Source organism: Agelaius phoeniceus, chromosome Z, assembly GCF_051311805.1.
Source record: "Agelaius phoeniceus isolate bAgePho1 chromosome Z, bAgePho1.hap1, whole genome shotgun sequence".
NCBI lineage: Eukaryota > Metazoa > Chordata > Aves > Passeriformes > Icteridae > Agelaius > Agelaius phoeniceus.
In genome coordinates, this window is record NC_135303.1 from 4507521 (window position 1) to 4579609 (window position 72089).

At 41.9% G+C, this 72089-nt stretch overlaps 1 protein-coding gene across 1 annotated transcript; it reads right to left on the reverse strand.

Moving 5' to 3' along the window:
• Positions 1-5679: 5679 nt before the first annotated feature.
• On the reverse strand, positions 5680-41321 carry RAD23B (RAD23 nucleotide excision repair protein B). Its single transcript, XM_054653360.2, has 10 exons — positions 41128-41321; positions 28795-28876; positions 26243-26322; positions 23776-24023; positions 20639-20694; positions 16651-16778; positions 12184-12307; positions 11123-11250; positions 10532-10708; positions 5680-8697 (listed from the first exon to the last, which is right to left on the reverse strand). Exons 1-10 carry the CDS (start codon positions 41191-41193, stop codon positions 8584-8586), a joined length of 1203 nt encoding a protein of 400 aa, XP_054509335.1. The 5' UTR covers positions 41194-41321; the 3' UTR covers positions 5680-8583.
• Positions 41322-72089: the final 30768 nt, after the last annotated feature.

A 72089-nucleotide genomic window follows, 5' to 3' on the forward strand; every position in this document is an offset into this window, starting at 1 on the left:
TACAAAGTCAGATTTGGGGTAGCAGTCTCCACCAGGATTCTGCCACACTCAAAGTCTGCCTGGCAGAAGTGACACAGGTTTGAGCTGGAATTGCTTAAGCCCAACCCTAATATTGCCAGCTACACATATTTTTTGTGTATTTATAAACCCCTCAGGGTTTCTTTGGGCATCTCCCTTCTCCAGACACCTCCCTGGTGTGGTGCTAAGACTCTCAAACCTGGGATTTCAGCACTGGAGCCCCCACAGAACTCCCCAGACTGGCAAGCATTTCCCCTTCTCTTTCCCCAAATGCAGAATTAATCACTTTTCTCCCTTTTTCCCCTCCTTTTTTTCCCCCAGTTTCCTTGACAGCCAACCATGCAAGGTGCCTGGTCAGCTCCGTGTGACCTCTGCCCACACTTCTCTAAATGCTAATTTAATTTGACAACCGAGCTGCTCATTCTCCATCTCCCCTGAGTGTGGCTCAATTCCTGATTACAAAACCTGAGTGTTAAACAGGAGGACAACCAACACTGTGGCTGGGGTCAGAGGTGAAGGGAGAGCAGGGTTAAAACTAAAGAAACCTATATTTCCACCTGAGTAAGGCCAGTGTAAAATGATGACCCTGCTTCTGTTCCCAGAAAAGAAAGAAATAAATTGCAGAGCATAGGGGTGTCCACAAACACACAGAGCTGGGAATTAGCAGAATCCAGGGAAAGGTGAGTGTACACAAAACTTAAATTAAGTGTGCAAAAAACTTGAATTTGTCTCAGTGTTCTAATTGGCTTTTCTTCTCCTCACTTCCAGAGCTCAGCCCCAGTCAGCAACTTGCTCACTCCCCTGAGCAGGAGAACACAGGACAGAATCAGAAGGGTAAGAAGCTGCAAAATTCCTGGGTTGGGATAAAAACAGCCTCAGAGGGACAGCAAAATCCACACGCACAAACAAAACAAACCAAGGAATTCCTTCACCACCTCCCATGGGCAGGCAGGCGTTCAGGCATTCCCAGGAAAGCTGGGCTCCACCACTTGGGAAGACAAAACCCCTCAATGTGAGTGTCCCTTGCCCTTCCTTCGTGTCCTTACTACTTCCTAAGCTGGCCATGATCTCACGCAGTCTGGAATGCCCCCTTGGATCCATTGGGATCAGCTGTCCTGGCTGTGTCCCCTCCCAAATCCTTAAGCACCCTCAGCCCCTCGCTGCCAGCGTGGTGAGAGGAGCAGAGAAAGGCCTCGTTGTGCAAACACTGCTCAGCAATAAAAAAAATAAAAATAATAAAATTTTTTTTTTTTTAAATCCCTGTATTATCAGCACTGTTTACAGCACAAATTCAAGCTACATCCTCCCACTGTCATCTCTGTCCCAGACAAAACCAGCACACTCACCATAAAGCAAAACAGGGAGAAGAAAAGGGACAGAATTCCAGTGCCTTGCAAAATAACACTAATTGCTCCATGCAAGCTATGATGATGATGATGATGTGACAGCCACACAGAGCGAGTTGTTGTTTTTTTTTTTCAGCAGGAACAAGTAATTTGATGACAGGCTTGCAGCTTCTCCACCTACAGACCACAATCATGCAAATAACATCTTACCACTGAGGCACTTATTTGTGTAAGCACAGGCCTAATCACTCACATCCAAGGCATTCAGAAGGTATTATTAGGGCATGATAAGGCTTATTAGGGAATAACACAGCGTTCTAAAGGCACCACAACCTTCAGCTGTGCAGCAAGGAAACAAAACTGCAGCATCAGAGGCTTCACTTTCAAAATCCAAATATAAAAACGGCAGAATTCTGCAGTAGAAGCAGCCACATCAGGCAAACCTATTTTTCTTGCCACCCTACCTTCCAACAGGGTGTTTGTCTCCTCTAAAAACACCAGTTTGTATCTGACAGCATGAACACCACCATGGCTTCAAATCCCAGCCTCATTTGGCATCAGGATGGTTAAATAACAGGTGTGCTGATTTTGCTGTTAAATTCATTATCCAGCACCCCATGTTCTATCTGGTGTTGGGTGAATTTTGTGATAAGGGTGCTTAGATAAAGTGCAGTCCAATATTTAAACATTTACCAATCAGATTAATAGATTAGCAAGCAGTTTTAACCAGTTTTTTTTTAGTATGGGAAGATTATCAACCCTATTTTTTCTTTATGCTACGGAATTTTATATCAATGTTGTTAGTAAAGACACTTTACATATTCCTGTCCTCTTGGGAGGAAAGATACATGCTTAGAAGGAAAGCAGTATGTAGTCCATGAATTTTTGGTTTATGTGGACACCATTTTCTTAGTTAGACTTCTTGGATGGAAATAAATGCCCTAACCACAAACTTCTTTCCAATTTTTTTTTTTTTGTATTGCACCCAGTGCAATGTGACTTTTGATATAATAAAGACATTCGGTAAATATCTAAATCATGGCAGGGGATTAAAAAAAATACTTGGCCTAACAAAAGGAAGAATCAAGACACAATGGTGTGCTGAGAGAATGATTGCCAGTGCTTATTTTCAGTTTTTGTGACTCTTCCCAAGAACTGCTTTACCCCTTCATCAGGGATCCTGCACTCCTAGCTCCCAGCTACCCTCCCTTCAAGCAGGGACTCTCAAGTGACAAAGGCCACACTTTGATAAATCTGGAAAGCAACAGGTCATTTCCCAACAACCCTGGAGCAAAGGGAATTCTGAACTGGGATCACAAAGCTCCCTCTTGCCGAGAGCCAGTGGATGAATTTGCAAGCCTCTCCCACAGCAAAGAGTTCATCTCAGCAGTAACAGCTCTCCACCCTGCTGCCCCTGCCTGGGAGCAAAATCACCCCTGTTCATGGCAAAATGAGTGCTTTGGGAATGACCCTTTGCCACAGGTTTTGAGGGAAACACAGGCACCCTTCAACTAGATTTGGAAAATGGCTTTTTCTGTGTTCTGCCTCCTTTGTTTGTGTACCAGAGAGCCACTTACTGCAAATCCTGTGAAATGTGAAAAATACAGCTATGTACACATTTAGCAACAATTTCTTACTGCAGCTGAAAAAGAAATTGCAGCTTCCTTGACTTACAGTCATGTTTAATATATTCCAGTAGCTTCTCATCTTAACCCTGCTGCTCTTCCAAGAATGAGTGTTCCCAGGTTTTTTTTTCAGCTTTCCACGGGTCACATCTCAGATTTTAGGACACTCATGGATCACAAATTACATTCATGCTCAAAAGGCTCAATCCCATCAGGAACAGTTGTCCAAATGGACTCTGCAGCTTTGCTCCAACAGTGTCCTGCACAGTCCTGCCCTTTGCCAAAGGGAAATTTGGTATTTTAACATGGAGACAGGGGAAGCAAGCAGCATGTTTGTTAATATGAAATGCATGCTTTTAGGCAGATCATTTCTCTCTGTGACCTCAAGCAACACAGACTCATAGAAACAAAATTTAGATTACTTTTTTTTCCTCTCCACATTTAAGCAGGAGGACCTCAGTGCAGTCAGACTATCCAAGAGTACTGTATCATGTCTGTGAGGTAAATTGCCAAGGTACACACTGGTTTGTTTCTTTTTACTGCCCTCATTGTTTTGTAAACTCTTCATCATCTCCCTCAGAACTGGTCTTAGAACCAAAGCACTACACAAAAAGCTACTGGATAAGCTACAAGAAACAAATAATTTCTTTGAAGTGTCCCTATAGATAAGCATTAGCTCTATTCCCAAATGCTCCATCCATCTCTTACTTATACATCCAGAGTCCCAGCAAAGGTTCGCTCCTTCTGACTCCCCATTTGGCCCTGTCACACCACTCCATTCTTTTATCACACTTGTAACTCTCCCAGGCATTTCCTTTCACACACACTGCCAATTCCAGGTCCAGAGTCCTCACCTCAACCTCCCTATGGAGATCTCTATCCCAGATGTTCAGCACTTTTATTGTCCTGGTTCATATCCCACCCTGAAGGCTATTTCCTGCCCCTTTTCCTATTCTGAAATACTGTTCTTCCATCCTCCAACAGAAGCTGGTAGTGCTCCCTTTGCAGCTGGCACGCTTTCTTCAATAATGAAAAGAAAGTGAAAAAGGAAAAAAAAAAAAAGGAGATTTAGAGTAAAGACAAGGGAGTGGGGGTGGGAACAAGCTTAATTCAAATATATAATTAAAAATACGTGTCTGACTTTGACAAGACTTTGAGCAATTCTACAGATACAGCCACACAGACATGTGGGAGACATTGCCCTTTTTTTTTTTTAATCTTTGGCTGCTGCACATTTAAAGTCAAATGCTTCACATTACAAGGACAGCAACCAACCCTGCCCTTGGGGATGGCAAAGAGCTGCCTGCTGGTGTATCTGGTTACTCCTCGTCTATCACATCTAAAATCTCTTATCTCAGGCAACAAGAATTCCAAGGATGTTGCTCCTAGCCCTCAGCCCCACAGAGTCCTCACATTTATGTGTGGAGCCATATAAAAATAGAGAGACATCTATTTTGAAGGACACTTTGCACTCCAGGTCCCTGAGGCATAACTGCGTGGAGCACACACACAACACAAAACCTTAAGGACTGTTTTTAGTGCCAGACCTTCAGCAGGTGGAGGCACACAGCAGATAATGCTTTGTAACAGCTCACCAATTTTCCATTTGGAAAATGCCAAAGCAAAGGGGTGACGTGGAGGGAAGATCTTCAGACTCTACAACTATTATTCCAGACTACTACCATTATTGAAGAGCAGGTATTTATCTTTATTTTAGTTTCACTGCAGTTTGGACAGGAAATGCCAGATATGCTGGTGTCTTCATGAAAATGTGCTTTGATTAGAAATGGAGTTAAATTGTGTGTGTTTAACATTTATTTCTCTTGCACAGAAGGAAAGAAATTGTGTCCTGACAAAAACCCAAAAAGTTTCGTGACCTTTTTTTTTTCCTCCCCCTCACAGGTCCTATATTCTATGAAGAATTATATAATACAAAACTGGCACTTGACCATTACAAGTCAGCAACATCAGCTGCAGTCATGCCTTCAGTAGTAACTGAATACTTAAGTTTTCCCCATACATCACTTAATCACAGGTGGAATAAGCCTGCTTTTCTGGATGGTTTAGTGAAGACACAAAAATTTGTAAATTGTGGCTTCATAACTACATAGTGGTGGTTGTAGCTGTGTCAAAATAATGTTTTCAAAGGATGGTGTGTTGAACACTGTTGGCATCCCAAACCAGGCAGGGAGAAAACTAAAAAGGTTACTGACAAAGCTGTTCTCCCCACTCCCACCTTATTGTTTCCATTGAATTAGAGAGTATTTTCAAATTCTAGGTTAGTTTTGTGCACAGAGCTGGATTTAAGAGAAATCTGAAAAAAAAAGAAAGATGTGGCTGCCTCCAAAACTCTATAAAACCAAATGAAATATCCAATGAAACCACGGGTGACAAATCTGCATGCATTATTTGAGGACTTGGCTTTGTGTCTCTGCTTGATTCATTCATGCACGTTCTTGAAGTGAAGCTCAACCCAGCACTCCAAAATCAGTCACAATCTGGCTTCAGGAGTGATTATCTCACACTCCTAAAAAGTTCTGTTAGTGTGGGGTAAGAACAGGGCATTTAATCAGTAAAATTGCTTGGGTTTTAGCTGGATTCATCAGGCAGCTCTGGACGAGGTAAATGAACCACAGCATCAAAATGCAGCTGTAGAGAGGACTTAAGAACAGACAACTACAGAATTAATATCACTTCAGAGTAACTTTTTAATCCCAATTAAAAGTGCATCATAAATAGCTTTTGTCTAAGCAGATATTCAGAAGTTTTACAACAAAGGTAAGGACTACAGTACCAAAACTTAGGAAGAAATACTTTTATTTTCTCAGCTACTGTTCAGAAAGCCCTGAGGAAACTGATCCCCAAATCCCTAAGAGATCTGCAGCAGAGAAGCTGAGAGAAGCACTCTGTGCAGACAACTCCCGGTAGTACTTGGTAGAAAACGAGGCACAACATACCTAGGCAGCTTGCTCAGGTCACACCTCCTCAACACCACATGAATTCCATGTATTCTTCCCTTTTGGCAGCTACTACAAAGAGAGACATGATTCTCCCTGGCAAGTATCCCGCTATTGGACAGGTAACAGTTTTTGCTAGCATGTAAGGTCAGACACCTGTTGTTCATCAGAAGTCACAAAAACACTGTTTCACTGCTGGAGAAAAACGGGAACAGCATGACTAGTAAGGCTTCAAACACAGCAGCCATAAATCCCTCAGTCACTCAGCATACAAAGTTACAAATGAACAAAGCTACTAGCTTTTTTTTTTTTTTTTTTGCCTTTTTTTTTTTTACAAAGAACAAGCTCAACAGACTTTAATTCAAATACATTTATAATAAGTAAACATTTCAAAATCAAAATTGGAGGGAGTGGACTGAAACACCCAGACATTCTTGCTTTACTCTCTACCCTCCTAGAGAAGGAATGGTTATTTCTCAGAGCAGTTTGATCAGTACAGAAGACTCCCACAAACTAAAAGCTTTTGTCTTAGTTAGGTATCAGCTATGTAGTAAAAGTACATTCAAGAAGTCCTTGTATCAATTTGGTGTTTTTCAAGTACCTGACAGCTGGTCCTTTTACAGATAACAAACAGCCCCTTTTGGCATGCAGTGTTAAACCAAAATCCATCTCTCCCAGTTCAAAGACAAACTGAGAATCCTATTTAGATGATGTTTACTAGCTGACTCAGGCATTAATGTTAACTTCTTTAAAATGAAAACATTATGAAAGACTTATTTCCTATTTAGCAGTATCACATCTCCTATTGATAGATTTGGGTTGTGCTACTGATCACTTAGACGACATTCACCTAAGAAATTTTAAAAGAATAAAATCTGAATAATTAAAATACACACTATCTGGAAAAATATCACAGATGTATAAGAATAGAAAAAAAAAAGTAAAAGGCTTTAATACATTTCATTGTTTTGTGCAGATATTTTTACAGACTATGGCCAATCAATGAAGAAATGAAATACAAATTTTTCAGTCTTTTTAGCTCGTTTTTCAAGACACTTGACTTGTACTTTGAGCTTAAGTAGTAGCTAAGTAGTTAATCCACTGATAAACTAACTCAGCAGAAAATAATTTTTTAGTTGTACTACTAAATCATTAAAATCATTAATATCATTAGTAGTACAGGAATTCAGGGCTGTACCACTAATAATATTTTTTCCTGGTTACTGTAGAGGTAAATTTGTAATCCAGGTAATTGGACTACAACAGTAGAAAAATCAAACTATCCCCATGTTGTGTTCAGGTAACGTTGCACAGAACAGCTTTAGATTAAATTTACATTTGTTTTTATTCGTAGTATTGCAATGATGGGCAAAATTACCTCTAAAAGTAAACATGTATAAAAAAAAAGTTGTTAACATTTTATGATGACTAAACAAAATAAATGATAAGTAGGTATGAAGAAGTAAGATTCAAAACTCTGTAACCAGAGTTTTATTTTCAATATAAAGTTTCGAGTGTCAATTTTTTTTACATTGGAATAAATTCATAGTTTGCTTGATATATCAAGTTTTGAACTTCTCATCCTTATAAAGTGAATAAATCCCCAAAAGTCCTTACTTAACAGAAATAGCTTGAACACTACAATCTACTCAAGAGCAACAGAACACTTATAGCTGTACTATAAAAGCTGGTTCAACAGAGTTGGGAAGGTGAAATTTGATTTGATAAATTCTCATTGCAGCAGACAAAAATGAAGCTTGCATTTTGTTTGCTGGCAGAAAAAGAATATTCAACTCACTAGAGTGCATATAACAAAACCAAACATGCAATCTATTGCTTTTAAAACTTTTACTGCAAGATAACATTAAAAGAACAGTAATTAGGTATCTATATTTTTTTTTTCCCAAAGAGAAAATATGTAAACAGGATAATAATTTTTTTCTGTATGTATATAGTTTCTCAGATCATTTCAGGGGGACAAAGGAGGGGGTGGTGTTTCTCAATAATCAGGACACTTTTAACTGTAATGGGTTTTCATTGCAAAAAAAAAAGAAAAAAGCCAACACTGTTCTAATTCAGCATTAGACAAAAATACTGTGTTTCTTGCACTACTTTAACACAGCTGAAGAAAAAACACCCGAATACCCCTATTTTGGCATTCAGGATTACATTTGCTCAGATCTTTTAGATTTCACAAAGCTGCTATCCAGTGTTGCCATGAAATACAGACTGTAAAATCTACGTAGCACAGGCTACTTCCAATGTCAATACTAAATGGAAAGGAACATGAAGCAGTGCATTACACTACATTTCTGGAACTAGTACAGTAAGAGTGAAAACCTAGAAAAAGTTAACCTACAGTTTACAGAAGGAACTAATTATCTGCAGAAGCTGATTTTTTGGTTGTATATATATTTTTTTTTACACTGTGCGATTTTCTGCTAATTTAAAACAGACATTGAAAACTTGTTGCTTTCTTTGCTTTGTTTCCTATGTTCTCCCTTCCACCCACCCCCTATATTCCATACACCAAGCATTATGAATGTAAGCCCAAATATCCTAGACAATCCAGTGAACAGAGTTAGTGTAATGCACTGGTGTGAGGTGTGAAATAGACAAAAAAAAAAAAAATTTCTCTCAGTCTTCGTCGAAGTTCTGCTGTAGAAGAAAGTTGGCAGCCAGGTTTTCATTCTTCTCGCAAGCGAAATATGCCTGAATCACGAGTCCCTCAGGAAATCCCAATGCCTTTAACTGAAGAAAAGAAACATATTTAGGAAGTGCATTTTGCATGTTAGGCTTCTTTGTATGTCTTTGTGTCTTGAGATGTCACTTAAGCAATTACTGCCTTCTTGAAAATAACACTGCTGCCTAGCTCAATGCAGATTTTAGCAAGTAAAAAATGAGGTGCTGCCTCTGCCTTTAGGATCCTCGCTTGAAAAAGTGATTGGATTAAGTCTAATGAACCACCATAAAAACTTGTCACTTCTTTAGAGACACAGTAAGCCTAAAGCAGACCTGGGTCACAGTATTGCCATGAAGTAAAGGCACATTGCACTGCTGCAGAGAAAAAAAAAAAAAAACAACTTCAAACAATGCTCACTTTAAGCAATTATACAAAGCTCCAAAGGACTTTTAACAAAAAATTGCCTGGAACAAAAGCTCCCAGCCTGTGATCCTTAGTAGGCTGTCCAGCACATCACATTAGGCCATATTTTGAATTGTTTATCTTAAAAAATTAACTACACACTGCAGCCAAGACAAGTAAGCTGAGAGCAATCTGGTTTTCAGAAGTCAAGGAATTAATTAACGTCTGGAACACTGCAACAAGAGGGCATGAGAACATCAGAGAAGAACTTATTACTGTGCCAAGGGTTTAGCCAGCACTTGGAGGCACTCAGCAAATGAATTCTTGTTTTAGCCAAAGGCAAATACACTCCACTATTTGGAGATTTTCTTAAAATCCTCACAGCACCTGCAAGGCATTTCATGTATGGGGCAGATCAAATAAGTATGAGGAAAACTGTGTCCTATTATCCCTCACAAGCCATTCTTAGATTTTACTTCTAGGCCACAGACAACATGAAGGCATCAGCTGCAATACTAAGACACTTAAATTTTGAGGTTTGTCTTTTATGAGAAAGACAAAGAGAAAGAAGCGTATGGATCTCTGCTGGGTTTCAGAACAGGCAGTAGAGGTAATAAAGTTCTACTGCATAAAATGACTTTAAAAGGAAATGCAACAGACTAAAGATGATGACCTGTGAATAAGTACATGGACAAATAGTTTTATTAGACTAATTTTATTATTTGCCAATTTCCTCAAGATCTAGAGAACTGACACCTATATTCAAATAGGCATCTTCTAATGATCCTTACTTAAACTTTTGTTTTGCTAGATGAAAAAAACATTGTCTTTGGAGTACCAAACCACTACCACAGTATGATAAAACTCTTGCAATCTGTCCTGGAAAAAATCTCAGAGGCATTGCCATCTATGCAAAACCATATTTGGTCAGTTACACAGTATTTATTAAGGCAATATACTACCTCAGAGTATATTTTCATGCTTACCAGTACTTTTAGAAAATGGTAATTAACTAATTGTCATGGACAGACAACTGAGCAAAGTTTTGACTTCAACTAATCTACTTAACTATGAGTGTTCTTACTTTCCAACTACTTTGCAAACAGTGCTCAAGCAGCCAGGTCTTTGTACCTGGAGAGCTGTCATGGCCTGATCTAGAACAGCACTGGCTGAGGCTTCTGCAAGAGGGATTACTTCCTGAATAATTCCTGAAGGAAACCCATTTCCATCATCAATTATCACAGGATGGTCTCAGATCACTTAAAATGCTCTGGCTCTTCTCGGTAAGACAGATTTAAGATATTTTAGACTCAACTGCTATAAAGCAAGAAAGGATATGATTTGAAACAAGGCTACAACAGCTGTGAAATGCCAAGTATGAAAAAACCAAATATGGTGCAAGAACTACTGAGCTCAACAAAGTTTAAGTTAGGTAGGTCTTAAGCATGCATTGGCGTCAACACCCAAAAGCAACAAGAATTTCAAAGAAGAAAGGCTCACCCTTTCTATAGCTTCCTTTTCCTGAGGTGTTACTTGAATGTAGTTCATATGAGCATTCCCAACATCTCCTATTCCTCCAGTGCTGGCACCATCATCACTGCCACTTAAACCTTGGCGAGACTCTAGAACTGGCTCATTCAACATGTGAATAAAATGTTCCTGGTGCTGGCTTATTTGCTGTGATGCACAGAACAGTAAAAGAAACACGTATATTTAAGTAACTGAAGTTTAAGCGTGCCAAGAGACAAGTAAAAATATTTATTTTCAGAGAATTAAGAAGTCCAAGGGACGTGCAAGAAGTGCAGAGAAAAAAATTGTTATATCTGACTATAAAAAGTGCAATTTTAATGTTTCAATTCAACTGCAGTGATCCTTCCCGCTTCCTCACCCCCCTCTGCACCTCTTATGAAGTCTCAAATTTGTATCCAATGTCACAGAAAATACATTCTGTACAGCAACAACCGCTGAAAGGCCAGCAATAGAATGTTGTAACTGCTAGTAACATATTATCCCAGACAACATCAACATATGACACTCTTGCAAAAGCTAAATCAGAATTAGTGAGCATTATTTTCTTGTTTTAAGGTCCACCTGCAGTAGTTGGGGGTTTTCCCTTCCAATTTGCTGAAGCAATGCTGGCAACAGGGAAGGATTTTGCTGGATAATTTGTCTCATCTGTTGGAACTGAGGCTGATTTCGTAAAAACTCAAGTGGGTGTCCTGAAAAAAAGATCAGTGAAATAACATGGTTTTTTTAAAAGTTATGAGAATCTTAATAAAATGCATACCTACACTGCAATTTTAGATAGAAACAGGACATGAAAGTGGATAACACACCACTCACTGAAGCATAAAAGAATTTGCTTCCTCAGTCTAGCTTTAAGGAAAACTTCTTTATTCTAAGATTAAACAATGCCTTTCCTTTTCACCCAATCTTCTTTTAAGATCCAATAGCCTGGTCCTTATCTCCAACACTTTCCTCTGGATATCTCATCTCTGGTTCATCTCAATCAGACACCTACCCAATCCACTGTCTTGTCTCCTGTATCTTCAGCACCATTTCCAGATAGACCTTTCCTACCCCTTCATTAGGCTCCTTTCATGTATTTATCCATCTCCCTTTAAGAGGGAGATAAATACATGATAAATACCCTTCTCTTCAGCAGGCACCAGCCACTGTCAAAGTGCTGCACTGCTGAGTGAGGAGTCCTAGGTCATTTATAGGTCTCTCCAGTGCTACACTTCATGGCTTAATTTCAGGTTTCTCCCTTGAAATCCCAGCTTCTGTGTGGGAAATATATTAATGCAGTCACAGTGGAGAGTCCCCAGTCACTCACAGAGTAGAAAATCAGAGTTTAAGTGAGAGAAAACACAATCTGTGTTTTCTCATCTGTGGTCTTGCACTTCAGAATCCTGAATACTGAATTAAAGAAACTGTGCAAGTTCACTGCATTTTTAGAAAACTCTGCACATGACATACAACAAGCCACTTCTCCCAAGAAAGTACCCACACCTGGAATTACCGCGTTAACAGCTCTTACCCAATTCCCTTCTGAAGAGCTCACAAGCACCTGGAACTTAAAAACTTACTGAAAAATAGATTGGTTAAGAGCACATTGTTTATCACATCTTCTCCAATACAGCCTCTCTTACCTCCTAGTGAGCTAGTAGTCGTGGGTATGGTTGCTACTGCTGCTGCCACTGCTGAAGACTGAGACGCGCCAGTGCTTGGTGGTTGAGGGGGGTCAGCCACAGCCTGATTATCTCCAGGTATACCCTAAAGCCACAGTTCACATCAGAATTACCCACAGAACGCTGACAGACACGTTTCAACTGCATGCAGTATTTGGGTTTCAGAATGAAGAGGAAAAAATAAAGAACCTAATGCTTTCACTGCAAATACAAGGCAAGATTCCTGTGAGTTATGCATTTGTAACTGATAGAAAACACAGTGAAAAGATTAATTTTATTTTTTTGCAGGAAAAATGTGTGGTTTGTATAAAAAGGCATAAAAGCATGCCCTACATCATTTTAAAACACACTTTGCCTGATTAAAAATACTTGCTTTGAATCCTGTTTAAAGATATTTGATGTGAATGAAAAAGTTAAACTAAATACACTGTTACACTATGTTATATTGTTGTGCAAAAGTGACATTACAGCAACAAACTGCAGTATAAAATGCTAACTAAGATTAACAATTCCATACAACTGGCAAGGAACTGAGAAGACATACAAGAACACAGCTCTTGGGACCTTTTTCCTCAATGAAAACCTGTAATTCATTATATCTTAAAGGTGAAAAGGTCTGTATATCACCCAACTTTAGGAAGTTTTAAAAAAATAGTTAACTTTTGCTTTTTGTTTATTTTTTATGTGGAAGCAACTTTATATAGGAACTGACTGCTCAGAGGCCTGAAATGGACAAACCTAAAACACAATATTACAATAAACTAGAATGCTGGCTATACAACAATGATACCTCACTCTGCTACTTTTCTCCTGCATGGAAATCCTTCCTACCCTAATCCTGCCTTCCTCACTGGCACTGAACTCCTGTACCAAGTTTGTCCTTTTAATCTACCTTTCTGAAGCCTGGAAACTTACTCATGGGACAGACACAAAGAATATTATAACAAACCCTGTTGGAAAAGCCCAGAGAAGTTACCCAAATGAGAGTCACCCAGTTGTGTTGGGGAACCGCAAAATGTAAGGAACGGTGTAGGTGAAAATATTACAGAGCTACAGGGTAACCAGACAATGAAGAGGTTTGTCAAGCCTACCATAAAAATCACTGGTAGGTAATGTAGATTAAAAGTTCTGCTGTAACATGATCTTCACATGGTAAGTTCATCATTACACCTGAACAGAAAGGATAAATATACAGCTAATATAGAGGGCACATCTGGAAAGGGAGAGTTGGACAGTGCTCCAAGCAATGCTCTTTGCCTTACCTGTTAATTAAGAAGCACATCAAGGTATAAATCACCTGATCATCAAGTGCACATTTAAGCCACTCAGGGGCATAAAAGCAAGATTTCCCTGCCACACACTTCATTACCTTCACATGGCTCAGTAAGCTCAGCACACATCCCTCCCTCTTCTGAGGGGGAGGAGGATTCCATTCATGGTATAATTCTGATGTAACCCTCCCTTATCAGTGGCTTACAGAGCACTGATTAAATACTTTTCCCATCAAAACAGTCATTTCTGGCAATCCAAGTATAATGTAACAATTTGGGTTAATCTTATGAAATTACTAGTTGATTTCACCTATTCACAGGCACACGTCATCACTGCAATCTGTGTCCAGATCAAACAACATGTGCTTGTTTAAACTCCTAAGTTTGCTCTTGAATGGAAGGACTGTGTAAACTAGTTCAAACAAATTTACTTAGAAATTATTTGTCATCTTGAACATCATCTTTACTCTTGAACACAAGCTTGAAGTACCCCTCTCCAAATAACAGAGACTGTTTACGGTTGCAATCAGACAATGCCAGTGAAGCATATGGACCTTGCTCACATGGCCACACAACAGAATAAAGCATGGTATTAAACCACACACAAGCCACTCTGAATGCAAACTCTGCTTGGACAGCAAAAAAGGCCACTGTTGCCTTATGGTGGATGAGACAATTGTTTACTGTTTAACGGAGCAGTACAGCGGTTTTTAGCTGACATTGCTCTCTGCAGGGCAATAATCACATCAGGTCCAGCTTCTGCACAGAAAAGAGAACAAAATAGTTCCAGTTGGGAGGTACTTAAAATGATCATCTAGTCTCACTGACTGACCAATTCGTGGCTGACCAAAAGTTAAAGCCTTAAAGGGCATTGTCTAAGTGTCGCTGAAACACTGACAGGTACAGGATGTTGACCACCTCTCTAGCTAGGAATTATGTTAAATATCTGACTATACTCACACTAAATAAATGTTCCCTAAAAATATCCAAATAAGGTTACTGAAGAGATGACAAAACTCCTTCTTAACCAGAGGTTAGTAAATCCTTGGCCAAAAGAGAGATCTGAATGGAAATATCCTCAAAGATGAGTCTGGTGCATAGAAAAAAAAAAGATCATCTTTTGCAAGTCCTTCCATAAATGTAAGGATTACACCTATAATCCTCAGTGATCATGCCATGAAAACTGAAGAACTTGCCATCTGAACCATGGACAACAAGTGGACTCTTCAGGGCTCACTTGAGGAACAGCTGTGCTTTAATTAAGGTTTAAGCCCTTTCCAACACCTTACCCTCGCTGTACCCAGGCTCTTTAAACCTGGACAGTGTTGCTACACTTACAGATCTCAATGTCTTAATCCTAATCTGCAGATAATCTAAAAGGTAGTGCTCATGGTAGTTTGGATGCAAGTAATGTAGAGACAGGGTCAGGGAACAATGTCCTCAACAGATCAGATCAATAGTAGCTAAAAAGAAACTTTTTGTGAAGCAGCAGGAGAGTAAGGAACATCTTCAGACCCCAGGAGATCCAGGACAGTTATAAAGATCATTTACAGCAAAAGGATTCTTCTAGAAGGACAGCAAAAAGTCTGCCATCAAATACAGTCTCCAAGAGCAAGACCATTCCTCCCTACTCCCTTTCCCAGCAGGAGGAAGAAAAAAAGAAAAGGTGTTTTCCAGGGAAGGATAACATGACACATAAAGGGACATCTTATATAACACAAGGACCCACTTTAGATACAGGACCTACTGAAGGACTAAAACCTAAGGAGTTAATTATAAGGATATTATAATAAGGATAAAAATGCAAGGACTGCTCATAGCAGTCAATGCATTTGGCAGATGTGCCATGTAGCTCCATCATGGGGATACTCTATCTCTATTCTGAAGCTCCTGAACAGAAATAAACAGAAATAAACTAGAGTAGGGGAATGCCAGAAACTGAGTGCACAAGAACTGCACACTGTGTAGGACTGCCACACACACTGCAGGCCAAACACTTAGGGGAGGCACTGAATTCATGGGTGTATTTACAGACCAGATGAACAGTAAACCCAACATTTCTACAACATGAAAAACAAATGTTTGAACTTGAGGACTTATGACAGAGAGTTGGGAGCTATTGCATTCACCCTTGTTTGGCCTAATGCTAGTTGGGAATGAAACTTTTCCTATCTTGAACTCAAAACATTTGTTGTCAATTTAAAATCTGAAGATTACAGTCTTGGGAACATTAACATAAGTAGGAAGCATGCCAGGGACTTGAAATTGTAACTACTGAAGGAAAACTTCATTAACAAAATTGAAGTTTTATAATTGGAGGGTAAAGATGCCAAATTTCTCATCGATCAATCAGAAATTCAATCCACATGTATTTTGCAAGGATTAGGTCAAGATATCTGGTTGCCAGATTTTAATAAAGTTCAGATCTGCTAAAAGGAAAAGCCTCATCAGGGGAAAAATGGTGTGCCAGGGCAAAAATTGAATGTACCGGAAATACTGATTAAGCAACAAAATTAGACAGATTCTACGTGGTTACAATTCACCTGTCAGATTAAGGTATACAATAAGAAAAAATCCAAAAAGTCCAGGGTTTTCACTGAAGTGAAACTACACTTTTATTTCCTCTCATGCCCATGAAGTTTGTTTAACCCTTCAAGCTTTATTTATCAAATGAAAATTCTTTATTTTCTAAAACACTGCTGAAATGAAAATGCCAGTTAAATTAAGCACAGTTCAAAAAAAATACCTCTCAAACCTTTCTGTTTGTGAAGTATATTAAGAACACTGCATTATTAACAAAAACAGTGAACTGGAACCTAAGAATGGTGATGATATAGATACAAAAGTACAACTAATCAACTAATGCTGTCACTAAGAGGTGACACAAAACCATTGGCAGTTAAAGCTATCACTGTAACTGGACATACTTTAGAGACATATCTATATCAATCAACAAAAAATGAAAGCAAAGTGGTACAGGTGGTTAGGGATTACTTCAGTGTTTTCTATGACACACCACGTCTGTCAAAATGTCAATGTCATCTTTCCAGATGGCAAATGTCACACTCAGTGACTGAGCAACGTTCAAAGTAACACCAAAATCAAAGTGAAAGGTGTTAAGTGGAAAAACAAAGGCACAGGTTAGGTAAGTGCTCACCATCAGAAGGTATTCCACTGCTCTGTCAGGGTTGTTGAAGCTGGCCCTCAGTGCTGCAATCACCTGCTCCCGCTCGTAGCCCATGGACATGATCTCAGTCACCATGTTCTCATAGGACTGACCAGTCACTAGAAGTCACAGGACCACCATTTTAAGGGAATAAGATGAAAATAATCACACACACACACACACAAAAAAAAAGTTTCAATGAGTAAGTGTAATTTCCACCTGAATTTCAGTTGTTCATTGAAAAGAGTACTTCATATTAAACAAGCCGTGGTTCTGTGGCTTTAATTCCAAATATATTCAGTGGTTTCATTATGAATTTGATTGGAAATAGTGAAGGGTAATGAAGATAATGTAAACTTCTACTGACAAAAGCAGTACTTGTGATACTTCTGTACTTATAATTGAAATAATGTTCTCTCTTCAAGTTTTCATTTAAGGTCAAGGGCATCCTCACAGCTAATATTCAATTCCTGATGTAATCAAGATAAGTCTCCTGCAGCTCACATTTGGAAATGTATTAATTTGAAATCTGCCTGTCAAATTATTAGCCATTGAGGATTTTCCAAATAAAGACTTTCTGCTATGCTGTTGTTAGATAGATGACAATTAGTGATTAGATATTGCTATATATTGCTACATGCTGGTGATGATGATCACAGTAATTTAATCAACTTAATATGGACCAACTCAAATCATGCAGAAGACTTAAAAGTTGTATCTAGGAAACTCAGGACTTCAATGGGGGTTCAGGAAATCAAGTTATCTCATTTAATTTTTCTCACTCAATTTAACATTTGACTAGACATCCATCACATCAAATCCCCCACCTCTTACAGCAAAAATAGATGAAAACTGTCCCACACCTGCAGCAATCAAGACAAAAGGCACACATACAATATATGGAACTATTTAAGGGCAAATGTTCACTACACTAATGTCACTGTAAGGACAATCAATATCTCTTTTCATAATCCCTTTAATATTCCTGCCTCAAATGCAGACAGCAAGTAGTACAATTACACAAAAAAAGTAGCTATTCTACCATACATTGTAATTGGGCAAATCTTCAAGGTTATCTTCCTGGCAGGAAAAAAGCCACAAACAAACCTAGGCATTAAAATACCATCTCTTTCCTTGGATAAAGGTATTCCTGATCTCAGTGAAATCCTACTACTGACTGATTCTGCAACTAGCAAGTTAGTGACAGGAAAGCTAAACAATTAACAGCCATCATAAAAAACAACTAATTAATAATAATATTTAAAAAAAAAAAACCCATAGGAAACAAATACAAGAGCTACTCTGTTAAAGCAAGTAAGTTGTAATTAAAAGAACCAAAGAAAACATGATGTTTTATTCCCTTAGGGAGAAGGTGTTTAACTCAAGCCAACATTAAAACAGACCCACTGTCTATTTCTTAACATGTCCTTCTAAACACTCAGTGGGTGTATGACTTAGGGCAGTATGCTCAAGAACAAGCAATAAAAACAGCCCTAGCCCAAGGGTACTTGTGCATTATCCATAAATAAAGGCTTTAAAAGCCTTGACTAATTTGACTATTTATTATTTGGGCTTCAAAGTAATAGTGCCAACCTGAGTTTAAGGAATGGTAAGTTCTTCATGTCTTCATACAGAACTACAAGATCATTCATTTCACATCTACCTGCACTTTTTCAAATGTGAAATAAAAAATTCACCTAAACTTTTCTCTTAAGATACATACTTCTATACTTCTATCTTCAGGGAAGCAAAAAAGCCAAGCCAATAATTGTCCCAACACAATGAATTTGCTACTTTTGCTCACATTCTTCCTTACACGGCACTAGTTTACCCTTACTACTCCTAAGAAACTAACCAAGCAGACAGAACACTTGTTGATCTAATTAGTTACTACTTGAACACTTCTGTATTGCTTTTTCAATATAAGCATGGTAGAGGCTAGAAGATTTGACACAGGAGAAAGGTGCAATAAGGCTAGCTAGCTCCTGTAGCACAGGCTGCTACATAAGGCACAATTAAAAGCCAAAGGAGGAAAACAGAATTACTGAAAATGTAGGTGCATGTACTCCATACAGTCTACTTCATAAGCTGTGCAAGAGCGAGACCAAGAATAATAATTCAGAAGTTGCACACCAGCAATGTCATGATACAGAGTCAGGCCTATCTGTCCCTAGTGCTAGTGGAAATGTTTGAGGTCAGTGCTGAATTGATTCTGCTCTTTCCTTTTATCTTTCAAGCAACGTTTTAAAGCTGGATTAACTCTCAAATCCAGTTCATCACAGTCCCCACCATAATTCTCGTCCCATGCCCTAAAGAAATCTTAGGCTGCTCCTGTGAAAGATGTGGTTGCACAAGGACTGCAAGACGTGCAGATCTTCATGGAGCACACAAAGCCACATCACTTTTCAGCATTTAACTGAAAACAACAGCAAATCATAGAAAACAATCCCTGTTTTTAAAGCGGAGTCAATTAATTTCAGACAATGTAATTGAGAAGCCACAGTTAGAATATGTGTAGGATCCAACCTAGGATGTGAAAACATACTCCATCAATTTGTGCAAGCAAATTCCCTTCAGGACAATTTTTAAAGAAAAAGAACAACGCAGTTCATGCCTATTGTCTGAAAATTTATTGGCTGACAACACTCACAGTATGCTTACCCAGAAAATCACACTCAATACCTCTTATTCCCAAACATGTTAGGTACACATGGGTTTACTCCATCAGACACCAACCAAAGAACTCCCATACAAAATGGATCATGAGGTGATGCTCTTGAAATATTTTGGGTTTCTTTTTCCCAGCTTTGAAGAGATTTTAATCAAAACCACCAGCTTCATTTAACTTGCTGATCAACACTGTTAACATGAGTGTTGGTGATGACATCATCTTGGCCACTAAGATAATATGAATGGTTAAGGAACCACCTTTGGGAACAGCAATCACTTCAGCCAGTTTAGTTTTAGTGTTACATTTTTGTCTCCTGTCTCCTCTATCAGCTATTTTGGATCATGCAAGTTAAAACAGTATGTCACACCTAGGATCTAAGCTGCAGCTGGACAGACTAAATCTAGCAGCTACCACTAAGTCATGTAAAATATTACTGCTGCTTCTAAATCACCCTGAGCTGCTTAATTACAGCACCTGCCTCCAATATATCCACATGAAAACGTAAGTGAAACTCTTTACTTGGTTTCACTCTTTGTACCAAATTGGAGCTTCATATTTAAAGACAAAAGACAGAATAAAAACCCCACCTCCTCCTTATTTCTGTACCTGAATTTGTTACACTCCAAAACAATCCAAAAATTTCAGTAGGAGTAAGGAGTTGTGGGTTTGCCTAATAATTTCCTAGCTACCCAAATCAGCATAAATGATGGGCAGAGCTTCCTGTTGTCTTTATTCTGTCTATTTCACTGAGAAACAAAGATTATTTAAACTGTCAAAATAAGAGTAAATTGACTGTAAATACATGGAGGCATTCATTTCTCAGCAGCAGATCTGGTGAATTTATCTAATCTTAATGTGTCAAAAAGCAAAGTACTTTCAAAGCTGAAACAAGTGAGTAATAAAGGCAGCCATTTTACCAGCCCTGCACTCTGGTATGCCAAAGTGAAAAGCACACACATATTTACATCTAGTCTCCTATTCAAGCTACTTCTAAGTGAATAGTTAGAAGAGAAATTAAAGCAAATGGGGAAAAGAAGCAGGAGTTCAAGGATCTTCCTTTTACACAATAAAAATATATAAAGGGAAACATTCTTCAGTAAAGAAGAATATTGAAGCTGGTTCCAAGATATCAACCTCAGGTCTTGAAGCTGGTTCCAAGATATCAACTTCAGGTCTTAGAGAAGAGTACTTTGATTATAACTTTAACAATGACAGATACAGAAGAAAATGTCAACATCTGCTAATCCGTCACGTTTCTGCTGCACCAAAATAATGTCTACATTAAAAAAAAAAAAACTCTCCACTTACCAAGTGCACTTATAGCATCCTCAAAAAGATTTGATCGAGATGTATCACCTGTTGTACTGTAAGATGAAGACAAGTGCAATGGTAATTACAAAACTTTGGAAAACTTCCTGTTTTTCAAAAAAAAACAAGAAAAAGAAAAAAAAAAAAGCAGCAGCAGCAGCTGTAACTCTAATAGCCCCTTTTGTTTCTAAAAAACCAACAAAGCTTTCCAAAGAGCTCGCTTTTGGTCCTGTAGTGAGAATAGATTTTTACAAACTTACAATGCTAGCATTTTTAAAACAAGGCCAACCTTCCCCCGCTACCCCCCAGAAGTTTGGCTCTTGCCCATCTGCTCAGGGATTAGCCATCTGCTTGCTTGAATGCTTTAAAGGGTGGGAGAACAAGGTGGATTTTCAAAAGCACACAGCAGTCTCACTAACTGCTTCCCCACAGCCACCAGCTTGACCTCAATGAGGACCCAAGGAGGCTGGTGGCAAGCACTTATTAAAACCTCAGTATACTGCTTTCCCAGGAATATAAACTGCTAACATTTGCAATTACTCCATCTCAAGTTATCAAAGTTGTAAAATTACGGGATTAAAGGCTCACCTCCATGAACAGCAAGGAACACAGAGGCACAACACTAGGGAGGAATACCAGTTTTAATCAGCTACAGCCAAGGCTGCCCAGTTCCCAGGGCTGCAAAATTAAAGCATCAGCCCCCTGGTCTCAGGGTGACACCCAGGGTGGGTCAGCAGGACTCCTTCAAGGGCATTACAGCCCATAGGGTGGTGCAACTCACTGTGGGGTGCCAGGAAAAAGTGCTGGGGGAAGAAATCCAGAGGAGGAACCAAAGGCAGGGAAAGAAAAGCTTAAGGCACCATGCAGAAGACAAGGATGGGTCAAGAGAGCAAAAAGAGGAGAAAAAGGGCCATAAGAAACACTTGCCTGGCCATGCTCTGCACCTCACCACCCACCCATCCTGTCTTTTTATTAAGTTCTACTTCTAAAAATTTTTCATAATGTGGGGTGTGTGTGTCTCCATTCTATATGCACGTATGTGGAATTCCAAGTGTTCACAGGGACAGGGAATTGTGAGACAGAGGGATCCAGACACCTGTGGAGCCAGCAACTGCTGAGACCAGTGTGGAAGTCTGAAGGCCAAGGACTGCAGCCAGTTCCTGGGTAAGTCTCTGTGTGTGTGTGTGTGTGTGCAGTGGGAATCTGAGTATCAGGGCCTGGAATGGGGTGGCAGGGCTCAGGCAGTCCCCATGCCCTGGTACCAAAAACTTGGCAAACTCTAAGGGGCCAGCTATCAAAAGAGAAATTCGTATTTTTCATTTGAGTTTTGTACATTTTCATTTTGCAGTAGTGGGCTTTGCTCTAAACAGCCAGAGGGGGAGAGGATGTGGCTGATGTATCTTGCATGAGTGCTGGGATTTTTCCTGCCTGAGCTGACCCAAGCAGGCAGACATATATTTATAGGTATATCCATATTGTGTGTATATTTTGGGAATACGCAGTCTTGAAAACATGATAGACTTGAGGACTTGGAGCTGCAGAAGCCTCACATTTATCAGGCTACCAGAGCTGGCAACTCCTACCAGCAAGTGAAAGATCATCAGATTGATCTGAATGTTTTCAGAAGATGCCACGAAAAATCCAGCAAGGAACTTGGAGAGATCTCTGTAAGATCTGTGCAAGAAATAATTTGTTCCAACAAGAATGCTTCATTAGAATCTGTCAGTAGTTAAGATTTACAATCAAAAAAAAGATCAAAGACAAAGCAGGACGCCAGCTGGCCTGGCCTTGGGTCAATAAATCTTGCCTTAGTAATTTAGCTTCTAAAGCAAATCAGAAGAAAATAGTATTCACTGAAATCAAGGCAGGTAATAACTTTGATGTCTATGTTAAATTATTTTGTTTCTCCCTGTCAAGTGTGTACACTGAGGGTCCCTTACTGCAGTTTTACAAAACTGCAATCTCTACATAAAAACACTATTTCAGTATGACAGATTGATCTTTGAACCCACTCGACAAACTGAGCAGGGAAAAAAAAAAAAGAAAATAACCCCACTCATTAGTATTTTTTAACAACTAAGTTAATTTGACTGATAAATGAACCTTCATTTGCATTCCATTTCTAAGAGATACCCGTTTCTCAGAACTGCGAAATTGAAACATCAATGTCTGTATTTAGTGCAAGAAATTTGTGATGAGTTTTTCAAGACATTAGGCAATTGCAAGTTTTGCTTTGTTATCATCAAATCAGTATTTGTTGGTGGTTAAATACAATCACTTTAAAAATACTGTCTTGTGCACCAGTATTCCCAGAAAAAACACACAAATAATTAAAACCCAGAGCATGAAAAATGAAGATTTGATGCTATGCAGCACTTCAGGGGCCATTAAATTCCAGTTAACAACATTTTAATCCCATGCAGTACTTCAGCAACTTAAGCAAAAAAAGGCAACAGCATACAACAGGGATGAAACCTCTAACTTCCTCTTGATTTTCTCAACTGTAGAAAATTGAGGTGAAAAGTTTTCCCAGGTTTCACAATTAATTACCTGCAGATGGGTCAAAGAACATTTAGGGGAGAAAAAAAAAAACAACCTTGTAGCTTTAAGGCATTACATGATTAAGAGCAATACCACATCCTACATTTTGGAAGAAAAAGCTCTTTGCAAAAATTAAGAGACTCATACAGCAATAAGGAATTTATGGTTTGAATCTGACCAACATCATCAAAAGCACAATCAGAGGGTTATGAGCACAACAGGATACATTTCTCTTCAGACTTCAAGAGCTTTGTGAGCAGTAGATGCCCACTGCAGGTGAATATCCTCAGCCTGAAAAGAAACTTGCACGATAGCAACTCTGAAATGCCTAACAAGAGCTCAAATCTTGTGTCATTTAACTCTCCCCTCCACAGGTTTGCTCCCAAGACCACACTTCCCACAGAAGGCACAAGCAAGAAGAGGTGCTTCTCACAATCAGTAATATCATACTTGAGTCAGAGACTGAAATTACAGTCAAGAAAGAAGAAAAATTATATAGAATGGAGAGAGTGACTGGCCTAACACTGTAATAAAAACTTAAAATCAAAACTAGAAGCAACAGAAACGGGAACCCATTTTTGGAGGGTTATCCATACCTGTCAATTGATGATGGACTGAGAGCAGCTGGTGCCTCAGGTGGTTTTTCTTCTGGCGTCTCCTCTTTCGGAGCACTCACAGGTGCTGGTTCACAAGCCACTGCATCTGGTACTGGTGGTGGAGGGACAGGAGCTGGCACAGGGGCAGGAACAGGGATTGGTGCAGCAACTGCTGTGGGAGCTGCAGTTGTTGAGCCAACAGTGGAAGTGGCATTTGACGGCTGAGTCACTCCAGCTGCTGCTTTGGGCTACAGGAGGACAAAAGAGTTCAGGCACAGAACAAAGATCATAAATCCACGGCTCTCTGAGTTCTGTTAAGACCATTTGTGTTTGCTGTCGCTGCCTCAACATCAAGCACAACATTAAAATGTTGCAAGACATTAATTCTCTCTCGCCCTTCACTGTGTTTAAACAAGCAACTGAGAGCGTCACTGAGGTACTCACACACCTGAGCGCTCACACTCTGAGGATAAAGTGAAATGCAAAGATCTAAATATTTACAGGCAACAATATTTTAAATGCAAAAACAATCCTGTGTTTTACAAAAGCACATTTTCCAGAAGAAACCAAGAGAGTTGCCAAAAAACATCTGCAGAACAAGCATAAGCTTTTTTCACCACTCAGATGTGGAAAAAAGTAATTAGGACAGAAATCACATTTCATTATGTTTGCTGGAACACAAGATGAGAAAAAAAATTAAACTTCACCTGCAACATGTTTCGGTTATGCAATCTTTGCATTCAGAGCACTAAAATAACATCTCAAATACTTCAGTTCATGAAGTAAGCATCAAGGATACAGCAGAATGAAGGACTACCAAATTTACAGCAGAATATTTGGAGTGAATAATACTTGTATGCAATTGTGAAATAATCTTCAGATCTCTAATGGCAACCTGAATTTTTCTTGGATGCGGTATTAATCCCATTATACAGAAATAGCCCCAAGGGCTGACAAAGCTGACTCCAATCTTTGCCTTTCCAAGAGAAATAGCTGAACTTTAACAAAACTACTTATTCAAGGTGCACCACCACTTTCAGACATTGCCTGCTTGAAGAAGAAAACATTTACTTCTTCCTTTTGTCTGCAAGGAGAGGTAAAGCTTAAGAATTAATAGCTTCCAACATGATGGGCAGAGCAAATAACATTTTAATAGGCACTCAGAGAAAAACACTGACACAGTAGGAATGCAAGGGGGGTTATTTTCTGCTGGATTCCTAAACCCTTAATGCAACAACGCCTGAGCATCAGACAAAGTTAGCAATCTCTGCCTACATGACTGGGCATGTTTTACCCACAACAGAATCAGGAAAGGGCAATTGAGCTCCAAGACTAGCAAAAAGATTGTAAGACTGAAGAAATGCCCAAAGTACAGGTCCTTTATTATCAGAATATACTGAATTTAGCAGTTCTTCACAGAGATCTGCCTTTAGAATCATAGAATTGTTGAGGAGACCTCTAAAATGATTGAAACTAACCCAGCACTGCCACACACACCACTAAACAGCATCCCTAAGTACCACAGCCACACATTTCGTGAACACTTCCAGGAGAGGCAGTTGCACAACTTCTCTTCTGGAGCCTTCTGCTATCAACAAAATGAAAAACTGGACTCTGACAACTCATCTGCACCTGTTTTCTTGTACTGATAAATGTCCCTGCAGCAAACCACAAATTAGGAAGCTGTTCATTCAGGAAGACAGCAACAACAGTTATTTTTAACAAGCCCACTGGTTTAATTATGTTTACTATTACTAGATAGAAATAAGGGCCATCAGAAAACATGTTTTCCTTGTTAGGAGGAGGAACTCGAGCTTCAAAATTAATTTAATATTCCAAAACACAAATGAAGCCAGTTTGATTCAGATCGCAATGGTCTGGAATGCCTGGAAAAGCAGTGGCTTGATTCCTGGAAGCAGCCTGACAAGTGGTTCAGAGAAGAAATACTTCAAACACGTGTCACAGTCATTCCCTATAAATGGCACTTGCAGGCTTTCAAAACCCACAGGTTTGTTTACTGCCAGATGTATCCTGTCTCTACTGGTTTATGCTGTTGAGTTTGACAGGAGAAAAAGCCATGAACTATGAAAAGCAACATGGCAAGGCTGGAAGAGCTCCATACAGAGGATTCAACCACAAACTACCTAGGTTGCCTTCTTCCTTTTAATAATAAAAGGGAAAAAAATAACAGAGAGACATGAAAGAATAAACAGTGAAATCAACCATTGGCAATTTTTTTCTTTAATACAAACATTCAGCTCAGAGCAAAAGTAAAAATCAGCCTAGGCAAACCAAGACTATGAAGCAATATTTTTTATCTCTTCACATAAGCTTTTTACTGTTGATCTGAATTTGCTTATGATGAAATTCCACTGGTTTTTAGAATGGATATATACAACTACTCATCACAAGAAAAAAACAGAATTAAATTAATGAAGATTCCTACTCAAAAGAAGTGATTACTCACTTTTGTCACCATAACCACCACAAAGTTCTTCTCATCTATCTTGTATTCTTTAAGAGCAGTTTCATCATTAAGGATTTTACCTGGGAAATTAAACAGGCAGAAATTAAGAAGCTGTTAAACAAATCAATAAATGATCTTGGGATTCCCTCAAGAAAACATGTTTTATGCAGATTACAAATAACTGTTAATTCAACAAAAAGCAGTTTGGCCATTAAGCTTTGGCAGCAGAGCTACAGTTTTCCTCATGTGATGTACAGAGTGGTGGATAGCTTGAGGGCTGCTGCCCTAAGTGTTGCAGATGCTTTAAAGCCATTTAAAATAAAAGCATGAAGTCTGGAAAGATTCACTGGAATCTGGAAAGATCCGTAACAAAGATACACGTAATACAGAGGAAAAGCACTAACAGACAAAAAGCTTAAACAAGTAACCTATGTCTGCTTACACAGTAAGGGAAATTCCTTTCTACTTATCTTCCATTTGGTCTTCAGATAAGAGCATTACCGGCAATAACAAGTGTGTGACCTTGCAACTTTAACAATTTGCAAGGCTAAAACATTAGAAAAAGCTAGAACCATTTCATAACTTGCCACCTGGACAGAAGGATGAAAAATTATCAGACAAACCCAGAAACTTCTGTTATACTACGACTTTTGATGTTTCTTAAGCAGAGGTGGTCCTGTGACAAAATAGATTTGCAACACTTCTACAAGAACTTCTAGGAACACAGTCAACCACACACTCTTTGCCTTTTCTTAGAATAAGCTGACTCAGAGATAGCACCACAAATCAGAAAAGCAAGTCTGTAAGTTTTATAGCACTACAGAATTTTCAGAGAATATTTTACAATTTAAACTGATTAATTTTCTGAAGATGTGTCACAGACTACTTCCATTTCATAACCTCTCTGGTGGACTGCAACCAGAAGGACACATCCTGATGATTGCAGGGAAATCAAGCAACACATACACTTTATGGCACTCAGAACACAAACAACTGGTTCCACCAGTCTTGCAGGTCAAACATTCAAGGAAGTATTACACATAGTGCAGTAATAGCAATACCTGTAGCATCTGACTCAGAACCTACAAGGGTTTACTCACAATTTTTATAGGCACTTCAGGGAAGGCTTTGATGAATGTGTTTGCAATATAATATATATATACTTTATGGAAGTATATATACAGACATCCTGTCTTCTCAGAACCCACCACGCTCAGGGTTTCTAGAGCTCACCCTAATTCAGATGTCAACACAATGGACAATCAGAGCTTCTCTAATCAAAGTCAGCTGGGGGTATCACTTTGCTTTACCAAACTAGGAAAATTCTACAGTTCATTTTAATAAAAGTAAAAATGTCATCAATATACCGTCATATCTCTCGTCCAAGAAAAAGAAAAAAAAGAGAACTGTCTTTGTATAATGTTATATTCTCAATCTTATTTCCTATATTTCCTACTGCTTGTGAGGGTTATTCAACACTGCAGATACATTCTGACTTCACAAAACACTCGAGTCATGTCACAGAATCTTATGCAATCTCTGATTTTTGCAATCACAGTAACACAATATTAAGACTGCCATGCAGTCACACACATTGCACAAAGCCTTCTCCCTGGTTCACATTTCTTGGTTGTGCATGAGACTTCCACGTTCATGCTCTTGGCATGCACTGCCCCCACTGAAGTACCAGGGACATAAAACTTGCTCTGAGATGTGGTCCAGAGGAGCTATACAAACACAGAGACTCACAACTTCTCTCCCATCAGCATCTCTCCACTGTTAACAGTGGCTTTGGCTTATCACAAGTGAAAGAGACAATTCTTGTTACAAAGCAGTGCATGACAAAAGTGAAAAGTCTACCAAAGCTTCTTTCAAACCCGGTTTTAGAGGAAAAAAAAACCCTAGAGGGAGTACTGGAATAGCACCAAAGTTCTGACATGAAGTCAGAACAAAAAAATGGATTTCTGTATTAGCAGCAGAATGAACAAGGGAAGTAAAATAAAGCTCAAATAAAGTTAATTTCATGTTTTTAACTGACATTAGCCTGCTTTTTGCTAGTACATAATGCACATTTCTAGTGACAGAGCTTAAAACTATTGAAAGTACCTTTGTACAGCAAGGATTTGGTGGTGGGTTTGTTTCGTCAATCCAAAAGAAATAATCTAGTTTTTAATTCTCTGTGGTATATACAGCAATGCTTCAGCTATACACAGCATAAATTGAAAAAGAAAAGAATTAAACCAGAACAGCAGCTTTTACCTGCTTAAATCCTGAATTTTTGTAAAAAAAAAGCTATTTCTTCTTCATCCAGCATATCCCTAAGACATCATGTTACAAGAGAAAAGATGACAGACACACATGCATTAAAACCTAAAAAATTCTAATTCAAAATCAAGAGTTCCCTTTGAGTTAATTTTTGTGTTAGTGAGGTTTTTTATCCTGTCTGTACTTCAGTTCTTAGAATTCTTAGAAGACTTAACATTCACATCCAAGTCAAACAACAACATAAAATAAAGCACGTTCAGATAAGTTATCTTCAGAATATTCATTACCTGCATAAATTAGTTTTTGGCCAGCTACTGGAAAGGCATCTTTCCCCCTTTCTGATTCAATCTTCTCTTTCAGTGCCTTCACCTAAAGCACAAAAACAGTCTTAATGAAAACAAAGTTCACAGTACAAACCTAATTAAGTATACTTCAAGTTTTAAATACTGAAGAGTAGTTTCAATCATGCCTTGATTATGTCAAGTTTATCAGCCTTCAGAATGTCACTGTAACCACTTTGCAGAGCAACATGCCCCTTTCCCAAATAGTCTCCTGTGCAGAATCAAATTGGGTAATTAATTCTTCCATGTGAAGTTATTTGTATGAATGTACAACACAGTGAAAAAGTAAATTAAGAAATCTGGGGAGCAAAAATGTTTTCATCTCTTGACCCATTTGCCCTGTTCTTTCCCTGAATGCAGAGGATACAGCTGCTACAAACAGAGAGGAAGGTTTTCATCATCATAACCACTTTTCAGGGGAATGCCTGGGTTTTTTTGTTTTTTTTTTTTGTAAGATCACCATGACATCCAACCTTGAACTCCCCATATGCAAAGACTTGTGCAAAATGTTCAGAAGCTTATCTTACATAAATTGTTTTCAACTCCTCCCTCTCCACCACAATTTCTGGAGCTTCACACAGCAATTCTAAGCCTATACATTTACTTGCTTGCACTGATGCATCACCCACACTTTCACAGCACCAATAGCTCAAGTGGCCCTGCTAGTTGCTGTCATATATGAGAATGGTCTCAGTTCTCCAGGAAGGCTCTGTAATGCTACCCTGAGGAGGTAAAGCAAGCTCCTGTAAGAGCATTCCTGCACTGACACATCTGCAGTCATGTTTTAAGACAAACTACCTGCACATAGTCAATTCTTCTTGCTTTTTTTGCAGACACTCCCAGCACAGAGAAAACAAAGACAACCAACCTGCTATGAGCTTATTACTACAAGCTAACACCACCTTCCAAAGGTTGGGTTTGTTTTTTTTTTTTCCTGAACGTTCAAAAAATCTATTTCATAAAGCTCTTCAAGGATACAGAACGCAACATATTGCTTCCCTCTATGGTACTAAACAAAAATAGGGAGCCAGCTCTTTTTCCCCAGCAGATGAAGAAAGGATGCTTTTGGTATTTTGTACCATGCATGCCATCCCAGCACCTGCCAAATGCTTTGGAATTAGTCTCCAACCAGGCAGTTGCTCTCCCACAGCAAAACTGAGAGCAGCTCACTGCCACCCATAAGTCCTGAGGATAATCAAATTTGACAGTAGTTTGCTGAAATAATCAGCATTCTCATGCACTTACTTTACAACAATCTGTCCCATCCTTGGATTTACATTTATTTTTAAAGCATATTTTCTTGAAAATTAAAAATATGAGCTTGTTAATTCCTCCCCAGTTTTAAGGATGGAAGTGACTCACACTGCTACTGAACAATCTCCTTCACCACAGATAAGCCATCAAAGATTTTTTCCCTAAACTTTAATAATGTCTAATACTTCAAACAACTTCAGTTAAAGTCCTGCATGCACTAGGGCAAATCCCTTGAATCATGTTAAAAGCCTGTTACGTGTGCAAATGTCTACTTTTTAACACTCTCCTTATGTATTCTTATGCTCTTGTACCAATCACTCAAAGATAATGACTCCAGACTACTTCTTTTATACCCAGGTACCAGGTTTGCCATAGATTTGTGAGAAATATTGCAATGTGACTAACGTGCATAATCTATTTTCAGGGAGAAAATTAAAGTTTGTTTCATGTTCACTGCATAAATCAAGGTACTGGCTTCAAATGTCTAGTTAGTCTCCTTTGTTTTCTATTGTTTTATTCCAGACAACAGTCTTTTTCCCACAGAGAACAAAACCAAGATGTGTTCTTTCAAACATAAATGTTTGAACAGCAAACAGTCCAGGTCAGGATACACTGAATACACACGTTGATTTACTACACAATAATTGGATCCATGAAAAGGAGTTAAGATATTTACAGTAGGAGGATCCAACAATTAATTTGCCTTTGCTGACCACCTGCGTGTAGCATTTCCCCTTGTTATTACTGTGCTGTGATTGATGTACCGCAAGCGACCTGAGGCACTGCCCTCTTCCAAAACCTCCCAAAACATCCCCCCTGCCTTAAGTCTGCAACAAACAGGACTATGCTTTCATCCCTCTGGCAGGTGGCATTCATCTCCAGACGCAGGCAAACTTCCATTTACACCATAGAGCCAAGGGAAATGAGAAAAAAAAAATTTCTGGGAATCTGTTCCAGTGTTTCACCATCCTCACTGTACAAAATTCCTTCCTTACATCTACTCTTAACAGGCCTGCTAAGAAGTCTGTTCCCATCTTTTCTTATAAAGAACCTTCTGTTTGGCACTGGCAGGTTCTCCAAGATCTCCCCAGAGCCTTCTCTTCTCCAGCCTGGACAAGCACAGCTCTGTCAGCCTGTCTCCATAGGAGAGGTGTTCCACCCTCTGAAGACCTTCATGGCCTCCTCTGGACCAGCTCCTAAAGGTCCACATCCTTCATGTGCTGAGCACCACCAAGAGCACACAGTCCCATAATATCCCACAGGGTTACACCTAGGAAAACTAACTCAGCACCCACGGGCAGTTTCAGCCTTGTTGGATATTCAGGTGGCTGTGCTTCAGCTGTACAGGCACCTTCCACAACCCAAAAACCCTCTCTGCATACTAATACTGACATAATTTTTATTATTGTGGTGGTCTAGGTCAGGACAGACTAAAGACATGTGCTAATTACTATGTGCAGTAACTGAATCCACGTGAAGCAGTTTGGTATTTATTGCCTCAGTGAAATGGTTATCAATGCAAATAACACCATGAGGTTACAGAACCACAGTGGTTCTGAACATAAAAACAGACTAGAGATTTTCTCCTAGAGAACAGAGATAATCTTTGGCTAAAGCTTGCCAATACAGGGGCCACCATTAACTTCTTAATTCTTGAAAAGACTGGAAATCCTGAGGAGAAAAGTCTGTTACAGTTTTCAGTGCTGGTCTTTATTCTCTGCCTGTATTCTTGCCACATGCATCAATCAGTTTAAGAACAGATTATATCCTAAATTACTTCTGTTCTCTGGCTGACAGCTTACAGAAATCTAAAAGAAATTTAAGCTTAACATAACTGAGCCAATTTACAGTATTTTGCTATCTATGCCCAGGGACACTGCCATTTGCAAAGGGGAAGATCATTTACATGGGTCTCTCATTTAAATGGACATTCACTCTACTGTGAACTTTTGCCATCCAAAGATACTCAATATCTTATGGTGACTGACAGTACTCCACCATGGGCTCCTAATCACAAATTTAAAATTCTGTCATGTCATTCAAGTTGCTCCTTTAAAACTGAAAATACCATCAAATAGTCAAGTAATTTCAAGATTACATTCAAAAACATTTCAGAGCATTGCTTAACTGCTTTATAAAGAACAGTGATTTAGATAAGGGAATCTGTCCTGTCTCAAATGAATACAATTAACTGATTGGATCACAACTATTCAAAGGAACAAACAAAAGGACTTAAACCAACCCTTAACTACTAGAGCCTGAACCTGCAAGAAAATACAGTCAGCAGCAGACTTCATCATTCTCCTATTAGAGACAGGTTCAAGAAAACACTCGGGCTAAAATAATGCTTTCCTATCTTCTGGCTTTCATCACTGCCTAGCCTAGGAGGCCAGAAACACATCATTTGCAGAGGATACAATACTAATTCTCAAGGAAAAAAGAAAGGAATAGATAAGATCAGATACATCAATTTTAGCAGTAACATTCCAGTGGCAGAGAATTTCCCCTTGTAGTTCCAACTGGAGTGATTAAAGGCATAGTGAGAAATAACTGTGCCATTAATTCTGCTAAGGGAGGAAAATGCATAACGGTGCAGCAACCTGTATGTCAGACAGTAGTATGATCCACTTTAATTTAGATTTAAACTATAGATGCCCCATTTTCAAGGAGGAATTAAAAAACAGAGAGAAAGAGAGAGAGAGGCCCTCTCAATGCTTTTCAGAAAATACAACTGCATCTTCCAGCTGCTGGTGCAGTGAAAGGCTGAAAAAAGCAACATCCTAAACTTCGCCTCTAGCAAATTAGGTTGCTGAGAACCTAACTCCAGCACCACCATTGGTTATTAAGTGAAAATTAATTTTGGGGAAGCACACCCAGCACATTGATCCATCAAACTGAGAAATAATTCATAGATTATGATTTATTTTACTCATAAATACAGATCCATAAACCAAACCTTCAGGCTTTGTAGCTTTAGTCAACCTGATTAGGGTTCAAAATGTATTTCAGACCTCACCAAATCCCATTTTTCCTCTACGCTTATAAAATTTCACAGCTCAATAAACAGAGCCTCTACTTTATGGCAATAACTTTAAGAATGAGCATCAATTCATCTACAAACACTTTACCCAAAAGATTCAGAAACAGCACACTTACAAGCCAAGATGACTTTCTTCTGTCCCCCTACGAACTCAGAGGTGAAACTCTCCCTGCTACTCAGAAACTGAACGCAACGTCCCCGAGAATCCATTATGCCATGCAATCTGTTTAATAAAGAGCTAGAGCTGACTGACTCCTAACTGAAAAACTGAGGTCTTCCAAAGAAATACCAGTCATCAACTGCATCTAAAAATGGGTTTCTTCATGAAATCACCAGTGCTGAGTTTCCCAGTTGCTCCTTGCAGTCACTTTTTGCCAGCTAAGCAAGCAGGGCATGCTGGGTTCCACCCAGGCAAGCAGCTCCCATTGATCCCACACCATTCCCCCTTCCCTCTCACACAACGATTTTCATTTCTCCCACCTCATATAAATGCTAACACAGAAGAGGCAAGAATCATCAGTTTATTCAGAGACTCGTTTCATAAATCCTGATGAAAAGGTGAACAGTGTACTTTCATCAGTTTTAATGTATAATTACACGGGCAAGACAAATTGCTGAATTTCTTGAGATGTTGGGAGAAACTGAATATAAAGCTGGAATGGATCTCTTTTGACATCAAGCCACAAACCCATCTTCCACACCATGATCTCCATCAGGAATCTGATGCACCCACAGACAAGGTTGCTTGCTACCTCTACCGTGAGGCTGCTACAAAGTTTACTCTGATAATGGAAGTCTTTTGCTAGATTCCACCCCAAGTTAACTCATAGACTATTAATACTGATTTGTTCTTGTGCTGATGCTATCATTCAAGCATGAGTAGCCTTCCCACATCCACTGATGCTTGCCACTGTAAAACATTTACATAATTTCACCAAAACTTAGAGCTAAACCAAGCAGGTCTCTTTAGTTTCATGTCAGAGTCACAGTTTTCCACAGGCTCCAGGCACCTCTTTCCAAAGGTAGAAATTCACTGTCCTTGGGAACAGGTGGCCAGCACACTTGAAGAAGAGCATCACTACTCTCCCTGGATGTTTCAGGATCTATGAGCTTCAGGACTTCATCTTTTAATGAACCCAATCCCAATTAATCCATGCTGCTCATTTGAGAGCTGTTTACCAAAGTCTGACCCTCAGTTAGGCATACAGGTACCAATATTCAACCTTGTGTTTTTCAGTGACACCATGCTTCTGTTGATTTGTAATCAAATTCTCATCAAGTGAATTAAAGGACTGTGAAGAGACCAACTCTGAAAGACCCTCACTGCCAACCTAGCTCTGCTGAACTGCTTCTCTTGGAGAAAAAATGCTGCACAGAGGGTTTGTTTTCAAATCTGCATTATAATTCTGTACCACCCTTCATCTTTTCTGTAGCAAGCTAACGTGTTTCTCCCAGGCTTTGAGAAAAGTCATAGTTAGACAAGGACAAAAGATTTTGCTCCAAAGGGCTTGCTCTTTTCCTCCTCCCTGAGGGGCGGCATCATAGTTCGAAAAATTGTTTAGAATTTAAGCTTAATATTCCTGAATTTTCTCCTCCTACTGCCCTTGCAAATATATTTACCACATGCTATACTGCTACATAGATACTGCTCAAAGTCAGGCGAGGACAATGCAGCTGTATCAGACAATAAACCTGCTAATGAAGCAACAAAATGACCAGTGCAACAGGTTTTACTACCCTTAATCAAACTCCATGATCAGCAACTGATTAATGACAAATACTGTGCCTACTACTGAAAACAAGCAGAGGATAAGAAATTACCAAGCTCCTAAGTCAATGCTTTACAGCTCTTTTTCTGGTAAGAATCTATTTGGTTCCAGCTACTTCTTTCTACAAATCATAAAAGCAGGCTTTTCGGGCACAAAACTCCATTTACAGTGTTCTCTTATATTTTCTTTCTAAACAGGACAGTCATATTTAGTCAGAAGGCAATAATAATGGTGGTTACATGAAAAGATCACTGCCCTACTTCAGGCCTCAAAGGCATAACAGATACAGTAATTGGGAAGAACCACAGGAGAGGAAGAGCCTTGTGAATCCAGTCAGGCTTATGAGCTTAGTAAGTGCCTGGGAAAAAAAAAAAAAAAACCCAGTTGTACTCAAATAAACAAGGCATCTAGAATTACTCCAGCATTTAAAAACAGACAGGATAAAGCATTCATAAGCTCCTTTATTTACTGCTGCTGAAGTTCGCATACAAAGAAAGAAGCAGCATCCTCGGAAGAAAAATAATCTGGAATTGTCAAGGTAAAAATCCAAATTTTGCCCTGACATTTACTTTCTCTGCAATTACCTCTACCTTTCTATTTTCCTCTACAAAATTGAGCTCATCTACACACAAGTGAAATTTTTAAGTCTAGTAATTGTTATGCACTGACCAGAGATCAAGAGAAATCATTTCTGATTTCAAAGCTGGCCTCCACACACTTCTGCCCTGCATTTTAAAATTGATGTATGCCCTGTCTGAAAGAGGAGGCACCGGGGCCAGTTCTCTGATGCAAAAAGGTGACTAAAAGCAGCTTTGTACTAACAGAGGGACACAAATGTCAACCTAAAGCAGAGCTTCCAGCTATCTGCAGCTTGAAGAAAAACAGCAAGATGGACAGTCCTGCCTCTGAAGCCACAAAGGCTTGTTTTAGGAAGAAAGCTTACATTCTGAGTGGTGACTCTTGTGCGGTCTTGTTGATTAGCACAAAAAAAAAAGCCTCCTGAAGATTTGGGCACACAGTTTTTACAATAGGCATATTCCCCACAAGCCAATTTACAAGTATAAAAGTGACCACAGTTGTTTGAGTACGAAGAAAACTGACAAGCCACTTCGACCAATGTCAAAAAGACACTTAAAAAAAAAAAAAACCCTTTTCCAACACTGCATGCCTCTGACACAAAAACACAGGGGAAGGCAAGGAGGGGGAGAACCAGAGCCGGTGTGCAGACAACGCTCTGTGTGCTCACAGCCGCGGCGAGAGCCCTTCCCTCTCCTTTTCCCGTTCCTTTGGTGCTCCCTGCAGGGCAGCACGCAGAGGGACAGCCACCCTCACAGGCTCTAGGTAAGACAAGCTGCACATCACCACGTCCTGAGAAACACAGAGAGATTTGTTCCACTGAGCCCACTCCACCCACGGGAACCTTGACCAAAGACACAAACCTTGGTAGGAGAAAACATTGCCAGCTGTGCCCCTCGGTGCTTTAAGTTTACGCCCCCGTACCTCACACCTACAGATAACCTTTTCTGTGTTTCAGGAATTCAAAGAAAATGTTTTCGAAAGGTTTGTCAGTAAATACAGACATTCACACACAAGGGCAGCAATGGGACTCCAGACAGCAGCAGGATCATCTGCTCATAATTATTATTCTTAATTAAATCATACTCTCCTTATTCACCAGCTTTCAAAGGGAACACCTTCCAGCCTGTTGTTATCCATGTCAAGGACAGATACCCTATGCTTTGCAGTCGTAACTGCAAAACAGACCTTAAATATATGTATAGAACCATCTTTAAGTGTGTACAATCTCTATATTTAACTTCTAAGTGTACTGGCCACCTTGGGAAGTTTAGATTTTGAGAAATACAGCACATAACACTGCCAAATTATTAAAAGTACAAAGCTAACTTTTCTTTGCTGACAGCTAACCTACATAAGAACATCCTCAATAAAGTAGTTGAAAAAATATGGGCAGAGCCATAGCATTTGAAAAATGGGCAACATGTAAAAACATATTCCAATATGAATAAAATAATTTTAGTTGTATTAAGTAATTTATGCTATCTTATCCTTTCCCTTATTAAATTTTAAAAAAATGTGTCATCCTGCCCAAAGTTCTTTGGAAATTTTATTTAAAACACTCACTAGAATTTCAGGAAAATATTCCTGTACTTGTGAAAGCTTAGCCTTCTTCAGCCAAGAATCAGAACAACCTCCTTGCTTGAAAATCCTAAGTCTAATCAGGAAAAAGAAAAGGACTATCCACCAAAGAAAAGCAGTAGCAAAAAGCCCCTAGAGAGTTAATTAAACAACCATAAATTGTAACAGACCAAAACTCCAAAATGCTATAGTCTGTGAAGAAGATATGAAAACAATGGGGGGAAAAATGGAGCTACTTTTATTCTAGTGATCTCTGAAGTTACAATTTTGCAGAGTCATGTATCAAACCACAAGCAGCAAGTACAAGCCCTTCAAACTCACACTTCCTCTGCCTGTGCAAGCACACACACACACAATAATAAAATGCTAAAGAGAGGCAAGAACAACGAAACAATCCTCCAGAAGAGGAGAAAGATACCTACTGTACAACCCAAAGAGTAATTTAAAAAAAGAATACCAAGACCTGAAAAACATCTTTAACCTAGAAGGGTACCTCTGGATTTTGAACTGAGCACTTTCCTCTAACCATAAAATGATGAAACTCCCAGGGAAATGGAAAAACAACCCTCTTACCTACAACTGCTGTAGGATTAACTGAAACACACGTAGGAAGGAGGTTTTTAAGGGCTTGCTCACCCTCATTCACAAGTTACAAGCCCAGGAACCAGCTTTCACCATTTCACTCAGCAGCAGCCCGGTTTTTTTTTCCAGAACTGCTACAAAGTTGATTCTTCTGACACAGTAACGTTAGCATCCCGAACCCTCCACATAAAGCGCACACACGCTAAGGACACACCAGAACACGGCAGAAGCCCGGGCTTCCACAGCTGAGCGTTCTGCTGACACGGTGTTAAACAAGCTGGCTTTGCCTGGGTGTTCAAGGGCTGTGGTGGAACAGCGAAATGTGAAAGCCCATATTGTGTGACACACAGGCTGCAGCCAAAAGACTGCTGACATCCTGAATATTCCTTGCACTTCTCTGCATTTTGACAATCAGGTTTTTAGGTTAACAGCGCAGGGGGAGCTGAAAACAAAACGGGACAGACTTAAACTATTGCCTGGTGTTTCACTCTCCAAGTTAAGAAAACGTTTGTTGGAGATTTTTAAAACCCTGCTTCGTGTCTACACAGTGGTAACTACAAGAGAAGTGCCACATTTAAAACCCTACAGTGTCACCTCAGACAAGAGATGCGGCCACACAGGGCTGCACCAGTGTCAGACAGCGCTTATTATTCGCTCCTAACACAATGTTTAACATGTTTACTTTCTCACAGAGAGCCAACAAAAAGAAGCAGCAGCTTGTGCAGATGGATACATGCTTTCATTTACCCTGGTTAAATCGAAATGCTCAAGCCCTGAGTGGCCCCACTTGGAACACTACAAGGGGTAAATCCACCCCTGTGCAGAGCAACCAGGTTTGCAAAAATTCAATTTGATAACAGGCCTTCCCCAATAATAGGGCCTGAGGCTAAATATTTTCATCTTCTTTAGTCAGTCAGGGTACCTGAGAGTATCTTTGCCAAGCAAGGTAATAGCTTCAAGCAGATTTTTCACTCACTCAAAATACTCACTTGGCCAATGTTTTAGAACACAACCAAACCAAAACTAGTCACACTACTGAAGGCAAGTTTAAAATTCGACTGTGTATTTAATAGGGGAAAAAAAAAAAAAGACCAGTTGCTTGTGCACAGAGCTAATTAGCAAGGCTAATGAGTTATTGGGAAGTATGCTGCTTCAAATTATTACTGGAGGTTGGTTTAAATATTCCTATCAACGACAGCTCTCAGTTACAAGCATTAAACCTTGCTGCCTTGCACAGTAACATCAAGTCTCTCCTGATTAAACTGGGTACTGAGAATAAGGGGAGAAATTGCTAGGAGCACAAAAGCAATTTTACAGAACCAGAACCCGGCTTTGGAGCAACAGGTTTCCTGTGCCTATTGCAACTACATGAATTTTGGCCTTGTCACAGCACAGGGCAGAAATCCAAGTAAACAAGCCTACCTCTGAGAAACACACACATGGTCCAAAGACTAAAAGTAATGTTTCCCAAACCCCATGAAACACGTTCCAAGGTCCCAGGAAATTAATCTAAGAAACCAGTGCGCTTTTAGGTAAAATCCGTGTATTCCAAAAAAAATCTGACTGAGAACTTCAAAGCACACACTTGTGAGGCGCTTCCTCAACATAGCCTATTTCAAAGTGTTTTCTGATTTTAAGACTCAGTTTGTAAGTGAAGGCTCAAAGCTGAACTTCTCTTTACTAAGTTCTATGATTTTTAGTATTTCCAACAGTTATTTTCTTAGTAATTTTTTAAGAAGTGTGCCACAGAAATTTAAACACATTTTTCACCTCTACAGCTAATACAATAAAATCAAGTCTCTATCCTGTCCTTTTTAAAACAAAGTTCCCCTCAAATTTTACCAGATTTCTTCTGTCTTATCATGCATTCCTGACCAAAAGCTGAAATTACGCTTATGAGGAACATTTTTATTTTGAGCTACTGTAGCAGCTACATTTATAAACAGAGGGTGCAGTCGCATTTTCCCACAATCCAACTTCCAGTCATTGCATTCTGCTGTCTCATAAACTGGTGAGGGCTTTGACTGGCAACATTCCTTCAGTCCTCTCCTTGAATTTACTTCCCAGGACCTTACTGAATGCAGAGAGCAAGAGGGGGAAAAAAAGAAAGGGAAAAAAAAAAAGAAAAGAGAGTTTTCTCAGTAACAGCAAAGACTTATGTTTTAAATACTTGAAGGTCTCTGAGCCCTGCTTCTCCTAGGGCATTTGCCATGTCCCTCAGTCACAATGGTAACCCAAACGAGCTCTTAGTCCAACTTTTTACTGTCATCCTTTATTTTCTTATGATGGAAGAGGGTGAACTAAGAGCCTTTATAAAAGCAGATACAATGCCCCATAGTATCTAGAGCTTCACTGCCCACCTGTCACAGGAAAGCTGCCTGGAAAGGAAAGCTGCCAGCCTCCCCAGTTCTTTCAAACCAAGGCCACAAGTGTTGTCTGGATTTGGCTATCAAAACAACCACCTCTGCTCAGGCAAGTGACAAGGCAACTTCCAACCCTGCCAGCTCGCTTAGGGCCCTTCCTACTGCATTTCCCCGAGGATTTTCCAGCGGGCTCCCGTGTGCACCTGGAAGCAAAACATGCCTCCTCCTCGCTCACAGCATCCAAAGGCGCTGGGCAGGGGGAAGGAGGCTGCCTGAACCCCGTCACACCCCCCAGCACCGAGGTCAGCAGAGTCTCTGCTGCACTCCCTCCCCTCCTAAGTGCACACTGATTAATCACTGCAGCTCGCCCCGTGTGGCCACACAATAAAACCTCCACACACCTGCCCGGGCACACTGTGATGCACCTGGCAGCAAACCCCAGAATCACGCTCCTGCCCCGGCAGAAAAGCCCCACAACCCTCCCAGCCTTTCCCTTGTAGGAATCCATGGAAGGATGGGAAAGACCACCACGTTTTCCTTCTGCTGGACCCCCAGCCCCACCCCGGCAGAGGGATGCTCCCGCAATATCCCCTCTCCCAGTGCTCCCATTATAAAACTGCGCCCCACTGACTGCTAACCCACGGTACCCCGCTTCCCGAAAGGAGAAACTTTCCTTTCCTACAGAGCTCTTCTCCTTCCCAGGACTACGTGAGATATTTATTCCCCCTCCCACCTCCGGGGCGTTCTCCTCAAAAACAAGGGGGGGAAAAAGTCCTTCCGCCGGAGGTCTGGCCACGGCAGCCCCTTTCCTTCGGCGATGGGAAGTCACTCCTACCCACCAGCATCCCGAGGAAAAAGGGGATCCCTCCTCAACCCCCTCCCCGCGGCCCTAAATCCCCCAAAATCATCCCGGGCGGACACCGCACCACCCCCGCGGCCCTGACCCCTCACTGAATCTCCTGCCACCTCCACAGGAGGAGTCCGTCCCTCCTTTTTCCTGGGGGGCGAGGGCACAGATCCCCGCATCCCTGTCCACGGCCGCGTCCCGGGAATGGTGGTTCGGGTGGGGGAGGGAAATGGCGGGGGCGGGGAGGGGGCCCGGGAATGGCCGCACCGTCTCCTCGGGGTCGATGTCGATGCGGAAGGTCTGCTGCTGCAGCGTCTTCAGCGTGATCTGCATGGCGGCGGGTACGTGCCGCGCTCCGGCCGCCCTCGTCCCTTCCCCGGGAAGAGGTGGCGGGGAAGAGGCCGGGAAAGGGAGGAGGAGGAGGGAGGCGGCGCCGGGCTCGGCGGGAGGGCGGGACGCGCATGCGCGGCCTGAGGCGCCCGGCACGGCGCAGGCGCGTGTGCGCTTGAGGGCGGGGAGAGCGGGAGGAGGGGCGCGGGCACAGTCGCAGAAATACGAAAATATATATTTATATATATAGAGAGAGAGAGAGAGCGAGAAGAAACGGAGCGATTGCGGCGGAAAAGGTCTGCGAGTCCGGCCTGTGAGCGGACAGCAGCGTGTCAGCCTGGCCGTGGCACTAAGTGATGCGTCCAGTCGTTGCTCTGAGCACCTCCGGGGCAGTGACTCTGCAGTCTCCCTGGGCATCCCGTTCCAATGCCTAGTCACGCTTTCTGTGAAGAAATTTTTCCTAATACCCAGCTATATCTCCCCTAGACCGGCCAGGAGAGATTACTCCATCATCTCCACTGGGCAGCCTGTTCCAATGCTTTTCACCATTCCTGTGAAAAATTTCTTCCTAATACCCAAATTTACCGCCCCCCCCCCCCCCCCCCCCCGGCCCCAGCCTGAGGCCGTTCCCTCTGCTCCTGTCCCTGTTCCCTGGAGCACAGCCCGATCCCCCCGGCAGTGCCCTCCTGGCAGGAGCCGTGCAGAGCCACAAGGGCCCCCTGAGCCTCCTTTGCTCCAGGCTGAGCCCCTGCCCAGCTCCCTCAGCCTCTCCTGGGGCTCCATTCCCTTCCCAGCTCCGTTCCCTTCCCTGCCCACGCTGCAGCCTCTCTATGTCCTTCTGGAAATGAGTGGCACAGGACACAACACTTGTAAGTTGTTACACAAGTTTATCAATACACTCTTGCGGGTTTGTAGCACCTCAGTTCTGTCAGTGCTGGTTTCGTGGAATATAAAAGACCGTCTAATCCCAACCCCTCTGCCATGGGCAGGGATACCTCCCACTAAACCAGATTGCTCAAGGTTGCTTTATCCAACCTGTCCCTTGAACACCACCAGGTGTTGGGGCATCCACAGCCTCCCCCAGGTAACCTGTTCCAGTGTCTCACCATCCTCACAGTAAAGAATTTCTCCCCTATATCCAACCTAAACTGCGGATAAATAGGGGTGATTCCCCTAAAAAGGGGAGATGCCCTAAATCTCCCTCCTTTCAGTTTGTACCTATCCCTCCTTGTCGTACCACTACCCTTCCCTACAAAGTCTCCCTCTCTGGTTTCCCTGTAGGCTCCTTCAGATACTGGAAACTTCTCCAGGGTGAACAGCCCCAGCTTTCTCAACCTGACTTCACAGGGAAGGTTCTCCTGATGAACTTGGTGGCCTCCTCTGGACTTGCTCCAGCATTTCCATGTCCTTCTAACATCGAGGACCAAGACCTGGATGCAGCACTGCAGGTGAGGGTCTCACAGGAGGAGGAGAGAGGCAGAATTGCCTCCTTTGACCTGCTGCCCACTCTGCTTTGGATGCAACCCAGGACTCATTTGGCTTTCTGGGCTGTGAGTGCACGCTGCTGGCTCATGGTGAGTTTAGTAGTTTGCAGTTCAGTGTTTGAGTAGTTGATGCATGCCTTTGATGGGTTATTAACCTGTGTTTGCCCTGGTGCTCCTTAGGTAATATAGGAGGAGAGCTGCCACAAATAAACTTTAAAGTTGAGCCAGCTGTGTTGGTTAAAGAGATCCCTTTCCCCTGCACCTTGTAACCTCTTCCATCTGCAGGTGTGGGATCTCCTGGGGCATTTTCTTTGTATACAGGCTTTCTGCAGGAGGGGATACTTGTGTCAGGCTGACTTCATGGCAGTTAAACTCCAAATTTCCTAGCATTTTGTAATGCCCAGAGAATATCTAGCCTGCCACATTGTCAGCTTGATGTTTGTAATAAGAACCATCTTCTAACTCTTTATTTTATTCTTTTTTTTACAGTAGGCTTGGCTTCCTCACCGTTTCCTCCCAGCAGCGCAGCCAGCAGGCAGCATTGCCAGGCAGAGGGAAAGAGGGAGACCCCTTTGCCTGCAGGAATGAGGGAATGGGGAGGTGCTACACGTACACACAGGGCTGGAGGGGCTGCTTCTGCCAGCGTCCTGCTCGTGCTCTGACACACAGACAGCCAGAGCCTCCTGCAGCTTTCGCAACTAAAAAGAAACCGCTGACTGTTGCTAGTAGGAATCCAGCATTCTTGACAGCACAGAGTGACTTGCTTGCTCTGCGTGGAGAGCCATTAAAAAAAAAAAAAAAAAAAAAAAAGAGAGAGAAAAAAAAATATCACTTGCTATTTTTTGCTTAGGTGGTTACAACTTAAAATATGCTGCTTGTTCAGTTTCACTCCTGCCTGATACCTAAGTCTATACTTTGAAGATAGAAGGGATTTTTTTTTTGTTTTTAAACGTTTCATTCAGCAGTCCAGATATATGTAAGTGCTAAGCTTCACATGCAAACTAAAGTACCTCATGCTGAGGGGTTGTGTCAGTTTCACTACTCTTTTCTGCTCAGATTGTGTTAAACTACTCGGTCTGACTTCTGTGTTTGCTGGTTAGTGTGTGAAGCAGTTCTGCCCAGGGCTAAGGGTTCATTTGCACAGTGGCTGTTTAGCTCTGCTTGTAAAAGCCCCAGAATAACTGGGAAACAACTCCAGAGGCTGTGAACAGCTAAGGATGAAGGGTTTTTTCCTGACCGTTTTTATTTGAATTTTGAAATAGAATGAGGGGAAATAAAAAAGAAGTCGTGATTTTTTTTTCTTTCTTCTGAGTGGTTCAAGAACTTATGACAACTCACTATAAGGGGAATATAATGAATAAACAGATTCTTGGTATTTCCTCTAGCTCAGCCTATTCAGCTCCATAAAATCTGGCTGGGCTTGGCTCTCCAGTTCTTTCTTGCACTTGCAGAATTGAGGTTTGGAATTTCTTCCCCAGAGCACTCTCATCATTTAGTTTCATAGTACTTCTCCTTGACAGCCAGTGCTTGGTGGTTTTTTTGGTTTTTTTTTCATTCTGTGTCTGAAGTATTTTGGGTAATTGCCCTGTGTACAGACTGAAGCATCACAGTTAGCTAACTTCATTTACAAAGAGCAGTTTAGGGAAGCAAGGAGTGAAACGGTGCTTGCAAGAAAGCAGCACATTCAGTTTCAGACCTTTTGAGGTGGGTGCAGGCTTTTCCAAAACAAAGGAGCACTGACAGAAATGGCCTGAACAAGGCCCTGAAGGTGTAGAAAGCAACTTTTTTAGTCTGTGTTGAACTGGGAGGAGGCATGCAGAGGGCAGTACTCCAGGCAGATGCTTGTCAGCCTGGATAACAGAGGTGATGGAAGGGAGAGGCAAGCTTTTGAGCTGCTGGTAGGGGTTAGGAAGAGTTGTTACACAGGTAGCAGAGCCCCAGAAGGGCAGCACAGCCTGGAGGGGCCTGGGATCCAACAGAGCACATGCTGGTAATGGAGAGGTGAGGGAGGTTAGCACCATCACTGACAGGCAGTAACATGACCTTACCCTTAATGAAAGGCAGCATTTCACACTTATTTCACAATAAGGGACCTATCCCTGAAAAATGCTTCAAAAGCAGTCTTTTCCCACTGGTTGTGGACGTGAAATAGAAATTAATTAATGGGAGGTGTCGTAGGCTGTAGTGTTTATTTGCCATTAGGGTGAGGTTTTCGATAGAGTTGACTGGTCTCTGCTGTTCCACGCTTCTCCATGCAGACCTCTCACTGGCTTTCCCTTTATCACAAATTAGTTGAGAACACCAGTGGGCCTTTTGTGGAGGCTGAACCAACTGCAGGCATGTCTCTGGAGCAGGTGAACCTCTACTTAGATTCCAGTTTGCAGTAACTCATTAATTCACCCTCAGTCTTATTCCACAGGCACTCTGGAGCTTTATCTTTCTCCGGTTGGCAGCATTGTTTCTTCTGGTACAGGAATAATTTGGGGGTTTACTTGTGCTGTGAAACTGCTACCACACTTCCTCAATCATCCTCATTTATTGTGCAGGACTAACACTGAAGCAGGCTCACACTGTTTGTCACAATAGTAGAGAGCAGCTGTGCAGATTGATCAGCTAATTAGACAGTGAGTTGTCAGGCAGTGACCATAGAGGCAGTGGTTACATGCAGCAAGGTGATTGTAACCTCTTCAGCCACTACCAGCTGCAGGAAAAGAGGGTCTGGATCTTGCTTTTCTTTGGATTTATCTGTAATCTCTCGTGTCTGCATGCCTCATAGTCTGAAAAAAAAAAAGGTCAGCAAAAGGTCAGCAAAATCCTTCAGATTTGGAGACATCTCACTTTGAAGCAGTGGTACTGCCTTGGATGAGGGAAGCATGGAAATTCCCATTGGAGTTCCTATCAGCCCTTGGACACCATGAATGTTAGCACTGGAGTCTGCAGAGAAGAACCTACAGTTCAATTTTATTGCACACACTGATGGAATGTTATTATGAGATCAGAATGAAACCCAGTGGTTACTGATAAAAGGGACTAAAATTTCTTTTATGCAGGGTTCATACTTGAGAGCAATTTTTATTTTTTATTTTGAGAGCAACTGCTTTTCTGTTGTTAGTTTTTTAGCCTGATTGACACTCAAACAGCTGCCAAGAATACTTGGAATTCACTATTAAATAACAGAGTGGCAAGTACATTAGACTATCAGCTTGACAGGCTTATATATTTATTATGCTAATTATGTGGGTGTAGTAATTGTATTAGGAATATCAAGATATTTTCCATCAGTAAAATCAGTTCCAAGTATGGGGAAACCCGCAAAAGATTTCTCAGCTGACTCTAATCTGCAAATTTTCCTTAAACATATAATAAAAGTTCTCATTCAGCTGCAAAGCCTTTTACTTTAATTTATTTCCTCCATACAGAGATTTAGGAGCGGTAGCTATAGTAAGTATATGAACTTCTTAATTTGAAATTGCTATTAATTTATTTTATACCATTCATTAAGGAAGTAAGGGACAAGGGGTGGGAAGGGGCATCTCGGTCCAGGGTGTGTCTGCAAGGCATGCTGCCTCCAGGGGCTATTCCTGCAGCATAGTCCAGCTTCACAACAGCAGTGGGCTTGCAGTTGGAATCTAACCCCTTTATCTGTTTTATCTGTATCTGTTTGTTTGTTTGTTTGTTTGTTTTTTTATATGCTCCCTTGCCATCAGGTCAGTGTCATTTTGCAGCTGCAGGAAATGAGGTTTGCCAAGAGCGGCCAAATGGGACTTGAAGTTGAGTACCAGGCTGCATAGTGCTTCTTGCCCCAAGCATTTCAGAGAAGAGGTCATCTTCCAGACTTGTAACAGCCATGGATAGTGGCTCTGGAAGCTTATCCCAGCAGTGTCAGTGCCCTGACTGGCATTGGAATCAAACTCTTTAAATCTCTGTGTGCAGAAACGGCCTAGGAGAGGGAGGTATTGAATTCTGTATGCTTCGAGAGAGTTCATCTGGGAATGAAAAAATATTTTTACCCATGTAAAGTTTCCTTATTTAATCGCTGGTTTATTTGGAGTGCCAGACAGCTAAAAGGGAAGGGAATAAAAATGACTGGGATTTGACAAATGCCTCTGAAGACAGTTATCTGATGTCTGTGTCTATTAGCAGGAAGGGCTGCTGTGGCTCTAGCGGGGGGGTTTACAGTATTTCAGAGTGCAGACTCTTTGCCAACTCTTCTAATATTTGGGCTTTGTTTGAGCTTCTCTCCTGTCTGTGTCCCTGCCTGTCCCGTAATAACAAGGACAAACGGGAGCCGGAAGCTGCACATTGTCCTCCTGTGGTTCTGCAGAGCTGCTGTGGAAAGGCCAGACATCTGAATATTCCAAAGCAAGGCCAATAATTGCATGAGCCATTAGAGTGGCAAATACTGCAGCCAGCCCATTTCTATTGACTGTTGTCACAGGGTGAGTCTTCCCAGCTTCAGGATGGGACCGAGCAGTTCCAGAGTGGATTGCTGAGTGCTCTATAAAAAGCTTCTAGGAAAATGACGTCAGGAATCATCAGTAATTAATCTGGAACATCGATTCCAAGAATAATATTTATCTGAAAAATAGTGAATCAAATCCTGCAGGTCTAGCTGGGCCTACTATGAGTAAATTAGATCAGTTTATTTTTGTATGAGTCATTAATCATATTGCAGTCATCACTGTGGTTATCTGAAAGTATTTTAATTTAATCAAAATGCAGTTAAAACTCATGTAAACAAACTTGGCCTAAGCTGAACAGCCACACAAACAGACCAATCTTTTCCAGTGTGGTGTGAGGAATCAAACACCAAAACAGATTTTTCTACAGAGACCCAACTATGGATTTTTACATTACTTGATTTTGAGCATGCACTTTCCAACACGTTGCTTTCTGTACTGACTGCCAGATCAAAGAGAACAATACACTGTGCTCTGAAGCTTTTGTCACAGTGTTTGTAGCTTGTACAGGCCATCTGCTGTGGAGTAATGTGGCTGCTACAGTACATTGCTTTCCTAGCATATGTGTAACCTGACAGCTGGGGAGTGTGAGCCCTCTGGATTCAACAGGAATTCACTTGGATGTGTAGTTATTCTGTCTACATAAAGCCTCGTGTAAAACAATACCAACTCCTAGGTCACAGACCAAAAAAGCTTAGTAGTTGGCACAGAAAACTATGGGTAGCTTCTACCCCAAACTTTTTCTTGGAGGAGAAGAATGGATTCCAGAATGAATTCAGATCCTGAAGCTCAGAGCTTTGTCCAGCCAGACTTTGAAAATTTCCAGAGGCCCCACAGCCTCCTCTGGCTCCTGCTATAGTGCATAATAATTCTCATTTTTTCCCCTTCTAACCATATGCTGAACTTCTCTATGTTCTGCTGATGTCACTGTCTTTTGCCCTCCTGCCAGGGAGCGTTCTTCACTGGGAGGACCCTGGCCCCATCCACTTGATCTCGGCCCCACGTGCACAAGGGTGTGCTGTGAGCTACCCCAAACCATTCTCTGTTCCACGTTGAACCAGCCCCAACCCCACAGACCCTGCTCTCAGGGTGATTATTTCAGTCCCACAGTTCCAGTGGCCTCCCCTGAGCCCATCTGGTTGGTCAGTTCTGCCTGGGACCCCAAACAGGACACAGTGCCCCAGTGAAGCCTGGTGGGTGCTGAGCAGAGGGGATCACCCTGGCCCAGCTCCCTGCGCCATGGATAGAAGAGAAAATACATGCAAGTCTGTGGGGATAGATCCCAGAATCCTGAGGGAATTGGCTGATGTTGCCAAGCCACTCTCCATCACATTTGAAAAGTCATGGCAGTCAAGGGAATATTCTGGCCTGGATAAAAGGAAGCATCACTCCTATTTTTAAAACCAGGAGAAAGGAAGACACAGGGAGCTACAGACCAGTGAGCCTCACCTCTGTGCCTGGGAAAATCATGGACCAGGTCCTTTTGAAGCAATGTTAGGGCACATGGAAGACAAGGAGGTGTTCTAAGATATCCAGCATGGCTTCACTAAGGGAAAATTGTCCCTGCCCATCTGGTGGCCCTCTGTGACGGAGTGACTGCAATGATCAGCAAGGGAAGACTGACCAACATCATCCACCTGGATTTCTGTGAGGCCTTTGGAGAGACCTGGGTTTGAAGGGTGTGGGATTGAGTGGAGGAGGAGCTGGATGGATGGACACAGCCAGGGAGTTGTGGACAGTGGTCCAGGATTCCATGTCCAGCTGAGGGCTGGTGATGAGTGGTCTCCCTCAGGGCTTTGTTCTGGGACTGGGAGTCTTCAATGCCTTCCTAAGTGACACAGACAGGGAGAGCAGCTCCTCAGCAGGTGTGCAGCTGGCACCAAGCTGCAGGTACAGTGACACACCCGAAGGAATGGGGCCAGCCAGGGGCACTGGGACAAGCTCAAGAAGGGGTCCCAAAGAACCCAATAAGGTTCAGCAAGTCCAAGTGCCAGGTGCTGCACCTGGGGCAGTCCCAGACATGAGCACAGACTGGGAGAAGAACTCATTGAGGGAAGGACTTTGGAGTTTTCTGGTGGAATATAAAGGTGGACATGAGCCAGTGGTGTGTGCTGGCAGTCCAGAAGGCAGCTACACCCTGGGCTGCACCAAAAACAAGGGGAAAGACATGTCAAGGGGAGTGATTGTTCCCCTCTACCCTGCCCTCAGGAGACTCCACCTGGAGAGCTGCATCCAGCTCTGGATTCCCCAGAACAAGAAAGATGTGGACCTCTTAGAGCTGGTCCAGAGGAGGCCACAAAGATGCTCAGAAGGCTGGAGCACCTGTGCTAAGGAGAGACAGGCTGAGAGAGTTGAGGTTGTTCAGCCTGGAGAGGTGAAGGCAAATCTTAGAGCACTTTCCGGTATCTAAAGGGCCTGCAAGAGACCTGGAAAGAGATATTTTACAGGGGCATGTAGTGATAAAACAAAGGGGAATAGCTTTCAGCTGAAAGAGGGCACATATTTGGAGGAAAATCTTAATTCAGATGATAGTGAGGCCCTGACAGCCTTGACCAGAGAAGCTGTGAGTGCTCTGTATGGAAGCATTCAAGGCCAGGCTATATGGGTCCCAGAGCTATCTGATTTAGTGGATGGCATCCAGCTGCTCTTGGGGATGAAGGGGAGGGATGGAACTAAGTTATCCTAGGGATCTCTTCCAACCTAAACCATTCCAAGGTTGTATGAAAATCTCCTTGGGGGAGGAATCAGGGGAGCCCAGAGGGCTGGCCAGAAGTGCTGAGATGTGGGAAGAGCCTGTGGAACTTTGCACTGCAGCCTCCCAGGGAGACACGAGGTACTGCCCAATGAACCTTCTTACCTCACGTGCCCAGAGTTCACTGCCCCAGACAGAGTGACCTGGGGGAGCCCTGGGAATCACAGGATCATTAGGCACCTTCTGGGTGCACATAAAATCATCAGGGACCTCTCCCAGGCTCAAAAATGTCCTGAGTGCCCCCCCCCTGTCATCAGCCACCTCACTCAACCCCCTTCAGACAAATCCCACCCAGCTCAATGGAATTGTATAAGACAAGATTTTCTCGGAGACCCCTGAGCTGAATGCCCTCTACTCCTAGAATTCCTCCTCTTCTTCATCCCTGCCTTTGGGCTAAAACACCTGGGAACGGTGGCAGTGGAAACTGAGAGGAAGAAGGCACCAAGTACCTCATTTTTGCCTGCATTTGCTGTCAATGTACTGCTGAACCCATTTGTCATAATTTCTTTACCTGATTTACTTCTTACATAGCAGCAGAAGCACTTCTTGAACCCTGGCTTAGCTTTGGTTCTTCTGATCACACCTCTGCACACCTCAGCAAAAATAATAATATAATCTCTGTCATAACCTCTCCTAATTCCTACTGTGCTTATAATTTTTTTTTTTTTTTTGCATTGCTCTCCCATGAATTCTCTTTTCAGCCAAGCCAGCCTCCTAAAATATCTGTTGTGTTTTTTCCTTGACCATCAGCAAGGACGTTTGGTTTTTTTTTTTTTGTACCCCTTTGCCCTTCAAACCCCACAAGAGCTGGCTCCCATAAGAACTGTCTCACACCTACCTCTTCCCTGAGTAAGCCACAGCTTTCTGTAGTGAAGGTAAGGGCTATTGGCATTCCTATTCCCCACCCTGGCCCAGGATCTTGAACTCCCCTGGGTCTGGATCATTGCAGTTATGCCCTGACGAGTTCTTCCTTATTTTTAAGTAGCATTTTAAGTAACACATCCAGATCAGCATAATCCCAGTTGGTACATCTAACATCTGTGTTATCCCTGACATCCTCTAGAAATCTCCCTAGTGGCCTTTCCCTTGCTGCAGGTGCCAGGGATGATGAATTCCTCCAGGAGAACCAATTCTGGGAACCAGAAACTCGACCATGGCAGGAGCACTGTAGTTCTGTCTCCCACACTGTGCTCCATCTCAAATGCAGAATGCAGGAGTATGAGACAGGGGCAGCATAACAAATATGAGTCCCCGTTTCCTAGAAATATCTTAAAACATAATAAAAACAGGGATTTTGTTGTAGGCTTTGTGTTGTTGTTCTGTTCAGGGTATTTTACTCCATGTGACTCTCTTAATTAATTATGATGAGTCAGAAACTGCTTCTCCTGTAACTGAATGTTTTCCTGTCTGCTGTATAATGTGTTTGTGATCAGTTTAAACCTGTTTAATCTTGGGCCAGCACGACCACTTAGGTTTTCAGCATTCATTTGTATTCAGGATACAGTAATTGTACTACTCTCGGCTTGCATTTTCTGAGACTAAATATGCCAAACTTCTGTAGTTTTGCCTTCTTTCTCATGAATATTATAGTTGTTATTCTCTGCAATTGTTCTGAGTTGTTTCAATGTTTCTTGAACTTGAGCTGGAGCCTGTGCAGTATCTCACTGGTGTGGTTTGAGCTTCTGGATCTTGCTTTGCACCTGCCCTGTGGAACCGCTTGAGTTTCTCACAGCTTTGTCTTCCTAGTGACATGTTGATACATTTAGGACACAGTTACACACACTTTCCTGTCTCTTTCAGCAGTTTTCAACCTCTGATCTCACAGAAATTCTTACCATGGTTGCCAAACGAGAGTCTGGAGTTTATGCTGCTTGCATTTATACACTTTCTCCCAGCTTTCAGAGGAACATCTTTTTCCACACAGACAGTGTCTGTAAACTTTGAGCTAATACACCTAAGTTTCAGCAAGGTGTTTCCACATTTTGCAGCACTGTCATTAAAGGAAACTCACAGTGAGTCCCCAGAGAATTTCTCAAAGATCTTACTCCTGAAATAAGGTCCTCTCTCTGCACCTGCTTTTCCTACTCTTCCTGGAGTCAGCTCCTTACCTGTTGCACCTTGATCACCATTCATGCCAGCAATGCTAATTATTTCTCAGATGACCTTGAGTTACGTGGATAATGTTTTGTCTGTGCAAAGGGCATCAGCAGAATATCCAGTATTTTTTCATGGCTCTTGGTACTCAAGGCTATTTTTATGTTTTGGATTGCTTCAGATGACTTGGGCTGAATGATGCTGTTGTGCCTAGACACTCCTAACACCCAGGCGGATACACACACACACATATCCCTGTTCTGTACATTCATACATGTTCTGTACTTCCCTTTAACGCTGCCAATGTCATTTTTTAGGAAGGCATCCACAGACATTTGCACACGACTGCCAGAGCAAGTGCTTGAATGCAAATGGGGCAGCAGGCTCACAGGGAAGCATTACTGCCTTGCTTCATTAGGTGGCTGAGGAGCGTGCTGGGTGCTATCTTTAAGAGAGATCTGCCCAGATTCTTAGTTGGCTGCAGTACACATTCCAGTCGAGCACTACTTACCAGCCAAATTTCAAGGTTCAGCAAGCAATTGAGCTAGGGCAGACGGAATAATTACAGAGTTGTGAAAAGGCTGAAGTGTAAAACAGATGAACAGATTGTTCCCTCTACCTGTCAGCCTTGGTGGGGGGGGAAAAAAGTTCAGCTTCTAGGTAGTGGCAGTCTCTTAGCTCAGAGGGGCCTTGCCTCTCTCCCACAGCCCAGAATCGTGCTTCAGACTGCAGTGCACACAGCAGTCTCACATCTTTGGTTAGTTGTATTTTGTGTTCTGACACCAGCTTATCACCAGGACTCGTGTGCCCAGGCTGCACACGCCAGGTCCCTGCAATATACCCTGTCCAAGGGTGCTGTTCCCAAGCAGAGTCTCTCAAGAGTGGCCATTTCATATTTAGGGTTGGATATCCTACTGAACCTCTCAAGTAAAGCCTTCTCTAGTGCTAACTGAGCCACCTTTAGCTGATATGCCCTTCTCCATTGCAGCTCTTCTGTCTCTGTCTGCAGTGTAGTGAGGGATTGCAGTACACAAGAGGGTACCAGGTTTGGCTCCAGTTTCCCATGGTTACCAGTGAAATCAAATATGAATAAAACAGAGAGTTGATTTCCTTGGGATTTAGTAGCTTTTTTTTTTTTTTTCCTCCTCTTTACTCCCAACTGGCTAAAATCTTCCCTTCTTTTCTTTTTCTGCAGTTTCCAATTGCAAGTTTAAGAAGTGGTTCAGGGGAGTGGGGAGGATGCCTGACTGGGGGTAAAGAGGCTTGCCTGCTAATCCTGCCCAAAGTAAATGATCAGCTAATGGTTTTGATTTTAGCTGTATGTGGCTCAATCCTCTCCCATCGGGCAGACTCTGCAAAATGAATCGACTTGAAAATTAGCTTCACTTTTTTTTTTTTTTTTAATTAAAATGAAAGAGGAAATTAAATTACTGCCAGCGAGAACAGAAGTAACAGTCATTCACTAATTGTTTGTCAGAAAACAGGTTCAGCGAAGGGGAAAATCAAACTTGATCGGTATTGCTGGGTTTGTCTTCATACTTTCTTGGCTAAATGGTGTTTTCTGAGATCAAGGAGAGAGCCAAACAACAGCAATTCTGTTTCAGGATTTATGCAGAGTTCGCTTGCATGTCAGGTTACAAATATTGGTAGTTACAGTGGCACTTCATTTCTGCTACAATTGTCACATACAAATAAGATATTGGAAGTGCAAGAGGCCTGAAAGGGATAATTTGCTTGAGGTAAGAACTTTTAAAAAAAACTAAGCATAAAGTCATTCAAATTGGGTATAAAGGGCAAACATCAGATCAGGCAAAGCAGGCAGACTTTAACCAAGCTTCAGTGAGACCCGGTGGAGAGGTCATGTTGTCCAAGTTAACTGGCACTGAGGAGAGAAATTAGAGTTATCAGCATTATAAATTTATCGGTTATGAATTTTTCTTTCTCCTGAGCAATGCTGTTGCATGGTTGCTGCAAGAGAAAAGACTGAAAGGACCCTGCTTCCATAGGAGTGCACACTTAAAAAAGCAGCAGAAGAGCAGTAATGGGGAAAACAGAAACAACCTGGCAGTGGAGCAACAATAGTACATGTTCAATAGCACTTCACATTGAGAGGCAAAAGACCCAAATAACCACAACCCTCAGCAGTGTGCTGCTTCTTATAAGGAACGGGGCTGTCATGTTTCCAGCTGAAACACCAGAGACAGGCAGCTCACGTGCATTACATGTTTATCCATGTACAAATGCCACCCAATGCATCCAGGATGGATTAAACCTCTTCTCCCTGCTGGGAACAGGACAGAGGATGTGTCCTGTGCATGGAAACCCAAGTGATATCAGCCCCAGCTATTCAGCACAGCAGCCATGCACGATTGCTGCAGCTGGTTGCCATGGTTCAGGCCGTTCTGGGATCTCATCAGAGACTTCCAGCTTTGCAGAAGACACTCTCAGTGTCCTGCTGGAGAAAAAAAAAAAAAAGACAGGGCAAAGGACCCTCCAAAAGAGCAGAAAGCTCCACAGCCAAGAACTGCAGTGGAGATTATTTGGCTTAGCATGAAGATTCAGGTCTGCATTCCCCAAGGAAAACACTTATGTTGTTCACGCCTATACTAAAAATTTAATTGTAGTATGGTAAGTGCTGTTTCATACAATATGCACATATTGACTGTTTTGGGTTGGGAAAAATAGTTAGCTCATGTCTCAAGATGCACTTTTCAAGTGTCTGATTGCTGCTTCAGGTAGGAGATTCCCAAACCTTACTGCTCACTTACTGCACTGCCTCATTTTTCTCTGCCAAGCGACGTTGCCATTTGCTCCCTGAAGTGGGAGTGCCACAGAAACCTTACTGCTTTGTGAACATCACAGAATGTGTCAGTGTAACAGCCCAAACTTGCACAGCAGAAATCCGGTGTCGTGTAAAATAGACTAGAAATCTCACTTTTGTGGGCCTTCAAAGGACAGAAAGTCCTTTGGAATCTTTTATCCCTGGAGTTTCATTTGTCAGTCTTAGTGCCATTTACAAATAAGACGTAAATCTTAGACCATCTGTACTTGCAGTTTTGTCGTAGCTTCTTCTCATGTCTCTCATCTTTGAAGTGTAAGTCTTGTTTAAAGAGAAGACTCCTGTCCTAACTTTGGGACCCAAGCAGAGAGGTTACTGTCTTGAAAGGAATCTTGCTGGAGAAACTTTTTCAAAAGCTCTGAAGCTGGTGCCCACTTCCCTCTTTCTTGAAACAGTTATTCCCTCTTTGCATGGAATTGAGGTGTCAGTTTACTGTTTTGCATCCTTCTTTTATCCCTCTTTTTTTCCCCCGTTCCCTGGAGAGCTGCCGGGTCCCAAGAAGCTTTTGGGGATGTTTTTTTTTTTTCCAATTCTGCTGTCACTTTGTTAGGAATCGGCAGTTGTGGGGCCAGCCCGTGGTCAGTTTTCCATGTGGGAATGGAAAAGTGCTGTGCGGATGTCGGGATCGCTGCACTCTTTTTACCCGGACAGCAGATGGCATCGAAGCTCCAGAAACGTCACCGCTTTCTCGGACCATGACCAGGTTCTTTTTGGCTTCGACATCTTGGTGCAAACATTATTATTTCAATAGGCTTCCATTTGGCCTGCTGTTAACTTAGAAGAATCTTTTGACAATAGTATATGGACACATTTTTAAAATTTGGTGATCTTTCTCCTGAAGCTTAACTTACTTTTCTCCTTCAGGGTACTTAGAGGAAATTTAAGAATTTCTCTTATAGTGCTTTTAAGTGAGGATTTATTTTATATCTCATTTTAAGATTTCTCAAGTTCATTTTTTAGACTAATATTTGTTCTCCAGAAGTTTGGTTATTATGAATGCTGACTTGGGTAAAAGAGCAGATGTTAATCAAATGTATTAAAGTAATATAATTTCTAAATTGTATTGCTTCCTGATGTTAGACTTCACAGTTTATGGATAGCATTCAATAACTTTTGAATACTCAGTGCAAAACTGCTGCTTACATGTCGTGAAAAAAAAAAACTAATACCAAAAAGCCCATATTGACTGTGTAAGATCTAATGAATTCAGTTGCAAAGTGGACTCTGATTTCTATACTTTGTTAAAAGAAAGGAACTTGTAATTATCACTTCAGTTCTCATGAAGAGTAAAGTAAAACCCATTTGCTTTTTCATTTCCAGGATGGCAAGAGACAGCTGACTGTCTGTGTCTAATCCCACACACACCAGTCCTCATGGAAAGTGTCTTGTGCCAGTTTCTTTCCTAGGAAGCACTTTTTATAGGTGCAAACAGAACAAGAAAAAGTATTCAGCTAGTAGGGTTTTTTCCTGCTGTTCTTCTTTTTAACAAAACCATTTTAGCACTGCCAACAACAGGAATATTAAATTACACATGATGGGAGAGTCCAAATAATTCTCTTAGCTCAACAGAACTTATGTATGGTAGAATATTTTTCTTCAGAAATCCAGAAAATAGTCCTTTAGGGGGAAAAAAAGCGTTGAGCCATTTATCTGATTAAAATATTTATGGATGAAATAATTGTAGCTCATCCCTCATAATTTGTGGTACTCAAATATCTTTCTGTGTCTCTCTGATATGAACAATAAAATAGATAAGAGAAGTTTAAAAAGTGAAGTCCATTCGGCCTTAAATAAGATAGGAGGCTAACCTTTTCTGGCAATGGGATTTCTTCTGACTTTCAGAATCATGGATTGCTCAAGATGTATGTAGACACTGGATGAGTAATTTTTGCCTGTTCCCAGTTTATCCATTGTAAATTCAGTTCCTGATGTTGGGAAAACAGCAACATCTGGATCAACAACTTTTTACATCCCTCAGTGGCATGGATTTTGTGATAAAGGTATTTGTTAAGGATTTCTTGAGTATTATTTAGGTTTTGGGTAGTAGATTTTTTAGGTTATACAGGACATACAAGTGTCTTCCTCTGTGATTATTTTCCAAATCATTAAAAATTACAGCTCATATTAATTCTAATTCTACTGTTATTGACTCTACTCTTAAAAACTATGCTAATTCTCTATTCTTAAATTTGTTTCACCAAGGTTACCCATGGTGGTTAACAATAGTTTTTTTTTTTCAGATATGTAATATGACACCTTTTATCACATTCTTAGTAAATAAATAATATGTTGGTTGTTAATAAGATTAATTTAATGCAGATCTGTATGGTTGCATACTTGCATAACATTCCCAACAAGACAAATAATACTCCTTTTTGAATGATGCTTCAAAATAGCTATTTTTATTTATTTAATCACTTAACAGACATAATAACTTAATTGCTACTACACCATTGCAGTAAACAAAAGTAACAACTGTAGAAAACATAATGTGAAATGATGCTTGTTAAATATTGAATAAGTGCTGAGGACTGCCAGGTTAAGTGGCTGACTCAGTATTCTGCCACCAGAAGCCAAAGTTTGCTCTCAGAACAAAATGCAGGTGTGAAAGAGGAGCAATGGCAGGCGGGGGGAATCTGCCTTTACCAGGTTTTCATTCAGGCTGCTGGGCAAGGGCTCAGTGCTAGGATTTGCTGCCAGTGATCTGTGTGAGACCTTGGAGCTCCCAGTGCTGTGTGACCCTGGCTGGGCAGCCCCTGAGCCCCCTGCTTTTCCAGGACACAGCTGCTTTTCCAGGACACAGCTGCTTTTCCAGGTTCCACCAGCTGGCAATGGCCAGACAGTGTGGTGGTGTTCACAGGGGTCCCAGGACGAGGGAAGAGACGAGGATCTGACTCCATGTTTCAGAAGGCTTGATTTATTATTTTATGATATATATTATGTTAAAACTATACTAAAAGGATAGAAGAAAGGATTTCATCAGAAGGCTTGAAATTAAAAGAATGAAATGATAATAAAATCTTGTGACTGACCAGAGACTCCGAGCCAGCTGGGCTGTGATTGGCCATTAATTAGAAACAACCACACGAGACCAATCCCAGATGCACCTGTTGCATCCCACAGCAGCAGATAACCATTGTTCACATTTTGTTCCTGAGGCCTCTCAGCTTCTCAGGAGAAAAATTCCTAAGGAAAGGATTTTTTACAAAATGTGTCTGTGACAAGACATCTCCATCCTGTTGGAACCCAGGGCACAGGGAATGTCCCCCTGCTGTTCCTGAGAAGTCCTGATCCCCAGGAAAACACTGCTTTTAACCTTAGTCCATGGAGAAAACTTCCGAGACTTTGGGATGAACTGGAATCTATGAGTGTGTGAAATAGATAGTGGTGTAGTTTATCACAGGGTGAAAAACTTAGAGTTTTGGGTTTTTAGTATGGAGGTAGATAGAGGACAAGATGGAGGATTTTGGGTGTTGTTTGATCTCCTTCTTGTTCTTCATCTACTCCATTTTCTGCTGTGTTGGGAGCATTGGGTGATTGGTTAGAAAGAGCCACAATGCAAATGTTGCATGAACAGACAAATAATTAATTATTGGCAGAAAGGTAGAAATAAAATACATTCCCTATACCCTAAATTCCAACACCATCTGAACCCCCAGTGGTGCTGCAGAACAACTGACAAAGAGTTATCTATTGTTCCAGCAGAATTCCTGCTCAGATGAATCTCCATAGAGGCTTGATTTTTTTTTTAGGAAATTGAGGGTGGTAATATCCAGACTGCCTGTTCTGCTGGCAGGAGAAAAAAACTGGGTTTGTGAGCACATTTTGTCTGCAGGCTCTTTCTCTGCAATCATCAAAGTCAATGGAACGATGGGGAGGGTCAAACAGAGGTGAGGATCACTTGAACTGGTGTCCTCAGTTTCTTTCTTTGTGGTGGAGGCAGTGAGCAGGACTGTAACTGTGCTTAGGAGGCAAGCTTCAGTCAGCTGTCATTGTCTCTATGCCCACTGCAGACAGTAAATGGCAATTAAAAGGCCCTCTCTGATCCTTCAGCAGGTAGCTCAGGTTCTGTTAATTCTATCAGGTTCTAATAATTCTATTTCTCCCTAATTATCTGTGGAAAGGATCTTTTTCCTCTGCACGTTTTGAAGCCTCAGGTGCTCACCCACGGCCATAAATTCGCCTTATGCCTGTCTTACGTATGACCAGCTCTCAGAAGCACCTCTCTGATTCTTTGTTTCTCAGTCTCAACTTATTACAGAAAGGGGTGTACAGGCTCACAGCAAATCCTGCACAGGCAGGACAGGCTCTCTTCTCATGCCTTTGTGCAAGAAAACCACCCTTTGTCAAAAGCAGCTTCATCTGATTATCAGCAACTCACTCAAATGTATATCCTCCAGTTAATTCAGTATTTGCTGGGAAAACAGCACAGTGCTACACCAGCCACCAGCTTTTCTGTGCCCCTTGGAGGGCAAAGAAGCTCAGGAGTACTGGAATACTTTCAGTTTCAAGGCATAAAATTGGCCTACATGCTTCATGAGAAAAAGGAACCATCATAACAGGAAAACATCCTGTAAACAGTGAGTTACTGAAGGAGCTCCAATGCAAAAGAGAGATGTGAGAGAGATGGAAAAGGTGAGAATAACACAAAGAAATAGAGAAATAGTGCTCCTGCATGCGGTGATGTTGTTAGCGAAGGAAAAATTCAGGCAGAGCTCAAATTGGCAGATGATGTCAAACACAGAAAATAAAAGGCTGTTATTGCTCTGTAACAGAGTGGAAGCACGACGAAGCTGCAGGTGCGCTGCTGAATGAGGATGGAAGGTTAATTAAAAATGCCCACAGAAAAGACAGAAGTACTCAGTGCCCTCTTCACATCAGTCATCATGGTGAGATCAAACCCCAGGTCTCCGTGCTGAGAAGCAATGACAAACAAATGTACCAGAGAGCTCATTTAAGGACCATCTCCACAAACTGGACATCTTCCTTCCCCAGTTTCAGGGGGGGGAAAAAATCACCGTGAGATTGATTGGCCAAGGGAGCCAGGAAAGTGGTGGACTTTTCTTGATTAAAGTATTCAAGAGACAGTTTGACAGAGAAGGGAGAACTTAAACTAAGGCACTGTTTTCCATGGAAGTTTGAAGTCCTGTTCAAATCTGGACCTTTATGTTGTTTTTATGATCACCTCTTGTTTCTGCAGAAGAATTACAATGAATGAAAGAAGTAGTCTGATTACAAACCTATTGTACATTTCTAGTGGTGACTTTAATAAACACTTGTAGATAGCTCATCCCTTCAGTTTAAACTTTATTTCTCTTTTTCTTGCATGTCTGACAGTCCTGTCCCCCTGTACTAAAGATCACAGAAGCAGCTGCAGAGAGAGAGTGTCCCCAAAACACTGCATTTTTTATTCCAAATTATTTGCTCATAATGTTTGAACTTCTGTCATTAGCTCTTAACTTCTGTTTAAGGGTCAGTGGAAAAGCACTTTTTCTTAATGACAAAATTTTGTTGCAATTTCTGGTATTTGCAGCTACTCACCAGGTTATGCCTTACAGAGCAAGATGTGATCATTTCTTCACAGCTCCCACTTGAATAATTTCCACTTTGTTGCTCTGTTGCTTTGGTACACCCCGCTCTGCTTTTTGGAAAGCTTTTGTGCCACCACACAGAAAGAAGGAGGCACAATTTTGTACCTCCATTCCAGGAAATTCTGTCCTCAAAACTATCCCTCAAACGTTTTGGCAGGTCTGATTTTTGAGGTCCTAGTGAGGAACATCTGAATTTCCACCCTGCGCCGGAACAATATCCAGCTGACTACTGTGTTTTTTCCAGCAGTGAATAATGTTTCCTCCCCTAAGGTGTCCTGGAGACTTTTAGGGCCTCACCAGACAGCAGTGGTGTGAAGAGGAAGAGGCTGTGCTGTCACAAACCTGCAAACACTCACCCAGATATTGCCTTTTGAGTTCCAAAGGGCTGAGTCAACACTGCTGCGACTCCAGGCTCTGTCTCTTGGGCACTCCACGGCCTCGGTGGCTGGGGTTTCACAGGCCAGCCTCCCAGCCCTGGTGCTGACATCCAGAGTGCTCTGGCTAATTCCTTCCCCAGGCTGCAGGTCCAAGAGCTCTCTGAGCTTGCCACATGGTTTCCCCAGGACACGTATGATTGCCAGCAAGCCTAATTGCTTTTTGGCTGATGCAAGACATTCGGAGGGGGGGAAAAAACAATCGTCAAAAAAAAGAAAGGGCACATTGTACACATTAGCCTGCTTCTGTGCCCCTGTGGCCATGCAACCTTAAGGTTTGGATTAAAGGCTTTTAAAGAGCCCACCCTTCTTTGTCTCCCATTTTCCTTCTGAAAGTGGTCTTTTCCTCTCCTTCCAGCAGATGTTTTTCTGCTCTCAGTCTTTCCTCATTTTTTGGCATGACTGAAGAGAGAACACTTCCTGGGTTGTCATTAGTCTCCTTGTCAAGAGGGCTCACAGATCAGGCCTGTCAGATGTGCAAAATCTATCACCACCTCATCCACAGTTTACTTGTTACCCTGCCGAGTCTCAGATTGGAATAATTAGTTTGCCTTGAGCCATTGCCAATTATTTTGCTGCTGTATGATTAAATGGACTGTAACTGAATAGCTGGTCACCAAGATTTAATGACTCTCCACTGTTATATCTAGCCAAGTTGAAGGTTGTTTTTTTTTCCCCTTTCTGTCACCTCCCGGAGGACTTCAGCTGAATCTGAAGGCAAAAGGTCACAGGCATGCACAACAATGAGAGCAGAATTTGCAATGTAGAATGGAATAACATAGAGGGTCCCTAGTCTCAGACAGAGTTTATAAGCAGGGTGGTTAACAGGTTGTTTTGCATACACACAGAGACAGATACAAATAAGAAAAGTGCAAAATGGACTTATAAGAGCTATATCTTTTTTCCTGATTAAGAAAACTCTCTTTTTTAGTATGCAACCCAGCTGGATCAAAGCATACTTTTAAATAGAAAGTTATATGCTCAAGAAAATGGATTCTTCATCTATGACTAAGATTCTTGCCATAAATTAGTGTTTGTTTCCCCAAATTGATCTCCTAGAACTTAGACATTTGTTCTCTAGTTGTAAATTGCCACCTCACTAGAAAAAAAAAAAAGGCATAGTCTGTTTTTAATGTGTCTATGCCAAGTTTTGATTACTATTATGTAACTCAGCTGTTGAAACTGTAAATCTATTAAAACGAAAGGATTTTGTTTGAGTCTTGGACTGAAATATTGTGGGCAATTAATCTACAGTTTGGACCAGCACATTTGAGCACATCAGCAAAAAGATGTTGATACTTCTGTGTCTTGCTCAGAAAAGAAATCACAATGTCCCTGTAGTACAATCTGTTAAGCAAGGCTTCCAGCAAACGTGGGTTTGTGGGTGATCAGCCAAAGCACTGATGTGATTTTTGTAGTTGGATATAGATGTGTAGATCTGATCTATTCATTCGATCACGTACATGCAGGGCAGTGCCTCCTACATCCCCTGGTGTTGCAAACAGCCAAGCAATGATTTATCAGACCATCATCCTCTTGATGAGAAAACTGAATCATCGAAGTCTTCCTGCACTCACATCAATGAAGAAAATGAAGACACTGCCACTCATTCACGTTCTTCTGGCAACTGCAATATGCAGGTACTGCCCCGAACACAACAGGCTTTTCCTTATCCTGGAATGTTCCTGCTGCTCAGCACCACCACCACAGACAGTGAGCTGGCAGCTCTGCCTCCCCAGCAGAGCTTTGGCTGCCTGAACCCCTCTTCTTCAGCTCCCCTTTTCCAGCCAGGACAAAATGCTGAGTGCCTTTCTGACTTGGACAAGGCCAGCTGGCTCAGTCGGGTGGCACACATTGGTTCAGTGAGGGAAGAGGCCACTTATTCCTGTCTAGCCAGCCATGGTTCCAGCCATAGGGGAGAAGCTGGCACTTCTGCCAGGAGCATCTGCCTGGGCTGCACCACATCTCTGCTCTTTGTTGCCCTTATCACCACAGAGAAATAGTCCCTGAGCAGAAGGAGCAGTGGAGGAACCTTTGGGTGCAAGGCATGGGTTGGCAGTGGGGTGCAATGCCTGCAGGATCCCAGAAGCAGGCAGGGATTCCTGGGGATTCCAGGGTTTAGCCACAGAAATGTTGTGTCTCTGAATTCAAAACAATGTTCTAGCTGTCTGGAGGCTTGGGGCAGGTTGGAAGAAGAGGCAGGGACAGGCAGGATATGCAGGAGGAGCAGCCTGTCCCATCTGAGTTGATGGTGACAAAATCTGGGGCTGGAGCAGAAGCTAGCCCCAGGAACCCAACAGGGACAGATTTCTCAGATGATTACACTGTCAAAGTCCTGGACCAGCAAGGTAAGCCCAAGACATGCATTTTCAGATTAATGCTGATTTTTGTTGGTTCACAAGTAACTTTGATTGCTTCTGGATTTCAGATTTTAATCAAAGCTTCAGGATAAGGGGCTAAGAAGAAAAAGAGTATCTATCAAAAATAACTCCTCACAGTCAATGCATATATACTAAAAAAACTCCAAATCTGCTTTAATCACCATTCAATCCTACTGCTGTTAAAGAGAAGAAGGGTATGTAAGGGAGTGTTAAAATAAAACACAGTAAGTGCATTTACAACCAGGTTGTTCAATGGACAAAAGAAACCCCAATTCCAAGTGTGTTTCTCTGCATAGAACCTTCAATATCCAGTGGAATAAGGTTGTGCAGCTGCAGAGATACTATCACTGTTTCTGTCTTCACTATCAACCCACAGATTTTCACAGATTTTCACAGATTTTCACAGTTCTTACGGGGAAGCTAATTGCCAAGTTTGGATGAAACTTGCAAGCGATTTTGGAGGCCATAGAAACTGTTTTCACAGAAGCTAAATCCTAGCTAGATCTTAACTAACCTTAAGCACATCCAGTACACCAGCAGGTACTGCTGTGTACGAGCACTAATTAATTTTTGCTAATTAAAATAATTCAGAGGCAGGTACAGCTATCTCTGGTTTTAATGTAATCACTAGGTAAGCCTGGGTGGAAATCAGAAACCCTTGTTTTGCATCTTCGGAAGTTGATTGTGGGCACATCCATCTGTGCAAAAGAAATATGATTCTCTCCCGCAGACAGCAGATAAATATCATGTCAGCTCTCCTCTGCTGCTGAATCCCTGGATGATCCTGTTATCTTCCTTTCATTGTTATTCTCCCTGGCAGCAGGAGCCCTTCAGCAGCCCTTCCTCTGTGCCCGGGCTGGGAGGTGGGGTGGGAGGCACTCAGCCACAGCACCCCCAGGCATATCCTCATCTCCGTTTCACCAGGGACCAGCACTGGGAACCTGAGCACAACACTTCATTTGTGGTCTGCTGGCTTCTTCTCCACATTTTTTTGTTTCTCTTGTCTATTCAGTCCGTAATCTTTTCAAAGGCTGGGACTGTCTCTGACTGTCTAGACACACAGGACCTATTACAATGGGACATTGATTTCTGATGGGGTCTCCATCTGCTTGCTGTATTGCAAATGATTGCTGCTAACTTTGAAAGAGCTACATTTCAGCATCAGGGTTCAGCAGTAATAAGAACATTTGGACTTTATTACAAAGGTAAATAATGCCTTTGCTAATGTACTAATGAACGGAGAAATAATCTATTTCAAAATCACAGAAGTTTATAGGTTAAAGGTGGATTGTGTGGTTTTCATGCTTGGCCAGTGATGTATGCTCCTTGCTTTCTTTCCCTGCTATCTGCTGAAGGCAACTGAAATGTCTGACAAGTGGCTTAGTTTTTCTGTGCAGTATCTGTAATATATACTGCTATTTCTTAGCACTTTTTGTTGTTGTTCTTATCACTACAGCCTCTGAATGCCTCAAAACAGCTCAAGATTTTATTTGTAATACATAAATGTTATTGTACACATTTTACAGAGTGAAATATAAGGCCATGAAGTGATACATAGACACGTAAAAATTATCTTCCAAGGAAGAAAAATCCAGATACCCTGTCTAATGCTTTAATCATGGGTCTAGCCTTTCTACAGTACAGTATTTTATTGGAAAGCCTCAAGGAAATCTCTCCTTGACACATGAAAAATAATAAGTGTGATTCCTGCCAAGATTTTTTTTTTTTTCTTTTCTTGAGTTGACAAAACCGTTGCCATGTCAAAACAGTTCTCAGAATTGCATCTTTTGTCTGATTCTCACATCCTTTTCCTCTGCTTATGTAGGCAAGCAAGAAGATTCTGGGAAGCTGCAGCTTCCTTTAGAAACACTCCTTTTTTTTCCCCCCCAAGATGTGACCACCTAAGGGAGCAGAGGGGAGGCGCAGGGCAGGGAGGATGTTTGGCACAGGGGTGGATGAGCAGCAAGAGACATCCCTCTGTCCCTTTATGGGATAACAGCTGCAGCACTGCCACAGGCCCCCGAGAAGACAGAAATAATGTGTTTGTGGCCAATTGTTCAGCCTTGGCAAGTGACCCTGGAGAGTCAGCGTTAGCAGCTATTGATACCAGGAGCAACAGCCCTCTTCCTGCTTTTGTAAGAGCACACTTTGGATTACCCAGGGTGCTCTGCAATCCTGCTTTTTGAAACATGCCCAGCTCACCAGGCACCCCAACCTAATGGGGAAAAAAAATAATAATTAAAAAACAAAAAAAAAAAAAAAAAACCAAAAAAACCCAAAAAAAAACCCCAAAACAAAACAAAAAAAAAAAAAACCCCACACACACAAAACCAAAAAAACCCCAGCAAAGGCTGCTATGCAGAGCAGCATTTGAATAGACAGCAGCCAATTTACCAGTACAACAATTCCGCATTGAGCTGATTCCTAGATATGAATATCCCTTTCAGGGAGAGCTTCCCAAATGAGGGAAATCCAGAAGCTGGCTTTTGAGAGTGAAATTCCCTGGGAATTCAGCATACAGCTTTGCCTGGCAGTGTTCCCACCAAAGAACCAACAAAAAGCAACTGGCTCTAATCCTTCTCCTTATGTATCTTGGCAGCTTTCTTCCATTTAAAAGGAAAATAAAAATAAAAGTCCATCTTGCTCCCACACTGGAAGAAGTCCAAGATACACACATTGGGAGTACAGGAACTGGCATTTAAGGTCCTCCTGACACTTTTTATGCTGGGTCTTTGATCACACAGAAAAAGGCAGTCTATTTTTGCCTTTTATGGTCTTAAAACAAAAAGTTGCTCTTGGAAGCTGTCTGCAATACAATTTGGTGTTCAGCCTTCCTGATAAAACTGTTCCAAATAGTGCCATAAAACAACAAACACCCCAATAATCCTGGTTAGGACTCCCGTGTATCTCTTCTGAACCATGAATTTTGTGAAGGTTAAAATAAATGTGAGACCAAAACTGCACCTCTGTTTTGTTCTGTCATTTGTGCGACCGCTTTTTTTTTAAAAAAGCAGCAAATGCTTAGGAGCTCAAGGCTGCACTAAGACACAAACACACATGCTTTTTAGTGTCACAAGCCTTCATGCTTTTTAGATAAGATGAGGTCTGAGATAAAGTTGTGGGGAAGATACAGTGTGAGATGATGGCAAAAAGCCATTTGTGTAGCTTCTGCTGCCCTTCAGGCATGCTGTCCTCAGACAGGCACATCAGAAAGTCTGATCCAGGGTTTTTATAAACTCTGCTGCTCTGTCCAGGTCAGCTCTAAGTGATGTGTTTTCTCTGTCAAGCATTTAGTCATGCAGGGTATTAGCTCCTAGAATTTGTAGAGAACTTCTGTTCACTACGACAGTTTGACCTTTCTGTGGGAACAAAAACAAGACATTGCAGTTGTCCAAGTGATTCATAGTAAAGATGTTATGAATTGGCATTTAAAATAGGTATTGTTCTCGTGTAGCAAGCATCAGGCCTTGTATTTCATCAGATAACACGTCTTAATTTCGCTGTTAGGGAAAAGTCATATCTTACCCACAAGAAATACTCTTGTTTATCCCAGGAGTGGTTTCAGAAACAGTTTGGAGAGGGCAGAATTCCCAAACTGGGAAAAAACCATTATCTCCTTTTATTCAGACAGGCCTAGAAGGGCAAATATGGTCAGCTTAAAATGTCAGATCCTCAGATGCTGTGATGTCCTAGAATCAGTGGAAAATCTGATTTGCACCTACAGAGTGCCTAGCAAGTGTCTAATTTGAATACTCTGCAATTTAACAAATTCTAACTAAAAACGCTGAAGAGAAAGGTGTGCACTACCACATATACGAGGCAAGAACCAGCAGAAGGAAATTCAGTGCTCCTTTTAACTGGAAACTGACAGCATATGAGGCATGAGATCTTGTCTAGCAGGTTTTGATACTCAGGCAGGAAAGGCTAAAATGGAGAGATAAAGCATGGTTGCTTCTAGCAGCATCTCTGACTGAGTGGTGATGGTTTTCCACCATGCTGGTGCATCCTCACCAGTGGAGATGGAATTCATCAGACAGAAGAGGCCCCCATTTTGACATGTCGCTGTGTTGTTTTTAGGGGCATAATTTCTGTTCAGACGAAGGACATTTGGGCAGGTGAAAAAACGAAGCTGCAGCTGGCAGAGGTTGTTGATGGGAATTACAACATGACAACCAAGGCTGTCTGTGGGCTACAGCAGAGGCCTCAGTTCATGCCTCCACATACCTTGGCTGACAGCAGCATTTCAAACCTGTTGTGGAGATCCCACCAGGGGATAATTCTGCTGTTTCACTTTCCTGATCATAGAAGCAAATGTGTGTGTGTGTGCTGAGAGCTGCAAGCAGTGGGGACTGCTCTGGGGGATGCCTGCATTGCAGAGTGCAGTGCAAAAATGAGTCTGACCTCAGCAGCATCCCACTCTGATTCAACTGAGAAGGAAAACAAAGCCTGCAAGCTGCACAAAGGTAAGGAACAGCACAGGACACACAACAGCCTGGCAGATAAATCCAGTCCTGGACGACAGAGCTGCTGGGATGAGGGGACACTGCTTTCAGAGAGCACTGTGCTATCAGTACAGTGAAGAACAGCCAAGAAAGCATTGCCCCAGAATTCCCACCTGGAACTCTTGACAGCATCCCTTATTTGCTCTGTATGTGCAGATTTCCTTTGTGGTTTCCTCTTCCTCCTCATCAACCTGTTGGAGCCAGCCCAGGGGTGACCACCAGGATGAGCAGAGGGATGGAGCAGCTCCAGTGTGGGGAAAGACTGAGAGAATTGGGCTTGCTCAGCCTTGGGAAGAGGAGGTTTCAGAGTGACCTAATTGCCCCTTCCAGTGCCTGAAGGAGCCAACAAGAAAGCTGGAGAGAAACTATTTATGAGGGGGTGACAGGACAAAGGGGAATGGCTTCAAATTGAAAGAGAGTAGATTGTTTTGATGGCAATTCTAACCCCAATCTTGCTGACTTCTCTGACTGCTCTGCAGTTTTTTTCTACAATAAAATATTTTTATTAAAACATCACAGGGGGAAAGGTGTTTTCTGATATTTGATGCTGTCCTGCCCCATTTGGATCATGCTGCAGCAGCAGGGTATGAAATTTTGGGTTCACCATACAGCAAGTGCAGGTCTAAGTGCACAGCACAGCTCGTTCAGTGACTGACTGAACTCTGGTTTCACTTCTGCAGCTGCAAATCTGGCAGTTGCATCTGTCTGACAAATTGTGGCTGCAGATTTAGCTGGATAGACTGTGGGGTATTTCTTCCTAACAACACGTCAGTGGTAATGAAATCATGTTTCACAATACTTGTCAAAGGAACACGTTCAGCAGAACTTTTCACAGGCATCAGAAATTGCCTATTCAGAGCTAAAGGGTTCTTGAGCAGCAGACAGTGGTGAGGGTTCAGCTGGTTTCTTACAAGTACAAGTACAAAACAACCATGAGGGAAGTCAGGTGGGTGTCCAGGGCATCAGTACACTGCTTAACTGGCAGTATCCAGGCAATCCAACCATTTCTTTTCTGGTCTCCTCCACTGTTCTTGCCTGACACTTATCTCTTATTCAGAAACTGTTTGGGTCTGACTGCTTCCCCCTCTTCATCCTTTCTGTGCAGGTGCTGAGGTGCTGCTCACTTTCCTTCTCTTGCTACCAAAGGTTTTCTGCCTCTGTGGAAAGGGGCAGCAGGAAGGGGCACGAGCCTTTGTCTCAGCCAGCACTGTTCACTGCCCAGCACATTTACTGACAGGCAGAACCAAAACCCTGAGCAAGAAGAGAGCAGCAGAGGTACAGAGACATGATCTGGTCTCCTCCTCCCATCATGTGGGGGGTAGCCTCCGGCAGAGGAATCAGATTTTGGCCCTTTCAGTCATGAAAATTCAAGAAATTCTCAGAGACACAAAAGGCCTAAAAAAGTTAATCAAAACAACAACGCCTTCTTCATCTACCACAACTCCCAAGATAGGGAATCAAGATTTCCATTTACTCAGTGGTGTGGTAGCCCAAAGCTACCACTTCCCAAAGGGTCACGAGTGGTCATGCTCTGTGTTGATGGCCTGTTTGGATGCTTTTATCCAGAGTAAATAAAAAGTAGTACTAAGTACCCTATGCCAGAAAAAAAAAAAAAAAAAAAGTGAGAAATTTCACTTACTGCAGAATGCCACGGAAAGAGCACATTTAAGGACAGCTGGAGCAGAGAACACCTGTGATATCCAGTGTATGGCAATCACTTTGTGCTGCTTTTGGCTGGGACACAGCTGATTTCCTTCACACAGGAGTGTGGCCATGCTTTGGACCCGTGCTGGGAGCTGTGCCGATGACACAGGGATGTGTTGGTTGTGGAAGCTCAGAGTTTGCCCATCAAGGACCTGGGAGGGCACAGGGCCAGGACAGCTGAGCCCAGCTGGCCCAAGGGATGCTCCAGACCATGTGGGACTGGGCTCAGCACAAAGAAGGAAGGGGGGGACATCTGGAGGGATGGCCTTTGTCTTCCCAAGCCACCTGTGATGGAGCCTGGCCTGGCTGAGCACTGCCTGCCCATGGGGAGCAGGGAATGAGTTCCTTGTCTTGCTTTGCTTGTGTGTGCAGCTTTTGTTTTTGCTATTAAGCTGTCTTGGTCCCAACCCAGGAGTTTTTTCATTTTTCCTCTTCCACTTTTGCCCCCACTGCACTGCTGGGGGAGTGAGGGAGCGGCTGTATGGTAATTACTCACTGTCGGTCTATTTTGGCACCCAAAATGGGGCATGAAAGGCTTGAGATAATGACAGATTTGACTGGAATGTGCCTTTTAGACCTGCCACTGGATTTGGTTTTGGTATGCAGTACAGTTGGCTGGCCATAAAGAAAGATGTGCCCTATTTTAGACAGCTACAGCTGAAGGTGTGGATAAAGATGGAGTACAAGAGGATTGCTCATTATCCAGGTTGCCCCCATGCTATCACATGTGTGATTCCTGCATGCTTTCCTTCCTGGAGGACAAGCAGAAATCTGGTACAGTCTTTTCTCTAGAAAGAGGATGATAAGGAATGGAAACAAAAATGTTGTGACACACAGAGTCCTCTTTCTCTGGTTTAGTAGGAGCTGCACTCTTTCCCCACCTCACACATGAGAACCTGTGCTTTACACCCTGGTGATTGTGACGTCTTGAAGTCAGAACTGAGGCCTCCAGGATTCAGATTTCTGGAGTCTTGACCCCTTAGTCATGAAAGGATAGGTGTTCATGAATCAGCATGTGTTTTAGGTTGGAAATAGGGGTATTCTATTCCTGTCTGTTAGAGGAGGTGCAGTTACCTGCTGTTAATTGGGCAGTTTTTTCTTTATCTCTTCCACAACCAATCCTCCCTCCAGGAGATCTCTTCTGTTCATGGACGATTAATTGTTAATTATCTTCTGTTCATGGCCAGTGAGTGTCCCTGCATGGGTGACAAAATTACGTTGTCCCACATTGTGAGAAGCTCTGCCCAGAGGGAGGAGCCAAGCATTCCTACCTGGATACAATCTGAAGTTTGGAACACTACATAAGCCTTTTCCCAGAGCATTCCCAGAGGAAGACCAGGCCCATCTACAGCACCCATGGACCTTCAGAGGAAAACTCCACCCTTCTCCAGGATCCCTGCTCCAACAGAACCGCATCTGCCACTCCAAGAAGGCCACAGCCACTATTTAATGGGATTGCCACCAACACCCTGACCAACAGAGTGTCAGGTTCTATTCTGACTCCGTCAGTATTTTTTTTTTGTACTATTGCATTTGTGTTTTTAATTTTCCTAATAAGGAACTGTTATTCCTGCTCCCATTTCTTTGCCTGAGAGCCTTTCAATTTCAAAATTATAATAATTTGGAGGGAGGGGGTTTACATTTTCCATTTCAGGGGAGGCTCCTGCCTTCTTTAGGAGATCATGTCTTGTCAAACCAAGACAACAAGAGAACACTTAACTGTCCCCTCTGCCAGTCCTACTTGTCTACTTTTTCCACAAAATGCTGTTCAGTCCTTAAGCTGAACTAAGAACTGATTGTCTGCCGTGTCTGATAGAGCCACACTCAGTGTGGAAATGCCTGGATGTGCCTTACTCACCTGCTGCAGATTTTGTGGGAGTTCTATTCTCATTTAACTCTGCTGCAGAGGAGGAGCAGAGCACTGGACGCTGCTGCTTGATGGGAGATGGCAGCTTCCAGCTCAGGAAGTTTCCATCTGTTCTTACAAGCATTGGAGCTTGGCTGCTCAAAACCTTCTGATAAAATCCACACCCTGGAAATCATGTTAGAAAACAACCACTACACTTGTTTTGTCTCACCTCCCATTAAATCAGGCTTCCATTTGCCTTTGCTGCTAACAATTGGTTGGACTTTCCCACTGGAGAGGCAAAGCAGAAGCCCTCTCTGAGCCATTTGCATCTTTGTAGGCGCTGGTGGCTGGAAAAAATGTATCCTGGGATTTATTTACACCCCTGTGTCCAAGATGTTCTCATGTGCTGGATGCCCTGGGTGCATCCTTGGTAGGAGAATTACTAATAAGATGTCCTGTGCTCCAAGAGAATTCATTCTCACACTGCACCTCCTCCTGAGGTCTATTTTTGCTGTAAAAAGGAAGCAGCTGAGTGGAGCAGTTTTGGCCAAAGGACCCTTTGTGGTGTTCCATGAAACTTTTTAAAGTGAGGCCATCATGATGGTATCTCAGTGATATCTTCAGCTTTGTGTGCTTGTAGATCTGCCTTTTTTGGGGGACTGCAGCCTGGGTGGACAGCAGTGAACTGCTCAATAACTCTCCTTGCAGCCCAGCTGAGGTGTTTAGAAGCCCAAGGAGTCTTTCCTTTCCATGAATCCAATGTGATTAACTGGGAAGGAGCCTTTCTGTATGTGTCAGAGTGGCCACAG

Excerpts from the sequence above, each read along its gene's own strand:
- RAD23B (XM_054653360.2), bottom strand. The coding sequence starts at position 41,193 with ATGCAGATCACGCTGAAGACGCTGCAGCAGCAGACCTTCCGCATCGAC. Across the intron at positions 11,251-12,183 it reads GACTACTAGCTCACTAGGAG|GACACCCACTTGAGTTTTTA; the intron begins GTAAGAGAGGCT and ends TCTTTTTTTCAG. Across the intron at positions 10,709-11,122 it reads AAAACCCCCAACTACTGCAG|CAAATAAGCCAGCACCAGGA; the intron begins GTGGACCTTAAA and ends TGTGCATCACAG.